The following is a 71223-nucleotide window of genomic DNA, read 5'->3' as shown; positions in this document are numbered from 1 at the left end:
TGTGCAGTTGCCTCTCATACACCCACAACTGGGGACCTGGTGTGCAACCTAGTCATATTCCCTGACTGGGAATCAGACCAGTGACACTTGGTTCGCAGGCCAACGCTCAATCCACGGAGCCACAGCAGCCAGGGCTTGAATTAGAGAATTAAAAAAAAAGATTTCTAAAGGGATCTTTTGGAACAAGCTAAGTCTCCCATCCCACTCTGCACACTCTAGAGAAAAGGAAGAGTGGCACACCTCACTCTGCCTTGAGTGATAAAAGAGAAACCTCAAGGATTCTACTCAGGCAATATATGACCCTGAAGTCTGGAGAGAGAGAGGAACAACAGACTGGTTCCATACTTATGCCTGGGAATCTAAATAGAAAGATAAAAGTTACCTTGCTGTTCTTTTTTTTATTATTATTATTTTTCTATTACAGTTTTCCTATTTTTCCCCCATTGCTCTCCCCTGTCCTGCCCATGCACACCATCTCCCACAGTCAATCCTCACTCTGTTGTCCATGTCCATGGGTCATTCATACTAGTTCCCGGACCAGACCATTCCCCTTCTTGCTATCCTTATAGCAGGATTGAATAGGGAACTTGTTGCTATTTTGGGTAGGGCATTAGTTGCAGTGGAGGAAGGCTGACCATTTTCTGGATGGGTTACATGCTAAAAAGAGATAGTATGATATTGTCTTATGGCCTGTCATGAAGAATGTATTTTTCTACAAGGGGGATCTGGGTTGCAGATAAAGTCATAAGCAACCATATAGAGAATGGTTTTTTTTTTTTTTTAAGTTTACATCAAGTGAAAATGAAATAAAAGATGGGGAGTGTTAGGTCTAGTGAGAGTGAGAGGAGAAATGACAGGAGAACAGGCCATGAGTCTAAAAGATTTATTTGGCCAGCTGCACAATCGGGCTGAGACAAGGAAGGCAGGAAGACAGGAAGGCAGGAAGGTGTCAGCAACGATCAAAGAAAGGCAGGGATTTTTAAAGGGATAAGGCAGAAGGGAATTGAAGGGACTCTCTATTGATGGCTTTGGGAGACTTAGCCCTCTGAACGGAGAGGCTCACTAAAACAGAAAAGTTACTGAGTTCTTGCCAGTAGGCTACAATATCTTTGAAGGACACAGGCCTTCACTGGTGTCAGCAGTTACTGCAGGGGCAGCACATTTATTGGGGGTTAGGCAGTCCCTGACACCAGCAGTTACCGTGGGGGCTTTGCTAAAACCAGACCTGGATTCCCAGAACTCAGGCCTTATGCCTAAGAGGGAGAAAGGGGAGAAGTTTCTTCAAATGATCAGTGAAAGAACTCAGCTCTAAACATTTAACATACCCAGTAAATACCATAGCAGATAACTGAAGCACTGATGAGTTATGAAGCTTCCACTTCTTCTCTCTCCTCCCTGCAGAAGTCAGAAACCGTGGTTAGCAAGTGAGGGATGGGAGAAAGGGAAAGGCTATATTCTGGACACAGGAATATAACCTCACTTATAACTTGAGGCTGGGTATTCTAATTACTTATCAGAGGATGTTTTATTTCCTGAATGTGACCAGAAGTCTCAGAAAACTGAGTTTTCAAACAGGGGTACAGAAATAATTAGTCCTAGTCAATATATTTAAAGGCAAAAGAAAAGTAAAAATAGTTATTTTCTGATTATATCTTATTTGTGGGCTTGATCAAAATATTACATAACTCTGGGATCTCTCAGAAGCTGATGAGCCTTTCTCGTTGTAGTGCCTGTCCATTCATTACCAGATGGTGTCCTTGCATTGGGTATCGAAATGGTCTTGCAAATTGCTGAATTGTTCGTCAGCTAAAAGAACACATGCTTTATTCGCATAAGTCATTAGGAACCTCAAGAGACCAAAACCTTCCTGATACATTTCAGACTCAAAGTTAGCATCATTCCTCTCTCCAGGGACTTTGAGTAATATATAAAAGCAGCAGACATGAATTCACTTTAAGGGATAGAGAGAAAGATGTGCTATTCTGTGGTATCTCTCATCTGACTTTTCTGGTGAGTTCTGAAATTCTAAAGAGGTATGCTAGATGATTCTCCTGAAGCCTGCTTCAAGAAAAGGTTGAATTGGGACAGAGGTAGGGTGAGGGAGAGACTTGGATGGAGTTTATCTGATAGCAACATCCTAGAGTGATCCGAGCAGCTGGAAAGGTCTCTTGACTTGGGGTTGTTGTTCGGAACTGCCACTAAATAATTTTTGTAACTATTCATCTGGCCAGCTAACTTTCTAGAATCAATTCCTTGGGATCAACGTTTGTGTGACTTATTAACATTGTTGCAAGGTCAGGAGGAAAGCAGGACTCAGAGCATGAGAAAGGTTCAGAAATCCAGGAGCAAACTGATCACAAACTAGCCCATGACTCAAACCAACAGCTGAGCCAGGACACAATGTCCAACTTCTCTTGTCTTACACATTCTGAGATAAAATATGTAAAAGTCCCCCAGCAGATTTGAAGAGTGAGAGAAATCAGCTAGCCATAAACTTGAGATGAACCATAAACACCTAAGCCTTTCGTTTACTATGCATGATGTAGATTAAAACCTAGGTCTTTAAAGGAGCCTCTCTATATGTCTACCTTATTTTGCCTTTTTTTCCCCCCAACATTCTTAACAAATCTTCTTGGGCATTCTTTGATTGACCAAAAATTAAAAAGTAAACTCAAACAACATCAGAGCCACAAAGGATCTTACAATATGTCCTTTAAAGATGATAAAGAAGAGTCCACTGAAAGAAGAATCATTTTTCTCAAGTTCATACAGCCAGGGCATGTCAGAGCCAGGGTTAAATCCCAGGTGCCCTGACCCTCAGCCCAGAGCCTGTTTCCCTAAACCACCCTGGCCCCTATATGACTTCAGTTAAAAAAAAAAAAAAAAAAAAAAAAAAAAGATTGTGGAATCCAAAATATATATATTCAGCATTGGAGACAATTACTTTTGCATCATTTTCTTCACATAAACTTGACTTTAGCATTCCCTTTGTTCAAAGGCACCTGAGATATTCCCGTTCAGAAATGTGTAACTATATTTTCCTTTTGGGCTTCTCCAACATTTTAAAGATGCCTCAAAGATCTCAGTAATATATTAGAGAGTCTTAAAAAATTTTTAATGGAGATTTTATCACCTACTTGGATGTACAATGAGGCAAGCTCACCTCGCCGGGCTTCAGTGTCCACATCTGTGAAAGATTAAATAAGTGACAGGCTGCAAAATTCCTTGCAGCGTATCTAGAAGTATCATGTGCTCAATAAGCTTAGTTTTTTCCTCACTGTATTTTTTTCCTTCATATGCATCCAGACAACCCAGAAGGTCAGTGCCACTGGGTATCACAAAGAATGTGAACCTGGGACTGTTTGGGTAGACTTTTTGCCATAAATACTAAAACTTGGGTTTTTATACCCAGAATGGCTCTGGCACTGGCCTTCACAGGTTCCTGCTTCTGTTGAAGACTATTTTATTCTCCCTTCCCCATTTCCTTTACATTAGCTCAGTTCTCTTCTGTTTTCTCTGATCACCTCTATGAGGGTCTGTATGAAAGTGGGAATTGTAGTCAGCTTGGAAAGACAAGAAACAAATGAGGTCAGTCAGTCCTGGATCCTAAGGAATCACAATTCCGGACAGGAAACAGGCATGCACAGACTGAGCTCCAGGAGCAGAAGAGATGTAATCAATCACACAGAGAAGTGGCCATTGACTCCGTGGGAACCACAGAAAGATCTGAGTTCCATACTGCCACAGAAAATCCAGGAAGGTGTCCTGGGTTGGTAATGCTACATCACATAGCATTTCTGTGGCTCCCAGTACCCCCTTCTTCTCCATTTCCATCAAGAAGAATCTGAATCTGATTGTGCTATGGCCTTGCTTTGTTAGAGGTTGTAGAGGAAAGAGAAGGAGGAGATAGTAGCATATGTGTGTGTGTGTATATATATATATATATATATATATATATATATATATATATATATATATTTCTGGAATTCCTCTTCCAAAAGAGGGTACCTTATTCGCCTGCTGTCTGCTAACCGAAAAGCATTCTAGCCTCTATCTTTATTCATTACAAGAAAATGAGCAGAAAAAAGGTTTCAAAACATTAGAATGATAGAAGAGCAAACTAATCACTCTCACAGAGAAATGGTTGTGAGTTAGCATCTAGGAATTGAGTATGTAATAAGTATAAGAAAAACTGAGTAAATGCAATACATGATGGGGAAAACAGTGCCTAACAGTGGGGGAGTTAATAACAGTGGGAAAGTAGAAATCTACAAATATACAGGTGGAAGTGCTGTGGAAGTATATAAACCTATGCATAACCTGAATGTTATGCATATATAAATGCTACATACATGTCAATGTGGACTGAGCACAATAGGGCATGTGCATGTTCAAGAATATACAAGTCAAGAGATAGTATGTGGATATATTTGTATAAGTAAGATGGTGAGAGATACAGAGCTGTGAGTGTTTCATAAGAATATAAATGGGATCTAGCATAAGGCCGGTGTGGAGGGCTATGAATGTGTCTATGTAAATAATGGACATTTTGAGGGTACATATGACTGGGAAGTCTATATTTGGAACAATGCCCTCCCACAGGCTGCATGTTAGTGTACCTATGGAATATTAAGTGAAGAATTCACAAGTTTCTGACAGGCATGAACAGCTTTGTGCCATTGCAGAAACATATGGTTGCTTTATTGCTTTTTTTGCAGCAACTCTGACAACGAAAAGCTAAGGTCCAGAGGCAGTCATCTCCTCCACATCCTGCTGTCCCAACCTCTCCCTGACAAACACTCATAACTCAGACTGCCTCTGGGGAATGTCTCACTAACCAGTGAGAGATCTAAATTAAACAACATTTTCAAAATTATATTTAAATAAGTACTTCCAAGAAGTATTGGTAATACAAGTTCCTGGTGTCCTTTTATAGTAACTCTGAATTGTAGCTGATACATTTCCATTCAATTATGCTTCTAAAACACATTAAAATTGTGAAAAATATAGCTTATATATTTTCCTTATAGCTAATTGATGTTTTTGAAGTATTTGTCAATGTCTTTCTTCTTCCATTAAACAGAGGGAAATAGTAGCCCAGCCTGTGTGGCCAGATGATCATAAAATACAAAGAAAGAATGTTTGCCTGCATTTTTTCAAAAGCAGTGATTTCAGGAATGCAGCCATTTCCAATTGTTTAGATATAATCTTCTGTGCCTCTCACTCCTTGGTTTCTTCTCCTCCAGTAAGCGCAACTCTAAGAAATCTCCAGACCAGAAGGTCTCACCCTGAAAACTGTCCTGGCTTCCTCCTGCCATGGGATTGTTCAATGTCACTCATCCTGCTTCCTTCCTCTTGACTGGTATCCCTGGTCTGGTGAGCTCTCACTCCTGGCTAGCAGGACCCCTCTGTGTGATGTATGCTGTGGCCCTCGGGGGCAACACAGTGATCCTACAAGCTGTGCGAATGGAGCCTAGCCTGCACAAGCCCATGTACTACCTCCTATCCTTGCTGTCTTTCAGTGATATGGCCATGTCCCTAGCCACACTGCCTACTGTGCTCAGAACCTTCTGCCTCAATGCCCGCAGCATTGCTTTTGATGCCTGCCTAATCCAGATGTTTCTCATTCATTCCTTCTCCATGATGGAGTCAGGTATTCTCCTGGCCATGAGCTTTGACCGCTATATCGCCATTTGCAATCCTTTGCATTATGCCACTGTGCTCACCGAAGAAGTCATTGTTGGAATGGGTTTAGCTGTGACTGCTCGGAGCTTCATTACCCTCTTCCCTCTTCCCTTCCTTATTATGAGGCTGCCTATATGCAGGTCCAATGTCCTTTCTCACTCCTACTGCCTGCATCCAGACATGATGAAGCTGGCCTGTGCTGATATCACTATCAATAGCATCTATGGACTCTTTGTTCTTGTATCCACCTTTGGCATGGATCTGTTTTTTATCTTTCTTTCCTATGTGCTCATTCTGCGCTCTGTCATGGCCATTGCTTCCCATGAAGAACGCCTCAGAGCTCTCAATACGTGTGTATCACATATCCTGGCTGTACTTGCATTTTATGTGCCAATGATTGGTGTCTCCATAGTGCACCGCTTTGGGAAGCATGCCCCACACTACATACATGTCCTCATGTCCAATGTCTACCTTTTTGTACCTCCTGTGCTCAACCCTCTCATTTATAGTGCCAAGACAAGGGAGATCCGCCGAGCCATTGTCCGCATGTTCCGCCATATCAAAATGTGACCTTCACATTTAGCTTTAAAATCTGATGTTTATTGTAGCCATAGGCTACATCCATGGGTATCATCATGATCATTGTCGTCATCATGAAGAATAAGATAGGTATGTGTACAGGAGAAAACAGAGTGATAAAACTTATAACACAAAACAAATAGTAGTACCTTCAGCAAACATCAATGGCATTATTAAAAAGGTAAATATTAGAGGTTATTGAGTGATTAGACAAAGCTTTACAGAGAAAAGCTAATCCAAGCTAGGAATCACTTTCTACAATACAATAATATTACTAATGTATATAACTAATACATTAAGTCTTTAAATGCCAGGTTCTATTGTGTTCTAAATTATTTATGTGCATTAATTCACTTATTCTTCATAACAATCCTATGAGGTACGGATAATTAAGTAAATTATTCAGGGTAACAAAGATAGTATGTCATTTAGATGAGATTCAGCACTAGTCTGGCTCCATAATTTGTACCTGCCTCTCTGTCAAATGGCATCACTATTAACATCCTTGCTTTCGCTACCACTTTCACTCCTTAAAATTCATGAGCTGTTTTAACTTCACAGTGAGAAATTGGATGCACTGTCAGAACTTGCCATGAGATATATGAACAAATATGACCCAGGAAATAGAGTTGACATCTATGAAAAAAACTCGAGTTCTCTCTGTTTCCTTTATCTGCCCACCACTTAATCCTCCTCCAAGAAAAGTAATGCTCAATAGCTGAACCGTAAAATTTTTTGACATTGTACTAAGCACATGACCTCTTTCTTTTCCCTTTTTGGGATTTTAATCTGCTTCCACACAACATGATAAGAGACATTAGAAATGATGTCCTTCAAAAAGGCCTAGGATAGGCAAAGTAGAGCATTAATGATTTGGACATTAGAAAATAATTCTTTCAGACATTCTTTTAGATTTGCATACTCTTTCCTTGATATCAGAGAAGTAGAATTTAATAAGAACTCTCTTGGTCCAATTTTAGTGGTCTCAGACTAAATTCGGACTTACTTCTAGACTAAAGTAAAGGAGATGCCCTACAGAGTCTAGACTAACTCACCAATGAAAATGCACCAGAGACCCCATACCAACAGAACATACAGTTATATAAAGTTTTTACATCTGTACAATGCTCTACTGAGAAAATATCAAGGAGAAGTGCCAGGTGCCAGAGGGAGGAAACTATTTCTGAATGGAGATAATGTAAATATTTGGACCCAGTGTTTCCAAAAGCACATTCATAAGTTCAATATGAGAGTCACAATATATGTGTCATTGTCCATTAAATAATCATTTGGAGGGCATGATTGAGCAATATATCTCAGTATAATTTTATATGAAAAATAATTGTGGTATTAGAGATCTAAAGTCAGAATATATCTTAGTCCATTTAAATAATAACTTTTCTAATTCAGGTAAGAAACTTGCAACATCAAATAATAATAATGATAATAATAATAATTTATAATGCCTTGAGAGTTTAGTTTTAAATGAATATATAGATGCCAAGGCAAGGCTTGGGAAAGCTGTTATATGAAAGTGAAAGAAACACTTACTGATTCCCACCCCCAGGACAGAGGGGAAGACATCCTTTTGGCCACAGGCCTAACTTTGAAATCCAATGATATAACAAGAGAAAAGACAATGGGCAGGGGAATATGAGCCTCCTAAAAGATCCTTTGGCTAGTCTCTACTTTATTTTCTTTCTCTTTGCTCCATTATAGTTAGAAATGCTGCTTGTTTACAAAGGATAAAGGAAAAGCATTTTTAGGTTTTGTCTCTTCTTATGAGACAGGTGCTGTAAGAAAAATTTAGGGTCACTGCTGCAATTTACATTTTAAGAAGGCTTCACATGGTCATGTTTTGGGTCTTAAGTAGAAATTCTCTATTAACTCTTTTTATTTAACAGGATTTTCTTTGAATTCTATATTTCTTTTCCTTTTTGATGGTAAAATACTTAGACTTTGGCCTAGTAAAAAGGAGAAAAAATATTTTTTTATATTTCTCTTATTTTTAGCCCCTTAAGTCTACCTCTAACCTAAGAAAATGACATACTGAACAAGGTCAAGCTAAGCAAATGAGGGGACTATTTTGAAGTCTATGGGGAAATTTTTCTGAATAAAAAAGGTCATTATTTTGTCTTGTATTGTCATGGGAGCCTAACTCATGCTCTGGGCCCAGGCTGGGTGTGTCGATGGAGAAAGAGAGAGAGAAAAGAATCTGAGAGATCAAGAATCTATCTTACCATAACTCCTGTTCTATAGTTAACACTCATAGAAAACAATGTGATAAAAAATTGAAAAAAAACACAAATCTATATTATCTGGACTGGTAAGAAATTAATTTCTGTGTAAGCCCAGAAAGTGGGAAAACCTTCAGAAATAAGAGCATGGTAGAAGAGGGAAACAAACCAGCCCCTGGACATGGCAGACCATCTGTCTTATTGTCTGAGTACCACAGAAAGGTCCAGCCTTACCTCAAGAAGCCATCTCCAGACCTGCTCAGCTCTGCTGGGATAAAACTGCTATGCCACTACAGTTACAGTTCAGTTGGACAAGAAGTGCACTTCCCCCAGAAACTGTTTTTAAAAGAGTAAATAGGAGCAAGGTACAGAGAGCCAATCTTCTGAGTTAAGGTTATCGTAGATTTGTCAAACTAGGGGTAGGTGGATGTGGTTTGTGTTCATATATATAAATTGTTTTTTCTTTTTCTTTTCTTCTATTATCCATGGAAAACTTATTTATCAAATACATAAAATAAATACAGGAGATAAATTATTTTTCAAGCAATTATTTTATTAGTTTGTTTTTTACATGTGTAACTCAGGAGTCAGCTAATACCACTGAAAAACATTTCATATTTCACTGAAATTTGTATAAACCTCTAATATTCTTCAAACAAAAAATGTAATCCCCTGCCAAAACTTTCTGTAAATTTCTACTCATGTTTTACTTACCTAAAGCACTTGTGTGTGACAGGCTTTATTAAAAGTTTAGATGACAAAGAGGTCTCAACTATTAGAAATGCAAAATGAAGAAGGAGTTATTGGGCAATCTTGATCTTATATTGTTTACTGCCAGTCATGTTTGCTCAGAAAATTTCTCCCCCAACTTTTTCAGCCTTCATTCCTCCTACCAGAGATATGTACTGTAGTTACTTTCGTTTACTCAACTCTAAATCTAAAAAACGTGTGCGAATTTGGGGGGTGGAAATGATATAATTCTACTGGAAAACAATTTTTCTTACAAGCTTTTGTTATTGTGTTTGCTTATATGAAACATAACAGTTTACTTATTTATTTATTCAACAATATTTATTGAAACCTAAAATGAGGCCGACACAGTATTAGGTCTGAGAGCTCAGTGATTATGGAATTTAGTCACTGGGTTTTGTGAGAGAAACCTACCTGAAAAGAGATGGAAGCGGTATGTCAACGTCTCCTGAGATGTGTTTAATAAATACAAATTTCTTTTCAGTATCCCCTGCAAAGCTACACCGTGTTTTGAGTGGGTGCACTGTGGTGGAGCATGTGGAGGAGTGTTACTGGTGGGAATGTAGTCATCGCACCCATGCGCACTGTGTAAAGCCTATGTATTTAAGGCAAACAACCCATATTGCTGGGCTGGGGGAAATAAGCTTCCTGCATGGTAATCTACATTGTTAAATATAAGACAGACTTTAAACAACCATGGATCAGAATCAACTTTAATTATTAGTCTCAACAGTGACAGAGTCAAATTCTTCAGTAAATATTGGACAGTTTAGAACTGAAAGAGAGCTAAGTGGCATTTTCTATATTTGACATGATATAATGAAAACAAAAGCTTAACACAAAAAAATCTGTCAGTAAACAATTTAATAAATGAATATTTGACTAAGTGTTGAAGAGGCAAGTAAAATAAATTTGAAATCCAAACAGAAATTCCTGCTAAACCAATTTAAAACCTTATGTAACAGTGTTAGGGACACTAGATTTAGAATATTTCCCATGTCAGTTACTCAGCTTAGATATGGAGATTGGTGGTTTCATTCAACAGAAAATATCATTCAACATTTAGAATCCAAATATCTATAAGAACATTTTTACAAATAAATAGAAAAAATAGTTTAGGATTATTGTGGGGGGGCTTATAAGATATAACTGAGGTATAAATTGGACAATTGGGCACTATTTTAAAACCAATCCTTTTTTATATTCAGTGTAATTTCTCAAAGAACCCCCTGTGCCTTCAATTCATACAGAAATATTATAAACAGGTTTATAATTTATCATTAATTTAGATGTCAGTACTCTACTCGAATACTGTTTGACTAGTCTGAACAAATATAGTTTATCTCAGAAAGAAAAAAACCCTTTTTCCAAGTCAGTTACTTAGGGAATATTTATTAGGCAGCAATAAAACATACATATATATAATGGGTTATTTTTCATAATAAGAAAATAAGAGCTTTCAATTTTTTGTCTCTTGAACATGCTTCTCTATAATGTATATTTAATATAAACAGGTTATATATACTGTGTATATGGGCATACATGCATGTGCACCCCAGTAGTCCTTATCCAACTACCAACTGGAGGGTGAGTCCTTCTGCAACACTAAAAATATTGCTATCACAGTTTTGTGCAGTGATTCCTTATTTATTCAGAGCTAAGCTCAGCACACTTGTATTCAACTGATGAGACACACAGGGAAACTTCTCCCAATGTCACGCGACTTTTGTTATCAGGAATCAGGCTCAGTCCATCTCCACATCCCCAGCATTCAGCACAGAGCTAGATGCGTATTAGTCATCTCATGTGTTTGTAAGTGCACTGATAAGGGATCACTGCACACAATGCTGATAGAAGTACGCTCAGTGTCACAGTGGTACTCACTCTTCCTGTCCTCATGTCTTATTCTGTGATGTTTCAATTCCGTAATTGAGATCAAAAGAAGTATTTCTAAAAAAGAAAAAAAACCTAAAAATGTAGAAGTCTGCCATGTGGTTTCTAATACTCAGGCATAGATACTGAAGCACAAAGATTTAAAAAAGTTTGTTTTTTTTTAAGAAAGATTCCCATTTTGAGTATGACTCTAAGGGCTATGGGTCTTTGATTTATTTTTCCTTTTATGTCTGCTCATAACTGCTTACAAAGTTAGTTTGTATCCAATTTTCAATACCATATAATAAGGAAGGATGGTTTTCCATGGTGACTGGGAAAAGGATTCTCTGGACTAGGAGGGGATGGCAAGTAGCTTTTCCAGGTTCATGGCTTTAGGGCTCCCCCTGTTGTTGTGCAAATATTCAAAGTAACCCCTTTTTGAGGTCAATTTCTGTGTCTCAGAGCTGTCCGTTTCTAGGTGTTTGGTTCCCTCCTTCTGTTGAAGCTCTAGAGCTCTGCATGCCTTTCTCCCAAGCAATACAAGCAACTTAAGACGTTTCTGTGGCTACTGCAGCATTTTCTTGCATCTGCTTCCCTTACAGCCTTTCCGCCTGTCAGTAGAACCTTCCTTTTCTCTTACTCCAGTGATCTTTATGTTTCATGTGGTTTCCTTCAGGTTGAAGTTATAGTCTTTCATGGAAGTTTCTGTGTTGAAAATTTCTGAGAATCTTGGGTACTTAGGACCAGAGTTATTTTGCTTGATTTGCTCAAGTGCAAGAGGACATAAAACTGGTCACATTGTTTCCAGTTTCACCAGTCAATCTCAAAGCCACCTGCACACATTTTTGTTTAGGGTATAGTCCTCTCCTGTTGGTAGCGATTGTTATGAGTTGTTGTTGTTGTTCTCGTTTAAATTTTTTGGAGAAATAAGTTTTGTTATTACCTTCACTACACTGCTTCCCACCATATAATTTCTAATCTTGGCTACACCTACCTTGTTCTAGAATACTTGAGGTTTCCCTGTTATCTGATATTGTTGAAGATGTTTCCTCTAGGATTCTATTCTGTTTTGGGTGAGGGGAGGATTGTTTAATTTGGCACTTAGCAGGTGTGTAAAGGAGATTCGTATCTATATTTCTGCTATGTTTAGGGCATCATCATGTTACTTAGTCCCTATAGTTTTATTTTTTAAAAGTTATTTTATGATCTTATGAGAAAAAAGCATTGGAAGAAATGTTTGTTTTAAAAAGTGATAACTTTCGCCCCAGTGTCTGCCTTCCTCAATCAACCAATAAAGTTGAATTACACCATGGTGAATGTCCCCACACCCTGTGCTTACCTCTGCCAAGTATCTGCAAGCCTGCATGTTCTGTGCTGTGTGTGCTTTGTGTGAACTTGCAGAAGATTCCTCTTTCTTCCAGGCTATTACTCTCTGAGGATTATGCTTTCTGAATTTTCTGATACCCTTCACCCACCTGTCCTCTGCTCTAGCATATGCTGAAAACTCTGGGCTTGGGTGCTCACTACAGGCCATGTAAGTCCATAGTTTAGCAAATAATGGGTCAACTTCTCAATGCCTCTAGAGCAGGCATGCATCACCGTCAATGACTAGTATCTATTAGTCTTCCATGTAAAGTCTCTGTAGCTCCCTAGAAGAAAGTTAATCCTCTCCCTAGCCATGCTTGAGGATGGCAATATGTGATTTTTTCACAAAACTTTTCTCCTGATTTTAAATTTATAAATTTCAGGTGTTATATGGTTTATAATTCATAGTCAATAAAGCAAGCATATATGTTTCTTTTTATAGGAGTCAAGAATGCTCTTTCTTATTTCAAAGTGCAAAGTTAGTCACAGCTATTGTATATCTTTAATTTTTAAAATTTAAGGATACTCAAAAAGTATTGAGTATCTTTAAAAAGTATTGGGGTGATACTTATGATCTCAAGTAGTATAATACCTAACCATACTACAGTTGATATGTATGCAATAGTTTTTGAAATTTATTTGAAAGCACAGATGTCACTAGTATATTGGGACTAATAAAAGGGTCTAATTAAAGACCCACTTCCTTCTAGGTCTAAGAAAAGTTATTTTTGGCAACCTGTGACACATTTAATTACAATGTAAGACAGCCTTATATTCTGAGTTAGGGGTCATAGCCAGACTATACCATACAACTGATGGCAGGTACCAAATTGTAAGTCCATGTATGGAAGGAGATTTAAATCCTGCAAAAGACTAAGCTAGTACACACAAAAGTCAGCAAGAGCAAAAAACTCACAAGGCACTTGGCTTTCCATAAGATTTCGCCCTGGTCACAGCTTAGATCCCAATAACATCTTGCGTAGCCTTTTACGAATCTCCTTAGTCTTAATAGAATAAATAATTGGGTTGAGCATTGGAGGCACAAAGAGATAAACCAAGGACGTGAACTTGTGCACATACTCAGGGGAATGTTTTCCAAATCGATGAACCATGGACACACTAACCATAGGCATGTAAAAGATGAGCACAGCACAAATGTGTGACACACACGTGTTGAGGGTCTTAAGCCTTTCTTCCTGGGAGGCAATGGCCAACACAGAGCGCAGTATGAGAACATAAGAGACAAGGATGAGCACTGAATCTACACCAAAGGCAGAGATGACAATAAATAAGCCATACATGCTGTTGATGGTGGTATCTCCACAAGGCAAGCGGATGAGGTCTGGGTGCAAGCAGTAGGAATGAGTCAGAACATTGGTCTTACAAAAGGGCAGCCTCTTCAGGAGGATTGGCAGTGGGAACACCATGAAGAAGCTGCGAATGATGATGGATATGCCCATGTGAGCCACGTGAATATCAGTGAGCACAGTAGAATAACGCAAGGGGTTACAGATGGCCACATAGCGGTCAAAACTCATAGCCAGCAGGATCCCAGACTCTGTCCAGGAGAAAAAGTGGATGAAAAACATCTGGGTCAGGCAGGCACCAAAGGCAATCTCCGGAGTACGAAAGCACAAGGCAGCCAGTACAGAGGGCAACGTAGAAAAGGACACACCCAGGTCATTGACAGACAACAGAGACAGGAAGTAGTACATTGGGTGATGCAAACTCTGCTCCTCCTTTATGATGAAGACAATTAGAATGTTGCCCAGAATGGAGATAGCATAAAGCAGCAAAAGGAGAGCAGTTAACCAGTGCTCCAGATGCTCCAACTCTGGGAAGGCTGTTAGTGTGAAGCTGGTAGTTCTTGAGATGTTAGTCCCAAAACTTTTCATGAGGGTCCCTGATTAGCTTTTAAGGAAATACAACCAGAGTGAAGTGAGGTCAGACAGTGGATAATATAAAGACAATGAATGGTCATTGTCCTCAAGATAGAAGGGACAATGACATTTATATTTGATATCAAATATAATGGAAGGATACAGAAGGAGCAGGTCAGGGGTCATTGGCTTTATCTCAGGCCTTCTTCAGTCTGACTATATCTACAAATGGGGCATGGGCTCCAACTCCTTCTACACAAAAATCTTCTGACTCTGTTTCTTTGGATATCATCTCCTATTCTTTCTGTCTCAGCCTTTTTTTTTATAGAAAGATTCAAACATTTCTCCAATGGTGGAAAATGATTTCACCCTTTTCTCTAGTAAATGTTACCCACCACCGTCTTCGAGAAGTGAGATACACTATGTCCTCCATGAAGTCCTCCCTTAATTCTCTCCACTTACTAATGCATTCCCCATTGTACAAGTGATGACTTTTTTGGTCTATATTCTGAGCTGTGTCCTTTTTCTTGCCTGCACTCAAGCATCACTCCAGTTCCTCATCTTCTCTTTGTTGCTTGAGTGCCTCACTTATTCGCCAAGGGTCCAGAATCTCATGCTTCCTCATTATTGATTGCTCCTTGTTTTTTCTATCTGGAATGTTCACATGAATTTTTTCTGTTCAGATTAAAGAATCTCAAACTGTGCTGCATGTTGGAATCACTTGAGGAACTTTAAAACTTTTTGGTTTTGCTTAGGCCTTGCTCATATCAGTTAAGTCAGAAGCTCTAGCAGTGGAACTTAAGAATTAGTATTTTTTTAAACTTCCCAAGTGATTCCACTAGGCAGGCAAGTTTGAAAATTAGAGGTTTGGATCATTTTAATGAGCTTCATATTGTCCTACTTCACAACAACTTCTTTCAGGATTTACTATCATAGGAAACAAAGAACAACAAAAATGCTTTGTTGCTCTTGCATATTTTTCTAGTAATCACTCATTTCTCTGCCCTCTTTATAACTAATATTTTCAAAATTACTTTCCATGTATAATGTCCTTCTAATCTCTCTTCTGTGTGGCAATGAGCTCAAATGTATGCCTCTATCTCAGACTTCTCTTCTAGCTCTAAACTCAAGTATTCAATGACCTATCAATTGAAATAGCTCATTAGCATCTCAAACATAACTAATATGCAGTTGAACTTTTCAGTAATCACTATATTTGATCTTCCCCGATTTGTATCAATTCATAAAAATGTATCACCATCTATTCACCAGGACTGAAAAACCTAGTAGGCATCTCTCTCATGCCCATCCCAGGTCTAATTAATCTATTACCTTACCACCTTTCCAAAATATGCTTAACACTGACTGTCTTCTCTACATCACTTCTGACTGTAATTTATCCCTCGGCATCTTTAACCAGGATTTCTGCAAGACCTTCCTTGCTGATTGACCAGCTTAGTGTCATGCTCTTCTTTAATCCATTCTCCACAAAAAGGCCAAATTGTTTGTTTATAATATAAGTAAAATAATGTTGCACTCCTACTAAATGTCTTTCAATGGCTTCCCTTCCCTTTTGAAATAAAATTTAAATAGAATTCAAGCATCCTTACTATGGCATACAGCAGCATTAGCACTACCTAGGAACTTATCTTCCAATTATTCTAATCATTCATTACATCTCTGCTCATGATTGTATGTCCCTGTTGTATATCCTCATACACATTTTTTAATAACTTTTATCACACTTTAGAATTACAATGAACTGTTATATTTGTTTGGTTATTTGATTAGTATCTTTCTCCCTCAATAAATTGTAAGTTCCCATAATTACTTGTTTTTCTTCTCATTCTATGCTCAATGCTTAGCCAGGTCACTGGACATAGAAGCCTGGATTAGGACTCAGGGATTACCAGTTCTACTTAATATTGATTATATAATAAACTATCTTAGAAAGAAGGTATTGCAAGCTTCTTCAAATATTTGTTCCCTACTCACTTCAAGATTTTGGAGCTATGAATGAGATTTCTACATGCCTCTGTAAGAGAAGAGCTGAAGTCCCAACCTACCTCCCCAGCAGCTCCAGTGGATGGGAGGAGAGAGGTAGGTGAAGTGTCTACAAGGGAAGAAACACTGAGAATTCTGCACACTGCACACTCTGCACACAACTTCCCCACCAGCCTCCACCCTTTTCAGGCCCTGAGCTGTAAAACTGCCTATAAAGAGTCCCCTGGGCCCAGTACATCCCACAGCACAGAGGTGGCTGGGCAGCAGGGAATGCAAAATATTTGGGGCAGATGTCTCCTCTGTAACCTGACATTTCTTTGAAACTGTGATATTTCAAAGAAATTAAGACTTAGAACTGGTTGTTCTTTATTTTTCAGAAGAGGATCTGATGCCAAGGGAAAAAATCTATTCGGTAAGTGATAAACAGAGCTGGCTTGAATCCCAGACCTTCTGACTCTCACAGCAAGTTTGAAAGAAAGGCAGCTGTCATATCACAACTCTTCCAATTCACTTCCCAATTTACAACAATATTTTTAAGTACAATTACATCATATTATTTCCATTACCAGTAAAGTCCAAACCTTTGTATAGGCCTGTGCTATGACACTGCCTTCCTTACAAACTTAATCTTGAGCCAGTTTCTCTTTGTTGTTTCTATTGCAACCATAGTTATCTTTCAGGTCCTTGACTATGCAAAGCTTACTCCTTCCTCATGGCCTTCACAAATGCTGCTTCCCATGTCTTGGAAGCATTTCCTCATTCAACTTTCCTTCTTCTTGCTAGCTTCTTATCTATCAGCTCTTAGCTTAAACTGGAAGATTTAAGCTAAATGGAAGAGACCCTTAATGTCTTAGCCTAATAAATTTTTATATAACATTTTTCATTGGTCTTTTCTAGATCCTTGCAGAGTTGTGATTATGTGATTTAATGTAAACAATAAGTTAGTTATTCCATGCCTCCTTCCTACATTAATATGTAAATTCCATGAGAGGTAAGTCTATGTCTTTCTTATTCTTTAATATACTCAAATTACTCAGCATGTGTGTAGCAAATAGTAAGCATGCAACTAATACTTGTGTCCTGATTTACACCATCTGCATAATAGCATCAGCCTTCTTTCCATAAATGTCTTCAAAATGGGTTACCACGCTATTTGAATCACTTGTTAATGAACATATGACATGAACACACTTCTTCACGCTATGTTTTGTTTTGTTTTCTGTTTGTTTGTTTATTTTTGTCAATGAACCTAGATATCTATCAGCCCCACAGTACAGAATAACACACAGATGTTTAATTTTAAAAAATGTTTTTTACATATTTTTGCCCAACCTAAATTTAAAACATCTTTTCATTTCTAAATATAATCATTATAAAATATCTGATTCACTTTTCTACCTTAATCAATCCAAGCCCATGTGCACTAGAGAAATCTTTGACCTTACAGGCCGTGTCAGAGGCCCCTTCTCTGGGCTACCACAGATAGTAATCATGGCATCTTCTCTGACATCGGAACTATTTCTACATATGTGTACTTATTGAACATCTTGCGTGCTGCTTTGCTCCACTAATTTATTTAAAATATATGAGCTTCCTTTGTGACCTGGCATCTTGCATTCCTCCAGCCCAAACTAAGACCATCGTTGTTAAATACGTTTACATGCTAAAAGGCAATAAGAGAAAGGAGCAAGAACGGCAAAGGTTTTCCGAGTCGTGTCGCCAACTCAATGTCACACCAGTCTTGGACTAGGGAAATAGGCTGCCTGGGTTCAGCTCCTGCGCCTTTACTTACTATCTGTGTGCTTCAGTGTCTTTACCTGTAAATCAAAAATAATAATTTTGCCTACATCAGAGCCTGCTGATAAGAGCTCATGATTTTTTAATAATAAAATAAACTTTGAACTTTGACTAGCACTTACTAAGCCACCAAGGAATGTTATCATTAGTATTACTTTGCAGCAGGTAAAATGAACGTCAGGTATTTTAAGTGGCTAATCTAATTAGCTCAGTTGAACTAAGAGATCAATGAGACTAGTCCTGATATCAGGCCTGCCACAGACTACTAATAAAATTTCTGTCAATGCTGCCCTGGCTGCTGTGGCTCAGTGGATTGAGCATCGGTCTGGGAGCCAAGTGTTGCTGGTTCGATTCCCTGTCAGGGCACATGACTAGGTTGCACATCAGGTCCCCAGTTAGGAGTGCTAGTGAGAGGCAACCACACACTGATTAAAAAAAAGAAAAAATTCTGTCAATGCTTCTAAATACTTTTATATGCAAATGTATAAATATTTAACAATAATATTGTCCACCTGCTAGAACTATTATCTGAAAAATATTTTATTTGAAACACTACTTTATAGTGATTTATACATTCTTTTAAGCTATATACTATACTAGAAATCTGTTGTGGTAGACATATCTTCTATTTTTAATTAGTATAACTTTTAAAATTTTTATTTTATGTTTTAACATTTGGGAGATCAATTCTATTCCTGTCCAATTTCTTAACTTTTTAGAACATTTGAAGGACAGTAAACTCAATTGTGTGATAATGTTAAATTACATTAAAATTATGTTGTTGTTTTTCAAAAAATATTCAGAATTAAGTAAACTGAATTTGGAAAAAGTGACACCTTTAATATTTGTTTAATCTTCCACCAAGTCACATGATTTGAGTCTATTTGTTCAAGTTTATTTCTAACCTATCAATAATAAAGTTTTTTTCCATAAAATTTCTTATTAAAATATTTCTGAGATGAATTAATTTTTAAGTTTGATAACTGAAATATTTAGTAATTAAAATACTTGCTATGTTTTTTAAATCACTAGTTTTATGATATTTGGAAAGTTTTTTCAAATTTTGGTAATCTTTTATTTTTTAAAAGCCTTGGTGCTTTCTTGATTCATAAATTACATCACTTGCAAATGATAATATTATGGTTGTATTCATTTATTTATCCAATTTTGAAATTTACTAAATAGTACAATGTTAAGCTCTAAGGATAATTTGAGTACTTCTTATATGACAAGCAATGTACCAACTATTTTACATACATAATCTCTAAACTATAAAAATACAACAATCTGGTTATTTTTGTAGCAATTTTACAAGTGAGTAAATTGAGGCTCAGAAGGATTGGGGTTTTTTCAACGTCTTTATTGACCTTAAATGAAGTTCACATTCTTTCTAATTTTAACAAATAATTCATTCTTTCAAGAAGCTTATGATTCAAATAGGCAGCTACATACAGAGGACAGAATTATTTCTAGGTGCCGTGGTATAATTCTACATGAATACATTAGAAGTTTATAAAAATAACAAAACATTTGTTTTACCAGGTAGATGGAGGGCAGGTAGTAAAACAGTGCTGGAAATGTGGAGCCAGTATTTGGCTCATGGTATTTGTCTAATAAATTTTTTTGATGAATAATTAGAATGACATATAATTTCCAAGCATATAAAAATGGACAAGGTGTTCCAAGTAAAGGCTATCAAAACAAAAATACAGAGGCATAAAGCAACTTATTGGTTTAGCAACAACTCATAGTTCCATGTACCTGGAGCAAAGTTTTATTTATGAGGTGTGGGGGGTATGGTTAGCAGTAGTAAGACATAAGAAATGAATACAATAGTGATATTACTAAGGTACATGTTAAGGGATTTGGACTTTATCCTTAAGCAATAGGAGCCATTTAAGGCTATGAATGTTTTATAATCAGATTCTTTAGGGAGATTTTTCTGGCTACAGCTTGGAAAAGTGAGAGAAGAGTGGTGAACAGTGAGATCAGTTTGGAGATAATGCCAGTGTGAAGTGAGGGGTAATAATGAAGGCCCCAAATAAGCTAACAACAGCGGTGAAGTAGAGGCAAAAATCGGGTGAGCCAAAGTCTAATTAGAATTTTCAGGGCTTAGTATCCAATTACAGATAAAGGGATAAGGTTAAATACTTCATTTCTCTCTCCAGGTTTGTTAAATTACTAAAAATTCCCCTAAAAAATTAGGAAATAGCAATGTACAAAAATGGCAAAATTGTTTTCCCTTTATTTTAAGCAGAAAGTATATAATTTAATACAGTAAGAAAATATACAGATAAGTTTTCTTCATTTTTATAGAGGATGGATTTTTTTGTTTCTTTAGATACATTTTCTGAAATCAACTTTTCTTTTTTTTCATTATTTCACTCATGAACATGATGAATTATATCAAGGGATTTTTGTAAAATGTGCCTCTTTTTAAATTCAAAGATATGTATCAATTATTCTTTGTTTATTTTGCTTAATTGTATTCATAACTTCTAGAGCTTACACATGTTTTTATTCTGTGTTTAATCTATAGAAATTTTGCTGATACAAATTTTTTCTGTATCTCTTATCAGGTATATTTAAACTTTTACATAGCTTTCCAATTCTATTTATGATAAAAAGAATTACCTATTTCTAAAATTGGGGGAGAAGTAAGGAAAAAGATCTTATACTATAATATTTTTTATATACTGGGAGTATATTCGCTAACTTTCAATTACTTTCTCAATCACCAGTTAACTTATTTATTTACATTTTATATTTATTTCCAAAATACCAATTTACTCAAGCTTCACTTACTTATAGAATGTTCTATAATTTCAATCAAGATGGCAGCATAGGTAAACTATAGAGCAACCATCACTCAGAACCATAGGAAATTGAGTTGAATCGACAACTATGAAATTAAAGAATCCACACCCATCCAGATGGATAGAAAGGGCAGAGACGGACACAGAACAGGTTTGTCCCACACCCATGTGTGGTGGATAAAAATTCCAGAGAGATATCTCAGGAAAGAGGAATACCAGCCCTGCACCAGGGTCCAAGCCTGGGGTTCCAGTGCCAGGAAGATAAGTCTCTATAACTTCTGGCTGCAAAAACCAGAAGAGATTGAGTTGGTGGAAGAAACTGTTGGAGTTCCAACAAGTTCCTCTTAATCCATACACGAACTTACTAAGACTCACGCCCTCTGAGCTCCAGAACCAAAGTAGCAGTTTGAAAGGTACCAGTGGTATAAAGGGAGAAACTGAAGTGTCTGGTATCAAGGCTCAGCTGGGGGATAGCTTTCTTCCAGACAGAAATGTGGGCAGAGGCCATTGTTCCCTTTCTGAACCCTTGCCCCACAGAACCACAGAGCCGGCAAGTGTGTGCCATACAGAGACTCCATCGACCTGGCTAACACTGTTTACCATGCCCTGGAGATTCCCTGAGACTACATCCCACCTATCTTATGGGCCCATCCAAGCTGTTAACAGTCACTTTTCCATGTAAAGGGCTGGTCTAAGCTCATGTATCACAACTTCCTAAATCCCCTCAAACAAGCAACAGCCAGCTTCAGTGAACCCCCAGCTCTCATAACTGTTGCTCCATGACCCCCAGGACTGGTACTAACAGCAGCCATCTTAGATTCACAACTTGGTTATGCCTGGGAACCTCCAAGCCCAGCACAAGTAGTAACCATCTCAGATGGCTTTATAGCTCATACAAGGTGGTCCCAGGAAGAATACAGTTGGGAGTTGACTTTGTCCTGCACTATCCAGGAAATCCCAGAGCCTGAAAACTCAGTGGACAGCTACAGACATTTGAGCACCACCACCCTGCCCCTGCATAGCTGATCCTTCATGGAGGAAAGAGGTTGCGGTCAATGGTCACAGCCAGTCTTTGCTGCTGACTGGCCTGCATACTCCCTCCCATTGACCTGCCAACAACAATCAAGGCTCACCTACAAGAAAAGGGTGTACCCAGCCCACACAAAGACTACACCAGAGTACCCAACTTGGGTGACAGGGAAGTCTGTGCCACAGGACCCTATTGGACACCAACTATATTAGCCATGCTACCAAGACAGAGAGTCATAGTAGCTCTGCCTAATGCATAGAAACAAACAGAGGGAGACTGCCAAAATGAGGAGATAAAGAAATATGGCCTAAATTAAAGAACAGATCAAGACTCTAAAAAGAGCTAAATATAATGGCGGTAAGCAATCTATCAGATGCAGAGTTCAAAACACTGTCTATGAGGATGCTTAAGGAATTTAATGAGTACCTCAACAACATAAAAAAGATCCAGTCAGAAATGAAGGATACACTAAATGAAATAAAGAACAAGTTACAGATAAATAGAGTAGAGAGGATGAAGCCATGAATCAAATCAATGATTTGGAACTTAAGCAAGCAAAAAAAAACCTATCATAAAGAAGAAGAAAAAAGATTCCAAAAAAATGAAGACAGTATAAGCAGCCTCTGGGACAATTTCAAGAGGTCAAACATTTGCATCATAGGGGTGCCAGAATGAGAAGAGAAAGAACAAGAAATTGAAAACCTATTTGAAAAAATAATAAAAGAAAACTTCCCTTATTTGGTGAAGGAAATAGACATGCAATTCCAAGAAGCACAGAGTCCCAAACAAGTTGAATGCAAAAAGTCCCACTCCATAATGCATCATAATTAAAATGCCAAAGGTTAAAGATAAAGAGAGAATCTTAAAAGCAGCAAGAGAAAAGCAGTTATTTACCTACAGGGGAATTTCCATAAGAATGTCAGTTGATTTCTCAAAAGAAACTTTACAGGCTAAAAGGTATTTACAAGAATTATTCAGTCATGAAAAACATAAACCTACAGCCAAGATTGCTCTACCCAATACAGCTAATCATCTAGTTCGAAGGGCAAATAAAAAGCTTTCCAGACAGGAAAAAGCTACAAGAGTTCATCATCACCAAACCATTACTATATGAAATGTTAAAGGGCTTGTTGAAGAAAAAGAAGATCAAAACTATGAACAATAAAATGGCTATAAATACATATCTATCAACAATTGAACCTAAAAAACAAAACTAAGCAAATAAGAGCAGAAACAGAATTATGGATATGGAGAACATTTTGATGGTTACCAGATGGGTAAGTGATGTGGGGGAATGGGTAAAGAGGTGAGGGGATTAAGAAGTACAAATAGGTAGTTAAAGAATAGCCATGGGGATGTAAAGTACAGTATAGGAAATGGAATAGCCAAAGAACTTATAGGCATGATCCATGGACATGAATAAAGGTGTGGGGATTGCCTGAGGGAGTAGGGGGTGCTTGGTGAAGGTGGGGCAAAGGGAAAAAAATTGAGACACTGTAAAGCATAATAAATAAAATAAAAAATTTTAAAAGATTTCATCTTATAGAATGTTCTGTCACTTTAAAAGTAAACTTAATCTAGAGTTATATATGATCATTGAGTTTTATTGTCCACTTAATTTGATTTTCCACAGATTGGTCTATTCTGTTAGCTTGTTAAAGAATTAGTTATTGGATTGCTTTTACTCTTTCCCATTCATATTCATTCACTTCTTTTAACTATTTACAATTACTTTACACAGTATTGTATTTTTATAATGTTTCATAAAGTTAATTTCTTAACTTTCATTCTTTTGTTTTTCAAAAAAAATCACTCAAATTTACCAAATGTTATTAATACTGAAAGTTATACTGTTTAATACAATTTATATGCAATTACATTTATCTCATCCTAAAAGCTGGGTGGACAGTGTGTGTTACTAAAATAAATATTGGCATACATAGCTAGAGCTACAGTAGCATAGGTGTATTATTTTAACCAATATTCTTTCAACATTATTGTGATACAAACACTTAACATGAGAGTTACCTTCTTAACAAAATTTTAAGTGCACAATACTTTATCACTCAGGTACAATGTTCCACAGAAGATTTCTACAGCTTATCCACCTTAACTGAATCTTTATGCCCACTGGTTGGTAACTCCTCATTTCCCCCTTCCCCAGACACTGATAACCATCATTTCACTCTTTAATTTTATTAATTTGACTTTTTTTTTCTAGCTTCTCATAATTTGTCTAGTTCACAATATTTGTCTTTCTGTGACTGGATTATTTCACTCAGCATGATATCCTCAAGGTCATCCATGTTATTGCATATTGCAGAATTTTCTTTTAAAGACTAGACTAGTTAGTATTCCATTGTATGTATATACCACATTTTATTTATCTGTTTATTGGCTGGTAAACATTTAGGTTTTTCCACATTTTGAATTTTGTGACTAGTGCTATATTAAATATGGAAGTACTGAAAGTTCTTTGAGATCCTATTTCATTTATTTTGGCTAGATACCCAAAAGTGAGATTGATGCATCATATGATTATGACACCAAAAGCAGTCAACAAAAACAAAATTAAACCAGTGAGACTATATCAAACTAAAAGGCTTATGAACAACAAAGAAAACAATCAATATAGAATAAAGGCAACCTATGAAATGGAAGAAAATATTTGCAAACCTTATACCTGATAAGCGTTTAATATGAAAAATATATAAGAAACTTTTTATAATTCGAAAGCACAAGAACAAATAACTTGATTTTAAAACGAGTTAAGGATTTTAATAGCCATTTTCCAAAGAAGACACACAAATGACAAACAGGTACATGAAAAATATTCAATGTCTCAAGAAAATGCATATCAAAACCTCAAAAAAATCAGTCCACATTGGTCAAGATGATGATTTATCAAGAAAACAAAAGGCAACAAGTGTTGGCAGGGATGTGGAGGGATCTGGGCCCTACATTCAGTTGGTGGGAATGTAGAATAGCGCATCTGCCAAATACTAGGGAAAAGAATCCTTCACCCATTGTAGCACTACTTCCATAGTAATAAGTCGTTTTCTTTGTGATGATTCACTTTAAACAATGATGATAAAAACACATCATGAAAGGTTTGGGGACTGACTCTGAGGATGTACATTTTTGAATTAAAAAGGAGAAAAATTAAGCAAATGCTTTTTTGCTAAATTATGACCCGGTTTGCCTTGCCAAAACATGTTGACTGGAATGTTAACTAGTGCCAGGATATCATTAAACATCAGATGGCAGAAATCTTAATAGTACGTTAGTGCTCAAAAGAGAATTTAAAAAGTCTTGACAAAATGGGTCTGGAAAACTGAAATTTGTTGAGTAACAGTAAATATTCTCTGAGTCTTGTTCTTTGACCACAATTCCTGCTTAAAACTTGGTTCCCTGTAGTATTTTGAAAAGCCTTGATCGAATCTCTTTCGTTTTGATTGAGTAGATAACAGGGTTGAGCATTGGAGGAACAAAGAGATAAATGAGGGACATGAGTGTGTGCACATACTGTGGAGCATGTCTCCCATAACGAGCTGCCATGGACACACCAACCATGGGCACATAGAAGACGAGCACAGCACACATGTGTGACACACATGTGTTGAGTGACTTTAACCGTTCCTCCCAAGAGGCAATGGCAAGTACAGAGCGTAGTATGAGAATATAAGAGAGGAGAATGAGTGCAGAGTCCAAACCAAAGGTAGAGATGACAATGAATAGGCCAAAAATATTATTGATGGTGATGTCGCCACAGGGCAGGCGGATCAGATCTGGATGCAGGCAATATGCATGGGAGAGTACATTGTCCTTGCAGAAAGGCAACCTCTTCAGGAGGAAAGGCAATGGGAAAACCATGCAGAAACTGCGAATAACAACAGATATGCCCATGCGTGCCACACGGGCATCAGTGAGCACTGTGGCATAGCGCAATGGATTACAGATGGCCACATAGCGGTCAAAGCTCATAACCAGCAGAATCCCAGATTCTGTGAAGGAGAAGAGGTGTATAAAGAACATTTGTGCCATGCAAGAATCAAAGCTGATCTTCCTTAAGTGAAAGCAAAACGTGGCCAGCACTGTTGGCAACGTGGAAAAAGACACACCCAAGTCATTAACTGACAGCAGGGAGAGGAAGTAGTACATAGGCTGATGCAAGCTCTGCTTCTCCTTGATAATAAAAAGGATAAGGGCATTTCCCACAATGGAGATAATGTAGAGAGTACCAAGGAGCAGAAACATCCAGTGTTGGGAGGTCTCCAGCCCTGGGAGACCTGTCAGGGTGAAAGGAGGCAACTCTGAAACGTTGTTGGGGTTGCCTCTCATGCTGGAACAATTTTTTAAATTCTCTGACTGCTATTCTGTAAAGAAGATGAACATAGAGTTTTATCAATGCTCTAGAACTAATATTTTAATATTTTCATATACTACCCAGCCCTTCCCTTTATGGCATTAGTCCATTTTGTTCACCAAATCACTCATTCGTTTCTCATTGTCACCAGCATTTCTGAAATTGTCTGAGTTTTCTCAGTTTTTCTAGCTGGCTAAAGAGATTATATTGCCTTTCTTTACACTTGTCCCTGTTGCCACTTGGCTTTTTCTCACACTTAAAGCTATGAAGTCTTTATCAATCTAGAGGCATCACTTGGGTCAAGATCTATGGCAAAACCATTCTGCCTCTTCCTGGGTATTCCACTTATTCACTGAATCATAAAATTTTCCTCTTTCCATTCTCTTATGTTACTGACCTTATTAGGACTCCCCAGCTTTTCTATTCGTTTGTAGCCTCTCAGTTCTTCCAAACATTTGTCCAGACAGAAGATGAATGGAGAGAAAGCTATCCATACATAGAGATAACCTTACAGACATTTATCAAATGCATTTGGCTTCCATATTTCCACTCATCATTTTATTATCCTGTTTATCTTACAGCATTACTTTTCTCCCTGAATAACTTAATTTGTTGAAAATCTTTTAAAATAATTTATTTTAGAACTGAATAATCATTTAATATGTAACAAAGTATTTATAATTAATGACTAATTAATAAGTATTTAAATTCATTTTCTTATAGCATGGAATTACTTCTCATCTGTGTTCTTCATCTCTTTAAATAATAGCATCATTGTGTTGAAGATCACCAACTCTTTCCTTTATGTTCTACATTAAACCCAGTAACAACTGATAAAAATACTGGCTCTGTAAGCATTTTTCTTCATTTGCTTTGACCTGCACCTCATAACTCAGATCCAAGAAATTACATTATTGTACTATAATAACAGCCGCATAATAAATCTCGTGCATCTCTCTATTTCATTTTCTATTCTGGAGTAGAACTAATATCTTTGAAGACAAATTTTAAAATGGCATCATTCTGATTAGGAATCTTGCATATTCCCTCATTGCCAAGGGATCAAATCCAAACTCACTAGCCTAGAATTGAAGGCCCTCTCTGGGCAGCACTAAATCAATATTTCTGGCCTGATGTCTCAAAAATTTCTTCCTTGTACTGCAGGATACCCAGATAAGTCTATTTGCTATTATCCAACTATGAACCACAGTTCCTCAATTCACAGAAGTTTCCCAGAATGTGCATACCCATTCACACCATCCTCCAGGCCCAGGATCAATGATGCTCTCCTTGGTGAATGCTTGATTTGTCATTGCCAGCAGAGGTAAATTCTCACCCATCATTCTCACAACTACAGGTTTGCATCCCCTTCTGTACCTGTTTCTCTCCTTGCCCTGCATTATAGCTGTGGGAGTCCTATATTTTCTACTCACTCACAGGGTGCAAGAAGTCAACCCTGACTCTTCTTTTTGTTTCATTCCCAGCCATGCTTAGTGCAGGGTCTTGAACAGGAAATATACTAAGTCACAGATCCCTTCTGGGTTTTGACTGTATATGTTGTGAATTGGAGATGCTAAGAAACTAAGCTATAGAGATTGTATAGCTCCAAAGGTAGACAGCTGTGAAAACTCTTACATACAAAGACTGCACTCTGAGTTCTAAAGCCTGTCCTACATTTGCCTTTGCTCCTTCATCTTTGCTCCTTCTCTGTCCTTTCTTCTCAGGGTGCAATTTTTGTTGTTGTTGTTGTTTATTTTATATTCTTAAGACCTCTTTGCTTTTCCTACCTAAAAACACTTCCTAAAATTTTTTGTTTGCCTCTGTGTGCAATATGCAGACACCCTCTAATTTGGAGTGTTTAAGCACTAAGTAAGGTCCTGCTGCCATGTGACTTCCAAAGCATCCAGTGTCTGTTTATATTCCCCTTCATACCAGATTATTCTGAGAAAAGTGTGGGAGTGCTTATTCACACCAAGGCATCTATATCCAAAGGGTAACCTAATATGGTGTCTCTGCTGGAGAAATAAGCAGAAAGCATGGCAGAATTTCAGCAAATGAGCAACAGATAGAAAATATAGAACTGGGAAGTGATAAAAGTTAAAGAAAGTATGCAGAAAAAAAAAACCTGACAGATTAGGGGCAGCACTTTCTCCTTCATATTGTCATGTTCTAACAGTCAGGATTTTTAAACTACAAGCAGACTGCCTTAGACCTGAGCCTAAAGTGTCTGACACCTTAATTTACCTACTTGCAACAGCTCCATGCATCGAAGGTTCAGAGAAAGAGAGAACAATAGTGGAGGTCCTGCATGCCCTGCCCACAGTCACAGATTACCTCTGCCAACTGCCTGGCCTGAGCAATATAAAGCTGTCTCCAGGAAATCCCTTGAGTTTATAACAGCTCAGGAGCTCATAGCAGATCAGGAGCTCATGGACTACTGGGGATATGGAGTATTCACAGTGCTCTACACCTCTCTAAGCTAGCATTTCATTGTTTGCATGCAGGAGTAGAAAAGATCAGAACTGGTCCTCCAAGAATATTCTATGTAGTCCCTCATTTTAGATAACAGATCATTAAAGCCTAGAAAGAAAAAGAGGCATCTCAAATTTATATAGCTTGTCAATGCCAGAATATTTTAAACCTAGGTTTCCTAACTTAGCTTATGACTTTAAAAATTTTTTTTACTATACAATTATAATCGATATCCACAAGAATCCTATGAAGAGCACTTACACCATATATAAATTAATTTCATCTGGAGTTATTAGAACATGTGAAATTCCCATCTGGATCGTCCATGAAATCGACCCCAAGCACAGTAAGAAGCACTAGGACACTGTGGCTGACCACACACACAGTATAATTACCACTCAGTTATAGAAAATATTTGCCCTGCTTAAGAAGGTGTTGTGAGCACCGCGGTATGCTGCCTTCTTTACAAATGTTTATTGAACACCTATTTGGGAGGCAACATCAGTAATAAGGATTAGCTGGTAAAGTTTTGAGCCATATGGACCTAAGCTTGAGTCTAGAATATTCCATTTGCCTTGAGAAAGTTTCTAACTCGTGCACAGTTTCATTGCTTCACTTGCAAGATAAGTCATAATCACTCTTACATCCTAGAATGATTGGGATGATTAAACAACCTCTGGCATGCAAAGCATTTCATCTATTGGCTGCTATATAGCACATAATAGGTGGTAAAAATTGTGTTTCAATATCAAACATTGGGTCCTGAAAGTAAAATAATTGGGAATGAATATTGACCTAAGTGTACAACAAAATAAGAATAAATTCTTGAATAGTTTTAACTCACTTCTCGGAAAACACTAACAGATATAGCTGAAAGGAACAGTGATTAGTAACAGGAGACACCTATTTGAACCAGATAAGGAAGAATAATAAAAGAAGTTAGGTTTAGAAAGAACTTCACATACCTAATACTTGTCTGAGACTAACCCAGCTGAAGATGCAGTAGGATTCAGTGCATTACCTAATACACTCCTAGAGCTTCTCACAATCACACTCGCTGTCATGGGAAAGGCAGGAAATCACTCAAGCCTTGATCAATACACACAGATTTATCTGAATTTTATCTCTATTGTTTCTTTGTCGTAAGTTGACCTCTTTAAGCTTTTCCTTATGAAAAAAAAAAAAAAAAAAAAAAGCTCATTTCACTTATTACAAGGTCACAATCCCCACCCGAAAGATCCATGATGTAAGGTATATGTTAACAAAATGACTATAAATCAAGCCTTTCACTCAACATTAGATACAATTTTAATCATGAGAATGAATGTGTAGATGAATAAGTTTAACAATTAATATTCTCGTTCAGGAGACTCCTAGGGAAACACAGTGGCTCCATGTATGTATGCATTTCCCTAAATGCTTTTTAATTTCCTTGGTAACTTCTCCCTGAAGCCTCATTCTCTTGCTTCCTTCTGCATCAGTTGCTTCCCAGCTCTTCACACAGCTGGCATCAAGAATTTGTTCTATTGCTTTCTGGGTTGGTACCCTGTTTCCTAAATCATGTATTTTTTCCTTTTTTTTTTCTTTCCTATCTTCCATGTTTGTTTGCTGAGGGCCTTTCTTTTTCATACTTTATTTTAGGAAGATATTTTTTATTAATTGGATACCATGTTTTTTTTTATTTAAATGCAAGACTTTTTTCTCCTTTTCCAAAGGTTTGTAGAGAAACTTCCTTGTGCCATACACTTTGCTAAGCACCCTGAAGGATTGATATCAATTCCCCAATGTGTGCTTTAGAAGGATGGTGGGAGGTTAGTTTCCCCACACTCCTGGACACTAGCTGGGTGTCCTAAAATTCAAATAAATTCTGACACTACCTATCCAGAGATAGCATTAGATCTCACAGGTTAATGGCTCAGTCCTCCAAGACTGCTCCCCTCTAATCAGTGGAGGGGCTATCATAAGCCATAATACCCCCCAGTCAAATCCCGTTGGGATTTAGCTCCTCACAGTGGGATCCTAGTGGATGCTTCTTCCTATCTATTCCCATGAGTGATTGAGACCTATTTGAAGGTCAAGGCAATACTTCCTCTCCTCTCCTTCCACCTGAGCAAAGCCTACCTTCCTCTATACTATTTTTTCTGGCTCCTGAGGATGGGTAGCCCTGGCTGGTTTGGCTCAGTGGATTGAGCGTCGGCCTGCGAGCTAAGTGTCGCTGGTTCGATCTTCCAGTCAGGGCACATCAGAGAAGGAAAACTCTGACTCCAAAAAACCTCCGCTGCCTTGCGGCATACCTCTTCAGGGGAAAGGCTAAGGGAGTAAACCCCGACAGAAAATCCGGAGCCGGAGTCCCTAAGGCGGTTTGACGTTGTAGTCAACACCGGCAACTCCTGCGGCGCACCTGAAGCCAAGCTGTATTGACTCCGTCTTTCCCTTGGACCCTTCAGCTGCGAAGAGAGGGGGGGTCTGCTGCATGGGCAACAGCAGACCCTCCATATCACCCCGCCCAGGCTCTGTAGCTTCAGCTTCACTGGAGAGGACACTCCAGTGTCATCGTAAGATGTCGATTCAACACGGGAGGAGACAGATACCGTGTCACTCCCGAGTCGGACTGCACAGCCATTCTCGGCGGTGCAGATAGACTCTTAAGAAGCTACACCATCGTCTCTTGAGACGGACGGCTGCCGACGACGATGAGGATGGGTCCTAAGAAACCTCTGGCAGGTAAGGGATGTGAGTGCCAAGGATTCCAGTGCTAATAAATGGTAAACCAGGAATATAATTCATTCTTCTTGACCTTTATGTTCAAGGTTTCTTTTCCCCACTGCAGGGGCTGCTTCTTAGGGGACTTTCAGAAGCCTAAATGTGAGGTTGGCTAGAGTTGAAGGTGATAGAAATATAATTATCAATAGCACTCAGTGTTCACAATGTTCCCTCAACTTCATTAAAATCTTGTGGGCATTGTCTCTCAATTTATTTTACAGATGAGAAAAATAAGTGCTCAGAAGGTCAAATTAGTTTCAAAGTTATAATGCCACTGAGTGGCAGAGCTGTATTCAAATGTAGACCATTCATTTATTCACTTAACTTTTCCAGAAGAACTAATAATTTTTATCCAACAAAGACCCTGGAGCATGCCTCATCTATCTGTTAATCATGACCATTCCTATCTTTTCCTTCTGCTTATCCTTTCTTTCTTATGTGATTGTCTCTCTGTCTTTACCTCTCCTTTTGCAACCTCTATCAGAAAAGAAGGAGAAGAAGGAGAAGAAGAGAAGGAGAAGAAAAGAAGGAGAGGAGGAGAAAAAACTAACATCAGTCTCTCTTATCTTTGTGACTGGAAACTTACAACTTTCTCCTAAGGCCACCACCTAAGATCTGGGAGACAAACCTGATCCTCTCCTCTGTCCCCTAGTCAGACCCAGGGCTTGCATCAGCTTCATTTATAGTGTCACAGACTTTAATTTTCAATCATTACATAATTCTATTATTTTTTAAATTTTTGCTATTAATATGTAACTCACATACCATAAAATTCAATTAAGTGTAAAACTCAATGGTTTTTAGTATATTTATAAATTGTGTAGCCATCATCAATATCTAATTTTAGAACATTTTCATCACTCTAAAAAAAAAGCTCTATAGAATACAATTAAAAAACTTAGGTGGCGGTTTTATTTTTAAACATTAGTATTTGCAATAGATTAAATATTATATCCTCTTCCACTATTTAGATAGTAAATGCCAATTTTAATGTATTTTAATTTATTTCTTGAAGTGAGAGAGAGAGCCAGAGACATCAATTTGTTGTTCCACTTATTTATGCATCCATCAGTTGATTTTTGTGTGTGCCTTGACCACCAGGGATCAAACTCACAGCCTTGGTGTGTAGAGGGGATGCTCTAACCAGCTGAGCTACCCAGCCAGGGCTAAATGACAATTTTTAAATGTCAGTGTTTTTGAGGGACCATATGTTATTTCAAAATTATTTTACAAAGTACACAGGCAAAAATTTTTAAGACCATGGGTTTGAATTAATATGAGAGAAGATAGATACAGTGGTTCCCTTTATCTGTGTTTTCGGTTCCTGTGGTTTCAGTTACCTCTGGTCAACTGCAGTCTGAAATTGTTAAATGGAAAATTTCAAAATAAACAACTTATAAGTTTAAGTTGCATACCATTCTGACAAAATATTGCACCATTCCACAGGGGGCCTGAATTATCCCTTTGTTCAGCATATACACACTGTATACACTACCTGCTCATTGGTCACTCAGAGCCACCTCACTTATCAGGTTAACTGCTGCGCTATCACAGTGCTTGTGTTCAGGTAACCCTTATTTTACTTCACAATGGCTCCAAAGCTCAGGAGTAGCTTAAGCTTTATTACAGGCATTATGTATAGGGGAAAATATAGTATAGTGTTTGGTACTATCCATGGTTTCAGGCATCAACGGGGTTCTTGGAACATATCCCCTAAAAATAAAGGAGAGAACTACTGTATGTACAAGGGAAAAGAGTATAGTACTTTGAAGGCTTTGATGGAAGAATCCTTGGTTCAAAGGCTTGATGTATGGCTAATGTCAAATACAAAGGTGTTTGCCAGAGGACTGATGTTATTCACTCCCAGGGCTAGCTTTGTGGGCATGAGACCTGGGCAGTAGCATAAGGCCTATACTCAGAAGTGTCCTGTGTTTCCTTCATTGTTCTACTTCCATGCTCTTGGAATTCTTAATAATTAATTGTGACTTTACATTCTGTGAAATGAATTCTAATTGGACGATGGAGCATAAAAATGTCCACTGCCATTTCTTCCCACCCTCTTTGCATGTAATATTAGTAATGTCCCATGAACACAGAATACCATGAACCCATGATGTATAAAAATTCAGTGAGATGCATAGCATTAAGGAGGAAAGAGGGAGAAAGGGTAAGAGAAGAGCAGGGAAGAGAAACAAAAATTACTAGATTTTATTTCCACTTTCAAAAGAACTTATGCACCCCTATGTTCATAGCAGCCCTGTTTACAATAGCTAAGTGCTGGAAACAGCCTAAGTGCCCACCTGTAGATGAGTGGATCAAAAAACCGTGGTACATTTACACAATGGAATACTATGTAGCAGAAAGAAAGAAGGAACTCCTGCCATTTGCAACAACATGGATGGAACTAGAGAGAATTATGCTTAGTGAAATAAGCCAGGCAAAGAAAGAAAAATACCATATGATATCACCTAATACAGGAAACTAAAGAACAACACAAACAAACGAACTAAATAGGACAAAGAGCAGAATAGCAGTCAATAGGGGGGAGGAGGGAGGGAGAGAAGGGGGATAAGTAAGGGAAGGGTTTAGTCAAAGAACATGTATGGATGACTCATGGACATGGACAATGGGGAGGGATATGATTGTGGGAGAAGGGATGGGCTGGGTGGGGGAGAGAAATGGGGGAAAAAATGGGACAACTGTAATTGAAAAACCAAAAAATAAAATAAAAAATTAATAAACAAATAATTTTTTAAAAAGAAAAAGAAAATTCTCTAGGGAAAGCTTCTTTTCCTCATTTCTTTCTCCCCTTTTCACCCCTTCCTTATTCTCTCCTTACAAATGAGCACCATGGCTCAAATCCCCAGAGCAAGCACCCTGGGTTTTCCCACCTGACTGTCACAAAGAGTCAATAAATAACCTCACTTACTAAGCCCCTTGACCAGATGAGGCTGGAACCTAGGGCTAAACTGAAGACACCCACTGGGCTCACAAAACTGAGGACAGATTACATATTTCAACCCACACCCCATTTCAATCCACACATATCAACACTCAGACACCATTATCTTTCAAATCACACTTATACAACCTGCACAAAAACACGGTTTTCACATCCCTAAACAAGCCATTGCATTCAGATATATAGCACCTGTACAAGCTCCTACTTCATCATATACCTTCCCAAATAGCCTCACACTCACATATGACATGGGCCACAGGGCTCTAGCCTCAGCATGCTCAACTTGTAAGCACACATCACTCACTTGAAAGCAGATTCCTCAAAAATCTTTGTTGAAAGAAAGAACTCAGAGTTCATTTACTGAAGTCTAAGTCTCTGAGGGAGAGCTGAGAAACTTAACCATCAGAGTGACCCAGAGACACTGCTGAGTGAGACAGATTTGGGAGGATGCCATATTCCACCCAGAGTGAAGCTTCAGCTCGGTCTTCTCCCCATTAATTTTCCTGGAAAGCAAACTAGTTGTGCCTAATCTTTCTGGTTCTCACATTCACAGATGTTCACAGAGTAGCAGTCTCCTTATAATAACCATTTGAAATCTTCTGTTGAAGGTAAGAATGGCTAGAGAAAAATGAAAAGAGCAGATGTTAGAGACTCCAACCCTTTTTTCTCCACCACCCAAGCTTCTTTCTTTTAGTGGCTGGGGCCATTAGTGAAAGTCTCTGAACAAATCAGAGGGGCTCCCCACTTTTATCTGACCCTTTGGAATCCAGATGAGTAATGTGATTGCAGCATTTGCTACTGATATTAGAGTGCCTTTGCTTTAAAAAGATAGGAATTAAATGTTGGCCATATAAATGGATAGTAGGTGAAACAGAAACACCAAATGTTAAATCAGGAGACCTGAGACCTAATTTTAGTTCTGACAGTAACAGGCTTTGTGACCTGGATTGTATCAGTTCACTTCTCTGGACAACGACTTCATCTTGACAAGACAGAGGTGAGTATGATTATTATATTCTGTGTTACTCCCATATGCAGTTATGAGATAAAAATGGGGAGGACATTGTTGTTGGTGTTCACACTTTTTAATTCCATATACCTCACTGTTTCTTAACCACAAAAACTGTGTGAGATAAATAAGCCAGGTGTTGTCATTCTCAATTTAGAAAGGAGAAAACTGAGTCTCAAAAAAGGTCATGAGACTTAACAATGCTAAATAATGAATGGTATACAAGCAAGACTAGAATTCCAGAATTATTGTTTTTCTTTTTCTGTTTCTTTTGCAATTACAGTTTAGATTCAATATTCTATATTAATTTCAGATGTACAGCATAGTGGTTAGACAATCATGAATTTTACAGAGTGGTCTTCCTGATATTTCTAGTACTCTCCTGGCCCCATGCATAGTTATTATGATATTACTGACTATATTCCCCATACTGTAATTTACATCTCTGTGACTATTGTAATTACCAATTTGTTTCTTTTTATAAATTGAGACTTCCTAGAAAAGGGAAAGAATTTCCCTAGGTTGAATAATACTCCTATGATAGAATCAGGACTAAAATTCAGGATTCCAGGCATCCTACAAAGGATTCTTTCAGATATATAACATTACTGGGGGTGGGGATGTACATAATACTAGCTCTCTACAGCAAAATATCATTCACTCTTTCAGGATGTCTATTGTTCGTGAACTCTAGGACACTCCACTCCCTCAATCTGCCTCCATTATCAATTGACATTGTGATCAGGCCATTAATCCATCCATTTTACTCTTGGGCATACAGTACATTGAACTGGTTTTACCGTAGTTAGCAGTGCTGTTTTTCCAGCTAGCATGTCTGTCTTTCTTTCAGGGTTCCCTCCTGTATGCTCAAAACACTGTAGTTATTTAATCATGAAGCATTTGAGTGTATTCAGGTTGTCTAAGCACTTCAGGTGAGATATAAAAATGGGGCATTTGATGTTTATCTGGACAGATATGTTACACACACAGATTAAGTCAGTGAAACATTATGACATTAAGGCAAGATGTCAACAATATGCTACTAAGAGTTATCAGAATGAGTCCTTTAGTGAATACTGACCAAAATTTCTAGGTACAGGTATAGCCATGTTGTGTGGGTGTTGCAACTGTATAAAGACATGGTTCCCAGCTCAATAGACTTTTTCAAAGTAATAGATGAATAAAAAATATAGATGACTAAGGACTAGATTAGAGAGGGAAGGTTTCTGGAAGGCAGAGACACTGCCTAAAAAATTTTAAACTAGAGAGGTTAACAAAAAAAGAAAAGAAAAAAACTCTTTGGGCAAATAAAATAGCATAAACTCAAAAAACAGAGGCAAGAAATTTTTCTAGATGTATGTGGACAAAAGGAAGTGAGTCATGTGCAGGATGTGGTGGGAGATAAGTCTGGAAGAATTACACAGAAAAAATCTTGAAATTCTTAGCTTGGTACTTAGAACATAGAACATGGCAGATGACAAAAATGTTTTATATGTAACAGTATTTTTTGAGATTCTGGAACATTTTAATAACAAATATTTTTCTCAGTCCAAAATAGGTTATTAACAGAAAAGCTCATCATTTTATGTGAATGAATCAAATACCTAATGTTACAGGACAGCTCTACTAGTACCTCTCGGGTAGTCTTTTATTTGCCAGGCAGAATGTCAACTTCCAACATTAGCGATGACAGTCTCCCAGCCACTCTCTTCTTGACGGGGATCCCTGGGCTGGAGTGGGCCCACATCTGGATTGCCATCCCCTTTTGTGCCATGTATTTGGTAGCACTGGCTGGGAATGCTGCCCTCATCTTGGTCATTGCCATAGACAACGTACTTCATGCACCCATGTACCTTTTCCTTTGCCTTCTCTCGCTCTCTGACCTGGCTCTCAGCTCCACCACTGTGCCCAAGATGTTGGCCATTTTGTGGCTCCAGGCTGGTGAGATTTCCTTTGGTGGCTGCCTGGCCCAGATGTTTTTTGTCCATTCTATCTATGCTTTGGAGTCCTCAATCCTTCTTGCCATGGCCTTTGATCGCTATGTGGCTATCTGCAACCCACTGAGATACACAGTCATCCTCAACCATACAGTCATAGGCAAAATTGGCCTTATTGGGATATTCCGTAGTGTGGCCATTGTCTCCCCCTTCATCTTTTTACTGAGGCGACTGCCCTACTGTCAGCACCATGTCATGGCACACACATACTGTGAGCACATGGGCATTGCTCGACTGGCCTGTGCCAACATCACTGTCAATATCGTTTATGGGCTGACTGTGGCCCTGCTGGCCATGGGCCTGGATTCTATTCTCATTACTATCTCCTATGGTTTTATCCTTCGTGCTGTCTTTCGTCTTCCCTCCCGCGATGCCCAGCACAAGGCTCTGAGTACCTGTGGCTCCCACCTTGGGGTCATCCTGGTCTTCTACATTCCTGCTTTTTTCTCATTCCTAACCCACCGTTTTGGCCAACACAAAGTACCCAAGCATGTGCACATCTTTCTGGCTAATCTCTATGTGCTGGTGCCTCCTGTGCTCAACCCAGTCATCTATGGAGCTCGGACCAAGGAGATTCGGAGTCGACTTCTAAGATTACTTCACTTGAAGATTTCAACATGAATTCTGAGTAGAGGTTGGAAATGAGAAGAAAAAATTAGATGCACTTACATGGATGGAGACCTATGATATGAGGGGAATGTGTTTACATGGGAGAAAACTCCAGAAAGAAATAAAAAACCAAATAAATTGGAGATATCAATGATCACATTGAAATACCTTTGGGGTGGGGGGCTTCTTAAGCAACTCTGAATAGTCAAAAAGGTGATAATATTTTTAACTTTGTCTCAGAAGTATCTACGATTTATTAAAGAGTAGGTCAGTTGCTGTTGTGAAAAAATTTTGGATTTCATGGTGGGGATATTCTAGTGTGAGTTCAAGTAGAAAAAAAAGAACATTTGAAGTAAATTGCATCTGAGTTGCAATACTCTGAGTGATTAAGCACTCAAGAGCTAAAGTCAAAGAATTAGATTTGAATCTGGTTTCCTGACTTCTGAATTTTGTGACCTTGAGCATCTTGTTAAATCTTTTTATGCCTCAGTTTGACAAACTGTTTAGTGGAGGATAATGACAATATCTAAATCTTAATGTTGTAGTGAGGAATAAATAAACTAGTGGATATAAAAACTTAAGATGATACCTAACATGTAACATGCTCAATAAAATAAGATGAGAAAATTGTATAACATCTTTAAATATTATTAACCAAGTTAAAATTTATTTAGGACTGTTTTATATTATATCACTTCACAGGGTTGTTGTGATAACTATATAACAACTCAGAAATATTTAGACAAGGCTAATAATGTGATAATGCTCTTTAAAACTACATTTACTCCACCTCTCTGGTCTTCCATTTTGAGATCCCTTTCTTCTTAGCCATAAAGGCTAAGGATTTCTTAAGGATTCAGGGGAGATGCCTCAGAATCCAAGTGCCTTTTAAAAATTTATTTATTACCTTAATAACCTCAGTTCTAAAATACACAAGTAAGTCCACAGATACTCCTCCCAGTGGCTCAAAAATTTGGTTGTTATTATCTGCATTTTAAATTAAGAGCCTGTGATTCAGAGAGGCTAATAGTCCTAGAGTTATGCATCTGTATGGACAATGTCTCATATACTACCCAGTGCTTTATATGGAAAGAAATGTAATGTGTGGATCCAGATACACTTGAGCTAAAATCTTGTCTTCCTTATCTACTAACAGCTGCATAAACTAGGACATACCACTTAATAAGCCCCAACCTTAGTACTTGACATAAATCAATCACTCCATAAAAATTTGTAGTAGTTGATAGTATTTGGTTAAAAAAAATCTTTAAATGCATAAAAGTATGCTATGTTTTTATTATATTTGTGTGACCTAAAATAATCTATCTTGTTTATCTATTTTTCTTGATTAATTCATTAGCATTTTTAAACTTCATCAAAGTAAGCATCTTTTTATTTATTTATTGTTTTTCTATTACAGTTGTCCCACTTTTTCCCCCACTGCTCCCCCCACCCCATTCTGCCCAACCCCTTCTCCCACAGTCAATCCCCATCCTGTTGTCCATGTCCATGGGTCATTTATACTAGTTCCTTGACTAGACCCTTCCCCTACTTACCCCCATCTCTCTCTTCCCCCTCCTCCCTGGACATTGTTAGTCTGCTCCTTGTTTACATGCCTCTGGTTCAATTTTGCTCATTTGTTTTTGTTGTTCATTAGTTTCTTGTAAAAGTAGGCTTCTTATCTGTTTCTTACATAATGCTAATATTCTCTCAATAAATAATATGTAAAATATTACAGACCATATTGGTACATATCCTATTTTTTGTTGTATTAATGAACAATGTCTTCATTGTGTTATTGTGATGAATAATGGCAATATATGTGAAACATAGTGTCTGGGACATGGTGGACGTTCAAACAATTAGATTTTTTTTACTTTATATTACATTGGGCCGATCAGATGAAGGCACATCTACATGGATCAGTATAGAGAGAAGAGTTCTTTACTCTAGATTGCATTTGGTGAGACAAAAAGAGAAATGTCAGTTCTGGTGATAGAAAAGTCCATATCTAGCTGCAAAAGCAAGTTCACCCTCAGGGGACTGTCATGGGCCAGGACCATTCATGTCTGTGGCCTCAGAGAAGCTCGGAGGAGAAAGCAAAGGGATAGAGCAAGAACTGGAAGAGAAGGAGGGCCAGGACAACTGTGCAGAAATAGCCAACAGAGAGCATTGCTGGAACAGCTCAAGAAAGCTGGGTAAGATTAGATTCCTAGGGGCCTCCAAAGCCAGACCAAGATCCGAAGAAATGTGCAGCCCTTACAAGTTTTATGAATTTATTGAAGCAGTGATGAATCAATATCAATCAGTTTTTAACAGCTTTATTGAGGTAAAATTGATATACACTGTACATGTACAATACATACGAGATGTGTTTGGACACATGCATACTCCTGTGATGCTGTCCCCACAGTCAAGGTATTAAACTATCCAACACCTCTGAAAGTTTCTCTGCGTCTGTGTGTCTGTGTTAAGAATCTTCATTTTTAACTCAAGGGTGAAGTAAAGTGAGGCTAATGGTTAATAGGAGAAAGCAATGTTTTCCCACGTGACACTTTCCAGATCACAACCCAGTGTTCAGTATCATCCATTCTTAAGAACACACATAAAGGGAATCTGACTTTTGAGGATAGACAGAAGTCACCAATTATCAGGAATGCGCAAATTTTTCAGGCCCAGCTAGACCTAAGCAACCTTTCTGCTAGAGCACTTTGCAAGTCATACACTTTCATAGGAATCAGTGCAATTACCAAACTAAGGAGAATTTAGAATAAGCCTAACCATGGAATCCTACTATGTTAGATATTCTTGTTTCTCGTAGCCCTGAGTCTAGGTCTTTCCATTTGTGCTGAGGGAGATGCTTTGAACTAAATTTTGAGTGGTTCAGCTCTGATGAGGTCCTGAGCAGCCACCTTTCTGAGTTCTCCCCAGTATCATAGCTCATCCCCAGGACTGGAATCCACCCCACCACTTTCAAGTCAGTCTGTATGTCTCTCTTACAAAACACACACACAAACACACACACACACTCATTCACCTTCTTGTAATGTACTAAGATTAAAAAAGAAAAACCCTTTTCTCTGAGCCCTGAGGAAACTGTCCCTACTACCTCCTTCTGCCTCCTGCTTAACTGCTACATTATTTTATTTTGATTTTATTTGTGGTTATTATAAGTAGGCATAGGCAATTTCTTCACTGTGATTTGGATTATTATCTGAGTTTTTCCTTTCTAAATGTGGGAAACCTACGTTGTCCCTTCCTCTGTTCCATGGCCACACAGGCCACACTTTCTGCTCACTGACTTCATGAGAACAAATTGATCCTGGCTCGGGGGCAGTGTAAAGCCAAAAGGACAAACTCTGGAATCAAAGAGTGTGGGTTTACTTATCTCTGCCGATCACCAGCTGTGTGGCCTTCAGAGAATTACAAACCAAATAAGGCACATGCTCCATCTGCCATGAGCCACTTCACTGATAAAGCAGAGCTGTACAGAAAATAATGGGTGGATTGGAAAAGTATTGATGACTCTCTAAGACATTGGACTACAGAATTTAAAGTAGGAATGGGAGTCAGGAAAAGATGCTGAGCTATATTTGGACATGTTGAGCCAGAGGTTCCTCTGGGACACCCAAAGGGAAGGCTAGTAAGCTGTGGAAAGTATGAATAAATTCAGCTTTGGCTATCACATTATTAGAAATATGAACAATAACCAAAGAAATGACCAAATTCTTTGAAGAATCAATAAAAGAATTGGTGTAACATACTCCCAGGAAGCGCCACTCTATAAGATAATTGATAAAAAATAAATCAATTTAATGAAGCAGCTTGAAGAATGAAAGGTTAGTATATGAAATTCCATAGAAAAATTTGGGAAGATCAGGAATGAGAAACAGTTTTGAGAAAGTCTCTGCTCCATACTGGGGATAAGTCAGAGACTGTGGAGGGTGGCAAAACATGATCCCTGGAAGGGCAGACACTTTCAAGAAATTCATATATAAAAGGAGAGATAAAGTTCAGTAACCAATAAGGCAGCAGGGTCAAGCATTTTTCAACGTAAAAGGAGAAAGTCCACATAGGAGGGGAAGAGGGAGCTTCTGAAGTAGTGTGGGTGGATCTCATAAGAGCAGGATCCTGGCCCGGGAAGAAAATATCAAAGAGCTGAGGGAGAAGTTAAACATTTTTTTCCTGCAATACCAAGAGACTGGACCTGAAGATGAAGAAAAATGGTCAAAGAGTGGGTGACTTCCAGAGGCCATAAAGCAAGCCATGGCTTTCTAGGGGAGCAAATGCCAGGATGTGCTCAGAGTCACTCAAGTAAGATTAGAGGTGGCTCATGGCAATGATGGTACAGTTGGTGAGGAACTGAGTTGCCAACTGAGCAGGAGGAAAAATTACTGAAACAACCACGATTTCTCCACTTCATGTTTGAATTTATAAAATACTCTGAGATTATGGGTATGAGAAAGAAAAGCGCAAACTCAAGACCATTTAACATGATCATGTTCTCCCCCAAACATTCTTTGTCCACTTACCCCAAATAGACATCACATATGATATGTAAGCAATCTTTTTAATGTAGAACAGGGTTGGGCAGTGAGGGAGGGGCTGTTCCAGTATGCACATGATCTGAAGAGGAGGAATTCCCAAAATAAACTACTTCTCCTCCCTTCCTCTTTCCCTTTCTTTTCCTCTCTCTCCATGAGGTGGTGCATTGTGGCCATCAGCTGGGGGGACCTAGGCCTCTGGTTCTCCCAGCAGCTTCTCAATGGCAGCATTTACATCTCCATTTGTGGTCATCAGGGCCTGCAGGTTAGCATCATGATTAGCAAAGGCCATGGCTTTCAGATGCTCCAGTTCTTGCTGGTACCTGCTTTCGCTGAGAAGGGATGAGGACTGGGTAGACTGAGAGCAGGCATTGGCCAGTGCATGGAGAAGCTGAAGAACGGCCATGGCAGGTTGCACAGGCTCTGTTCTGTGACCCAGTCCTGCACTTCGAGTTTCAGGGGCTCCTGTAGCCCCATGTGGTTTACCTGGGCCCCATAAGAATGGTCCAAGACCAGGTACCTCCCTGGATAGTATCTGCAGACCCTTTTCTATCTGTATTAATGCCTGCAGAGCTTGTGGGTTGGTGAGGATGGGAAGTAGTGGTATATGATGTTGCAGGGGGCTGCCAGTGGCCAGCTGGTGTAGCAGAGCTGGATTTTGTTGAAGGACATGCAAGGCTCTATGCAAAGCAGAGGGTGAAGGTCTCAGCTGACTGGTTAGAGCGGCTTTCTCTATGGGCTGCTGGCTATACTGGGAGGAAAGATCTTGGCCTGAGTCTGGCATACTAGTCCTGCACCCTGAATTGGCTTCGTTTGAGGCCTTGCCCCTGGCCTGGGCAGCTACTGCTGTACTGACCTCCAGTGCCAATGGTCTGGCGGGGGCAGAGGCAGTGGGGGTGGCAGCGGTCGTGTCAGTACTGCTGTGAGCATTGGCCTCCCCTCTGCAAAGCTCTGAACCTAGGCTGTGGCCTCTGGAAGCAACCAGTGGGGCCAGAGTGAAGAGCATGAGTTGTTGGATATCAGGACAAACCAGGTGCATCGCATTATCACCACCTGACACTGCCTTCAAGGCCTCTAGCCCTTGCTTGTCTACCTGCAGGACCTCCCGTTGCTGAGTTGGCTTCTGCAAGGTTTCCAGAGTCTTAAGAGCTGGCTCAGGTTTCTGTACTGGCTTTGAGGATTCAGGAACATGGCTAGCATTGACTGGTTTCTCACTTGCTAGGCCTTGAACCAGAGGGTCTTCCAAGAACTGCAGCACAGGCTCAGGCGCAGCCATCAGGAGTTGAGCCAGCTGGCCAAAGAAGTCAGCCAGATCAGGTGAGCTCCTGGCTAGCCAGCCCAGCCTGGCTACCATCCCAGCACTGTGTGAGGTGGAAGCTTCAGAACGATGGGTGCAGTGGCCTATAGGATCTGGCAGAGGTCCAGGACTGGACAGATGAGTTTTCACCACCAAGTGGACCGTAGTTCCATCAAGGATGCCACGCTGGCTCAGAATGTCTTGGTCCCGCAGGATCTTTCCAGTGAAGATGAGCACCAGTCGGTCAGTGTCACAGTGAAGGCGCTTGGCGATCTGTTTCTTAAAGTGGTGGACACTACTATTTTCTGCCAGCATAAATTCCTGGCAGTTGTATTGGCTCTTAACAGACACTCTGATGACATGTGATGGCTCTCCACCAGACACCAGGCAGCTGTCCCCTGCTTCTTCCCTAGCCCGTGCCATGTTTTCTCAAGAGCAGGTGCAGGGCCACCGGAAGACCTATAGAAACCTAGATGTAACACTGAGCACACCTGGGGGCAGGGGCTGGTGGGTGTCCAGTGATGTCCTCTCACCCACGTCCTAAAGACACCACCTCCCAGTTTATTTCTGCAGCCACCTACCTCCCATAGGCACGGCAGTTACTCTACTCCAGGGCCAGCCTTAGGGCATATGATGTCAGGGATGAGGTCACAGTTGAGAACTGAATGGGGGAAGGGCAGAGGCCTCTGCCATCTGCCTTAGGTTGGCTCTATTTATGATTTGAGTTAAATAATAATAGAAAAAAATTAATGTTTTTTTAACATGTTTTGCATCAGTCCATGTTACTGCTGAAAACTATACCAAATGAGTTCGATCAGTGAATAAAGCTGAGTTGAAAAGGCAACTACAGAACCAGTATACAAAGTACTGATTCCAGTCACCCACCTTTCACTAAATTACTGTGTACTGACCATGATCCAGTAAAGACCACAGGTTCCCATTTCTATATGAACAGAATGAGGAAATATATAATGAATCCACCCAGCTTCACTTTGGGTCTTGCAGGCTGCTTGCGTCTGAGAACCACAAGGCTAAGTAGCCCATCTACCTGGTTCTAAGAAAGACAGCACTACATCGTGTCGCCCAAGAGCCTGTAAACAAAGTTGCTCCCAAAGAGATAAACTGTGAATTCGATTCTCACAGGATCAGAGCTGAACAAGAGAAATTGTGAGACAGTAACAGTTTGACTTTAGGACTTAACAATGAGGTTTAAGGTATATTTGAGAAAGGGATTTGTCACTTGGGAGGGAACATATTTTGGCTGTAAAAACAGAAAACAGAAACTCTCAGGAACTGTTTTGACAATTCCAGGCCAGTGGGGCCCTAGAGTAAAGCCTCTAATCCCTGCAGCAATTATATATTTTTTTACTGTTAAAATGAATGCATCAGGCTCTTTTAGGTTTTTGCCATTACAAAATTGAGTCACAGCTGCCATCCCAGAGGAATTACCTGGTACACCTTACTCCTCAAACCTTTGAAATGTTTGAACTAGGCACAATAACCTTTGGACTAAGCCAAAAAACAGCATATTCCAAACAACTGTGCAAAGCTAAAAGGAAAGCAGAAACCCTGAAGATAGTACTGAAAATGGAAGGCATTCTTTGAAATTAGCACCACAGGCTATAATTAAGGAATAACTTAGCTTAGTTGCACCTATAGAAATTCCTTCCTTGACTTACTAACACCAATAGAATTTTTTTCCTTCTACTTATGTAATTATTCCCCTTCCTTCACCTCCTCATGGGAACACTATTTGGGTTTCTGCCTGAATTAGTGCTTCCCAAAATTGCAATTATTTTTTATCTCAAATAAACCCTTTTTGTTTATCGCTTTGGCTTTTTATTTTTAAGTTATTTTTATTCATAAATTTGGAGCAAGCAGATATTAGAACCCTATGCTGTCATGATCAGTAAAATAATATATAACTGAATGAACTCTTGGTTCTTTCTTTACAAACCTGTTTCTCCAATATTCTTCTGTATCTCAGCTAAGTTCACAGCCAAGACAGCTAATGTCAGAACAGAATCTCAGATTTGCCTTTCCCTTCAATCTCCTTCCCTCTTCTAATATTATCATTCAACCAGTTGTTCAAGCCCCAAACCCAAAAATTGTCCTTGATTCCTTTCTTTACACATCCAATTTATCAGCAAGCATTGTGAGCTTTTTCTCCAAAATATATCTTGAATCTGATCACCTCAATACTTTCAATACTGCAGTAGCCTGCTAGGTGGTGCCCCTGCTTCCTTTCTTGGCCCTTTAGAGTCACTACTTCTCACAGTTTTGTGCTGGTCTCAGCCTATCAATAACGGATATTGTGGTTGGACTGGCCCTGTGGTTCTTATTATGATTGCAAGATGCCCTCAGCAATAGCCATCGGGAAATTTTTAAAAAGAAAGACTTATAAGTTCTAGAAATTACATGGCACAAGGCACATTTGGGACCACATAACAAGGGTTAGGGTGAGAGTGGGGAGAGAGAGAGAAAGAAGAGAGTACAGACCCTGGGTTCTGCTTTTATCGGGGTCAAGGGTTGGGGAGCCTACTGTTTTGTGGGTTTACTCTTTATTGGTGGATTTAAAACACAGGAGCAGGAATTTAAACCACAGCAAGAGAGAGAAAAAAGAAAATATCAGAGGAAAGGGGGGCACCCTGCCTCTTTATCTAGGTCTGTGGCTGGCAATGTGTTTTTTGGAGATAGCAATCTTTCAAGTGGATGCTCTTTGAAGTGGATGTCTGAGAAATCAAAGCTTAAGTCAGGCACTTGCATTATAAATAAAGAAAAAGTACTGTCAGGGCTTAACACTACAAGTAGTGAAGATGATCGTTGAAAAATTAGCTCAATTAACCACACCTCTGCACCCCAAACCATCAAAAATTTTCATTAAATTTAATTAAATCTAAATGTCTTACCAAGACTAAAATGCCCTAATAAATTGGCCCATGCCAGCCTCTCGAACCCCATCTCCTGAGTATCTGCTTCAGTCATAGAGTGCTTGTGTCCCCAGGACACACCAAGCTTGTGCCTGTTTTTTAATTGATACCTCTTTTACCTGGGAATTCTTGCTCTTAACCTACTTTCACTTGGATAAATCTCTTTATTCATCACATCTCTGCTTAAATGATGTTCTTTTTGATTACCACCCAAAAAGAGTTCACCTATGGATCTGTGTCCTTACCCTCCTTACTTTCTTCTTAGCCTCTTTCTTTGTTTGAAATTATATTGATTGTTTGGTGCCTGTTGTCTCTCTTCTGGCTCTGGGAAGACAGGGCTTTGTGTCTGGAACACCTCCCTTCTACAGCACCTAGCAAAGGACCTGGCGTTAGAGAGAGTGTTCCATTAATATTAGCTGAATAAATAAATAAATCCTCAATTCTCCTCTTCTTAAATTTGCACATCCAAACATCAGAAAATATTATAAATTCTATGCCCAAAATATACTTTCAATTACTCACTTCTTGCTACACACCCTTGTGGAAAACCCCAGTCTAAGGGCAACCCCATCTCTGGCTAGAATGACATCAGAGGTCTTCCAACAGGACTTGGCTTCCACCCTTGCCTACAGCTCATTCATGCTCCATATAAATTGTGAATGAAATCCACACTTCTTACAAGGGCAACAAAGCCCTGTGCAGTCTTGCACTCATCTGACTTCCCCGCCTCAGCTTGGCACACTCTCCCTCTCATCCTCTGCACTTTGTATATTGAGGGCAAGCAGAGTTTTTCACCCCAAAATATGATATTGAGTATACTGATTATTTTAAGCAGGTTAATTTTAAGAAACAAAAGACTCAGAAAGAACCTGTAGTTGCCTAAAGGATTTCAAATAGAAAAACCTGTTGAAAGAAAGGAAGCTATCACCTTCACATAACATGAACTATGTGGGGCAGACAGAAAGGAATAGCAGAAAGTTGGTTGGACTCCTTCTGCCTCCCAATGTTTGGGTGGCTGAGCAAGATTTTGTTGACCATGTTTGCTCTTTCTCATCTACCTATGAGTTACCTACTTTCCCTTTGAAATTCCACACTCCTGCCTCCTTCTCCTTAGTTCAGAATGGTATATAAGCCTCAACTGCCCAAGGTGTCCTCAGGCCCCATATTCTTAGGAAAACCTCATAGGGATAATAGTATGACCAGAACTCTGACCCTGTTTCTATTCTCCATGTGGTGTAGGGTCCTTCCAAAGCCCAAGATATTTGACTTGGTGCACTGCTGATAGTGTGAGAAATGGAACTGGGATTTCACGTGGCACGTGTCTGGAAACCTGACATTTTAGTAACATCAGTCCACAGGGATCTTTCCCAAACCCCAACAGTCCTTATTTCCCCAAGCACAATGCCCAGTCGTGACAGCCTCTACTTGATTCATATCTACCTAGTCTCCTTGACCACTTTCTCATTATGTCACTCATTTCCTCACTCCTCATACAACGTTGACTCAGTCAATCCTTTACTAAATGCTTTCCATGCACCAGGCCCTATGTTAGCTGCTAATGGAGAACCGTGATGGTGCCTGCCCCAGGAACCTCCTTCTTCTCAAGAGGATATAGCCAGAAACAAGTCCATTAAACAAAGACTCTTCTCCTTACCCAGGACTTTTAGACACAGACTCCCTGCTGCTGTCTGCGCAGTAAACTGGCTTTCCTTCATATGGGCCCTCGTGTTTCCCTTCCCCGTATACGAAACAGATGAAAGCAGCAACATTCTTTTCCCATTTTGTTTTGTTTTGTTTTCTCCTATACCTACCTGGTCTTCCCAAGATGAAAATTAGAGATTGTATACGAACATCTTCCCCAGACACAGCCCCAGAGCACTTGCCTGTTAGTTTCAGGAAACAGAAAGGCAAGACTTTTATCTTTGTTTTCCCTAACAGCATCCTAAAGTACAATTCCTTTGATCTGAACAAGAACTCCCCCACTGATATGTGGACTGAAGTGGGGGGTAAGGGGGGGTTTTGAAACCTGGTGCTCCATCTGGAGATTGAACCCTAAAACAGTAGATGAAAGTTGTCCAAGAGCTCTCTTTATCTCAGGTAGTTAAAATATAAAGATAACCGAGGTCCCGGGCTATAAAGGGTTCCGGAGAGCGTGTGGGATGAGTGGGTCCCTGGGCCAGGCGGTGGCGGCTCAGCAGAACAGCTGGACACGACAGTGAAGGACAGGTGGTGGTCTTCCTCAAGGGCACGCCGGTGTAGCCCCAGGGCGGCTTCAGCAACAGGGTGGTGCAGACCTGCGGCTACACGGAGTCCGGGACTATGCGGCCTACAACGTGCTGGACGACCCCCAGCTCCGGTAAGGCATTAAAGACCATTCCAACTGGCCCACCATCCCGCAGGTGTACCTCAACGGTGAGTTTGTGGGGGGCTGCGACATTCTCCTGCAGGTGCTCCAGAACAAGAACCTGGTGGAATAACTAAGAAAAGCAGGGGACCCGCTCCGCCCTTTTGGATGAAACAAAAGACCAGGACTCAAAGTGAGGACAGCGGGTCCTCCCTGCGCAGAGGCCGTGCCTAGGAGACGGAGCCGCGGGGGTCCCTCACTCACTGCTGTGGAGAAGCCTTACCGAGTCTGTTTTCCCTGCTCACACAGCTGCATGCACGGATTCCTCCAGTTTGTAAGCAGTAAGGTGATTTTAGTGTGTCTGGTGTTTGGGCAAAGAAGATTCTGTCATGATTTAATAATAACGACTGCACTGTAATAATTCAAGGTTGTGTTATCATATTGCTATAAAACAGAATTTGTTCTCAAAGAGTCATTTGTTCTTTGCCCAATTCAGGAGTAAAACTAGGAATTTTTACATCATGATTTTTATTCACGAGTTCTCTGCCAATGTGCCAGTCCCCAAAGATAATATTTGCCCCCTAATTTTTTGTAACTTGTTCTGTTAAGAAAAGAAAGCGAACATAACTGAAGTGTCGTTTTTAAAAATAAACTGCCAGGGATACAGAAAAAAATATATATATAAAGATAGTTTTGTCCGAGTACCCTGGGTTCCAGGAAGTGGGTCTGTTTCTCCCAGCCCGTGAAAGGACCTCCAGCACTAGTCTCTGACAATTAAACACACACCACGGCCACTTGTACCATAGCGGTGTCCTCTACCAAAGACACTTTTCTTTCCTTGATAGGAGTACAGCATACTTAAAAAAAAAAAAAAGTTTATTATCCCCTTTTATGGTAAAACTCTTAACAGACTGTGCTGTGTGTATGCTTTATACACGTGGACATAAGTTGTGCCTATGTGAAGGTGTATTTACCTATGGATATGCACGGCATGTTTGATGCTTTTCTCTGTAGTGTGCTTCCCAGTGTGAGCCAATAGATACATTACATGTATGGGGACTGGAAGACATGGTTCACTCACTTGGTTTGTGAATTGTAAAACATTCGCCCTAGAAGTACGCAGGCAAGAGGAAGCATTCCTGAGTGCAAAGTAAAATTTTGAGAGCACTTCCAATGTGTGGCACAAGCCCCACTTCAGTGCCTTCCTATGTAATGGCTCTTCTGCTGGAAAACTCTTCCCGTCCCTCTCAAATCTTTACCTACTTCATTCTTACTTTGCAGACAGTAGCTTAAAGTGCATACTCAAAGCAGTCTTCCTTGTCTCCCCAGACTAGATCAACCTGTTATGCTATTTCACACTCCCCTTCTTTTTCCTCATAGCCTTTTTTTATAGTTTTTAATTACAAATAAGCACTCTTCAGATACAATAAGAACAGTTCCTGTTACCATATGATGAACTCAGGAGAGCAGGATCACATTCCTTTAATGCATAGTGAATTCCTAATAGGAAATGCTGAGCCCAGGGTAGACACTCAATTTCAGAGCCAAGAGTTGCAAGAAATATAGAGGATACACAGTCTGTGTCAATGATAGCAACTCTCTGAATCTGGTTGCTAGAGACAGTAACTTTGTAAACCTGGTTAGATGAGAAAATCTCAGAATCCTACTCTATCTCTATCCACTCAGAGATCAACATCAAATCCAGAAAAAGAGAGCCACCTGTGGGAATCTCCAGGGCCAATACAAATAAGAAACTGCCCACTTTCACTCTGCAGTCAGGCTGGTGGTAGAAGCACCAAAGAATGGACTACATAGTGGCAGCTCCTAAAGGACACAGAATCTGGGGAACCTCTGAAAGGACACCAAGAAAGCTGCCTCAGCTTCCTCTGTGCTGGTCTCCATGCCTCTGGATCTTCTATCTTCAAACCTTCCAGTTTTCCCTCAAGCCTTCCCATCAATGCAAATATAGCTCTTATCACACCACCTCTTCTCCCATGCATTCCCCTTCTCTCAGAGCCCACAAAGAATCAGACTCAGGCAGAGGTTGGCACTGGAGATGAGATGTAATTTCATGTCAAGACAAGCATATGCGGAGCTCAGACTAGGGCCCCACGATGGCACAGTGGCAAGAGTGCCTGGGTCACTCACAGCATCCCTGCCCTGTTTCTGGCCCTCATTCTTTCTCACTGACTCTGGAATGACATTGTCTCTGCCTAAAGGGCATCATAGTAAATTTGGTTCATAATGCAGCTGCATCTAAGAATAGGGGAGCTGGGTAGTGGGATATGGGAGAAAGGGCACAGAGGGAAAGATGCAGCCTGAACGACACGGGCTCCTATGACTGCCTCAGCTTCTCTACTGCAGCATCCACATCACCCCCTGTGGCAATGAGGGCCTGGAGGTTGGCTTCGGGATTCAGAAAGCCCATGGCTTGCAGTTGTTCTAGTTGCACGTGGAAGTGATTCTCAGGCTGCAGCTGCTGGGAATTGGCACTACTTAGAGCTTGCAGTGTCTGGAGGAAGGGAGCATATTGGAGGCCTGGCTCCACAGAGCCCTGTGCTCGGGGAACCTCAGGAGCTGGGGTTGCAGGGCGAGCCTCAGACCTAAGGGTGCCCTCTCTAGGCTCTGCACGTCCTGCCATATTTTCCAGTCCTGCTAGGCAAGGCATGAACCAGAGTAGGAGGTAAGGTGCTTCAGTTGCCAGGGCCTGCAGACCCTGCTCAATCTGCAGCAGGGCATGCATAGCACGAGGTTTTGCCATGGCTGCCTGAAGGTGCAATAGAAGGGGCAGCTGCCGACACATCTCATCCGGCAACTGTGGAGCCTGATTCATGTGGGCTGGCCACAGAGATCTAGGTGGTGGCAGCCAGGCATGCTCAGGGGTTCCAGGGGTAGCCGCCATAGGGGAAAGTGGTGAAGGAACAAACGGGGCCCTGATGGCAGCACCTCCTAGCCCCGAGATAAGATCAGGCATGCTGGTGCTGTGACCAGTGGAGCCACTCCCTGTATGATCTTGGCTTCCATTTTGTCTAGGACTACTCTCTCTGGTGTATCTCAGGAACGCTGGGTGAAAGGATTTGCCTTTAATTGCTACTGACTCCTTGGGGAGTGGCTGGCCTGACTCAAGTTTTTGGGGTGAAGGTGTAGTTGGGGGAACTTTGTTTCCTGGTGGTGGTGCTTCTTGGCTTGGGCTGCGGGTGGAGGCAGTCACTGATAGGTAGGCTCCCAGGGACTGGGTGGTCTCATGTAATTGCTGGAGATAGTCATAGAGCGCTATACTACCCAGAATGTTGGGAACCCTGTTTCTAATTTCAGATATGTCCTGGTTCCCAGGCCACCTATCTCGCCTGCCATCTGAGCCAACACATGTGGAAACCCAGGGGTTGGGAAGAGGGTCACAGTTCTCCATCCTTGAAGGTTGACTGCTATTAGTGGTAGCATTAGAAGTAGTGGTAGCAGCAAAGGGATTGCCACCAAACTGCTCCTGTACCACATTAAGCATTGGGTCCATAATATCTGTGTACATGGTCCGTAGGACATTGTAGCCACCAGGGATGCTTTCCAGGTTACTGAGTGCCCGGTCCTGGGTACGCATCATTTCTTGCATCATTGCAGGTTTGCGTAGAAACTCCAGTGTCTGCCGCATGATTTCGGGGTTGTTGAGAATATGCCCAATTTCGGGGTTGTGCTGGATCAGCTGCTGCATATGGGGGTTGTCAAGAATCAGCTGGTGCACCAGGCTTGTATTGGACAGCAGACCTTGGACGAAAGTCTCATCAATGATCTGAGCCACAAACTCAGGCATAGATACATGCTGCCACATCAGTGAACTTGGCTGGTCAGGGAAACTACTGGAAGTCAGGCCCAGTCCACTGAGGCCTGTGAGGATACCTAAGCTGAAGGTGGATGACTCACCTGCTGGGTAAATGGAGCTTGGCTGAGGGAGTGCTCCAGGGGCTAGAGTAGGGACTGAAGCAGCTGGGGACTCAGTACCCATGGTACAGCGCTGCATCCTGATGACCAGGTGGACAGTGAGTCCATCTCGCACTCCACACTGTGCCAGTGAGTCAGAGTCCTTGAGGATTTTGCCAGCGAAGATTAGGACCAGCTGATGAGGGTGAGCCTTAAAGCGCTGAGATATCTCTTTCTTCAGCTGCTGGATGGTGCAAGTGTCTGTAACTGAGAAATCCTCCTTGTCTTTGGGCGTCTTCACTGTCACCTTGATGAAGTGGGGATCTTGGACTGGTGCTTGGTTGCCCTGTGGCAGGGCCTCTCCACTTTTGGCCATGGTGGGCAGGCAGTAGGAGGCCCAAGTCTGTGGGGACACAGCTGGAGAATGGGAACAGGAGACCAAGATCAACTTTTCGGGTAATGGTGAAAGTAAGAAAGGTGAGCAGAAAGAGGGCCTGGGATCTCAAGGTGGGGAAACGGAGGATTGCCATAGAAGGGGCAATGGTCTATGGAATAGGTTGCTTTGAGATAGTTATGGGTTTGACAGGTGTTGGGGTCATGGAAGGAAAACCTGAGGCCCTGGAAAAGAGGTCTACAGTTGATGAGTAAAGGGGTAATGGAAGGAAGAATGACCCAGTTTGGGAGATACATACCAATTAGCTGTGACCCCGTCCTTTCTCTTATACAGGGCTCCAAAACACCCTCATCTTGCTGAACAGCCACCCCTGAAGCACTCTGGGCTGAAACGCACTCTGTCAGGCCACCTCTGTGACCTCAGCACTGACATCAAAGCCTCATACAATAGATTCTTGAGATTTTTCCAAGGTACTCTGGGTCCCTGGGAGCTCCATCTGTCGCAACTTTTAACTTTTCTACCTTATCTCAATTGCCTTTCTCACAGTGAAGGGCCTTGGCTGACCTTTCTTCTGAGTCCAAGAGTCCTGCTTCCACAAGCCCTGGTATGTGGTATGTGGAGATTCACTTAGATTAAAGAAGTAAGAAAGACTCCTTAATCTTTTGTGCCCCCATTAAGACACAAATTCAAGTACTTCCCAGTCAACCCTCTTCTTCCTGGCATCTTATGTTCCTTTCTTTTCTCTGATTAACATTAGCCAGTAATTCTTTATATATTTTCAAACTGTTGACTTTCTGTTGGGCAAAAGCTAGATTATGAGAGAGGAGTAGGGTGTGACAAAACTTTTTAACTTAAAAAATATATATTACTTCCCTGGCCAGTGTGGCTTAGTTGATTGGTCATTGTCCCACAAACCAAAAGCTCACCAGTTCAATACCCTGTCAGGGCACATGCCTGGGTTGCACATTCAGTCCCTGGTTGGGACAAGTACCAAAGGCAACTGATCAATGTTTTTCTCTCACATGATGTGTCTTTCCCTCTCTTTCTCCCTCCCTTTCCCTCTCTCTAAATAAAAATAAATTATTATTATTATTTAGAGAACTCAAAGAATGGATTGGCCATTTAATGACATTAGAATAAAAGAGGGAATATGGTTGTTATACTAAAAATTAAGAGGTCAAATGTACTTATATCTGAGATGTTTATTTTATATCCAGATGGAAATGAAAAAGGTAATTCAATATCATGAGTCTAGATAGAGTTCATCCACATGGACAAAGTATTCAGAATCATGAGTCTAGTGAATATAGGAAAAGAGTAGAAGTAAAAATACTGAGTTATAGGGCCATACAATATTTAGAAGTCTGGATGATTAGATGAGTTCAGCAAAGAATATTTAGAAGAAATAAAACATTAAGTCAAAAAAGCAAAGAGAAGGAGAGAAGATGAAGAGTTTCAAAAAGGAGAAAGTAACCAAATGTGTCAAGTGTTGCTGGTAGGTCAGTAGGATGAGAAAGAGAACTGACACTGGATTTAACAAGAGAGAATTAGGACCATGATGAAACAAGTTTTTGAAAAGTGGTAGGCGCAAAAAACCTGATGGAATGAACTTCAAAGCAAATGGATTTGAAAAATAGTGGATCCAATAAAGGTATTGTTAATGAGAAGACAAGGATGGTGGCTGTATGGGAATGTGATGATAAAGGCTTTTTTGTTTTTGTTTTTTCTTAAGGTGAGAATATTACATCACAGTTTTATTCTGATGGGAACAATCCAATGGGGAAAAAAATGATGTAAGAGAAAGAGAAAACAATGTCAAGAGTAAATTTTTGTGGATAACTTAGTGGACAGATTGATATAGGAGCATGGACAAATTATTCAATACATCAGGTTGGAGGGCAGAGTGTACGAGTACAGATGCAAGTTAGCTGGTCGATTTAGTAATGGACACAGGTTAAGTCACTTGGATCACTTTTGTGTTCTTATTGAAATATGCAAAACATCAGCTGTAATTTAGAATAGAAATGGGGATTGTGAAGGCTTGAGAAGAGCAGAAAAGATATAAAATGATCATCTCAAAAAATAAGATAGTGAAATGACTCAGGCATTGGATCTCCAAGTGTGGGTCTCCAGACCACCAGCATCAGCATCGCCTGGACTCCACTATACACCTGCTGAATTAGAACCTCCTGGAATAGAGCTCAGAAACTCATGTTTTGATACACTCTTCAGGTTATTTTAATGCAGCTTCTTTTGAGAAATATTAAAATAGGAAAGTAGGAGGATCACTAATAGATCAATTACAGTTTTTGGTAATAAATTTAAATGAGATTAGTCAGCACAGGTATCTGCTTTTTTTCTGCCTGCAGGGAGATTAGCATAGTTGGATAGAGCATGAAGAGTTTGTTAAGTGAGTGCAATATAATCAATATGATTATATTGATAGATATGGAGTAGTGTTGAAACTAGAGAACTGTGGTCAAAAAGCAAATGAAGGTGCAAGGAGGACACCAACCCCCCTCCTAAATCCACAAGGAATGAAACAAGCAGCCAGTACAGCTGGAGAAGCAGTGTCCTGAGTGGAAAGCCAGAATTCAGTTACAAAAAAAAAAATAAAATGTGAGGAAACATTTGGAAAGTTGTAGGTATAAGGGTTTTTGCTGTTGCTAAATTATGAGTTCTAAATGGTAAGGTGGAAAGATTTGGAGAATTGATGAGTGGAATATTGAGTCATATGAGATGCTCAAGCATATTGGAATAAGAATTAGAAAGGTGACCTGGAGAGCTGTGGATTTTTATGTAAACTGAGGCAACTAAAGTATAAGGCTTAATTGGATTAATTGAAATGTCTTATTGGGGAGGTATAGCATCAATTTTAGCTGTAATTCCTTTCTTGAGACATATCTTTTTGGTAGGTTGCAGTGGTGAAATGGAAGTCTTTGGCAGTAGGTTTGTTAGACACATTTGGAGCTTTGTGGACCTGACCTTCACTCTTGCTGATGAAGATGTCAAGGCTGGAGAACTGGTGGTCTCCAGGAGCACAGACATCTCTGTGGATCCCCTTTGCAGTCCAGAATCAGAATACTTCTCACCACCTCCACTGCTCCCATCCCAGTCACAGACATTACCATCTTCTACTTCCTATATCACAAAAACATCTACTAGTTTTACTGCTTCCAACTTTTCCTTTACCCAAGTCTATTCCCCGCTTAATAGCCAGGCTGATAAAATAAGTCACTTTATTCCTTTGCTCAAAATCTAGCAGTGAATTTCATAGTAAAATACAAATTCCTCATGAGACCTACAAATCTCTTCATGATTTCTCTGATCTCTTTTTATCCCCATTTTCTTGTTCACTCCAGCTACATCATCTCCTTGTTATTCTTCAAACAAATAAGACTCCTACCTGATGGCTTCTACTTTTATTATGCAACCTTCTCTGCCTGGACCATCCTTCTCCCAAGAAATTGCATGTTTAAGTCTCAATTTCCTTCTGATTTCTGCTCCACTGTCACCTTTTTAGAGAGGCCTGTCCTGATTACTCCCTATTTAGAACAGCTTAATCTGCTTCATTTTTCTTCACAGTACATATCACCACCCAACATGTCTACAAGTTGAATACTGTATCCCCACAAAAGAACGTAAACTCCATAACTAATGAATCTTTGTTTTCTCACTGCTATTTCTTCAATGCCTAAAATAATAGTTAACTTATTAAGTTATGGCAAAAGCATATTAAATTATTTAAGAATTGAGTGGTTGAACTACAGTTCTTTCCACACCAATTGGCTGAGATACTCTTGGTGAGAAAGAAAAACAAGGTGATGGGACCTTAGCTAACCATAAAAAATGCAAGCTGCAAACATTAGATATGCAGAAGAATTATATTGTTGAAAAATGTTATGCCCCACAGAGACCTGGGTTTTTTGTTGATGGAATGTGAGTAGGGGTGGCAGCAATTGTCTCTGTCTGTGATAGAGACTAGGAACAGTCCAACAAAGCCATTGAAAAAATGGCAATTATTAAGAGACTCCTAGGAGAATGAATACTCTTTAAGACCTGGCTAAAATATGGACTTTTCCATGCTGACCCACCGGGCCTTTCTTTTTCCACTTTCAAACCTGAATAATTTGGATTTGAGAAATCAAGTCTTTATGACTAAATATCTGATTCTATCTGTAGTATTTTTCCCTTTTGTATGTCTTGCCTTCCTTACATGTGGGTCTGTTATGTGTCTCTAGGCAGTGTGTATCTGTGTAAGCACATGACTGTGCATACCTATGTGTTGAGTTAGTGCCTATATATGTGAATCTTTAGCTAAGTGAACCTGTGCATATGTTCACATCTATTTCAGGCTACATATGCACGTTCTTGGGTGTGTAATCACAGTATGATACCTATGTGTGTGGTTCTATGTGTGCAACTATGATTCTCTATATTAATATAGACATGTGGTGTGTGTGTGTGTATGTTCATGTATGTAGGTAGGTGACACTGGGATATTGCACTCACATACCTCTCCTTTTTTTTGTTAAAGAAACATAGACAAACCTCAGATGGGGGTGAATGAGTGTAGCCATTTTATTGACAGATCCTCCAGTAAAGGCCAATGGTCAATTATTTGGTAGAGAAAATGTTGGCTGTTTTCTCCTACTCCAGGACTTTTCCAGCTGGCAAATGAAGCGATCAAATGGGTCAGCAGGAAAGTAACAAAGAAAGAGTTAGATATGGTGGTTAGGATCTCTGGGATCTCTTCAGCTTGCAAATAGCAGCACTGGCATCCGCCTCAGTGGCAATGAGGGCCTGCAGATTGGCGTGGTCATTCTTAAATCCCATGGCCTGAAGAGATTCCATTTGCTTGCTGAAATGAATCTCAGGGGCTTTCAGAAGGTGGGAAGGATCCTCAGTTTTGGAGTGTAGCCTCTGCAGGACTGCTCCAGATTTATGGCAGCACTCGGGCCCTTCAGGCTCAGCCATATTTGGCACATCCCAGGCCGTGGGCACTGTGTCAGGGTAGCTGCAGCTGGTGTCAGGAAGATAGCCCAAGCCCCAGAAGTAAGGTGCAACCCCGGGAAGAAGAACAGGAGCCTCAGTGGCCAGCAGCTGTAGACAATGCTCAATCTGTAATATTGCTTGAGATGCCTTAGGGTTGGCTAGGGCTATAAGAAAGTCAGAAAGCTGCATCTGCTGCAGGAAGGTGAGAAGCTGCTGCCTCCACTGCTCATTCATCTGGGACATATTCATAAGCAACATCATCTGGACTGCCAGGTAGGAGTTGTTCAAAAGCAATTGCATCATGCTTCCTGTGATCTGGGAGGAACTGGTCTGCTCTTCCGACAGTTGCAGATCATCCTCAAACCTCTGGTCAGAGCTGTCTAGAGAGATGGTGGCATCTTTGTCTTCTGCCTGGGGTTGCTGTGTGAGCTCTCTGCTAGGTACAGCTGGTACCCTAGCTGGTTGTTGAATGTCACAGGTATTATTCTGACCCTTGGTGGAATTAGTAGCAGCATTTGCCCTAGAAGTATAGTTCACCTTGTTGGGGGTAGCATTGGCTGAGGTGATTGAAGATAAGCCGCAAGAACTAGTATAGATGATTTGGTTTACAGGGAGCTGTGGGAACTGGTCCAGCCTTTTCTGGGATGATGGTGGAGATGGGGGTGAGGAGTGGACTTGTTCTTGCACTTGTCCTTCCAGGAGAGCTGTGAAAGGGCTGCCCCAAAAGGGGTCTTGTAATCTGTTGGGTATTTGATCTTTGGAATCAGCATAGCTCTGACCCAAAGCATTGTCCCCACCTGGGATTGTCTCTAGACCCAATTGTGATGGTGGGTTCAGTGGGTGCTCAAGATTCTGTGCAGGTTGCTGGATCTGCATGATCTCTTGAATCAAGGCAAGATTCCTGGCCAACTCCAGTGTCTGCCATAGAATCTCAGAATTGTCAAGGATGTGTGAGACTTCTGGATTCTGCTGCATCAATTGTTGCATTTCTGGATGTTCTGATATGAACTGTCTCATGAAGTCAGTGGTGGACAGAAGTGACTGGGTGCTCGAATTCTCCAGCATCTGTGTTATGTTCTCAGGACCACCCACTTCCAGGTCCTGGGGAAGACCCTGGGGTGCATCAGGTTCCACAAAGAGGGCTGATTCCACTGCAGTGTGATTCATACCAGCATGCTGATATACCCCACTGCTGTTTCCTTTGGTGTTTCTGTCCTGGTGGCAGGGCTCATTGGTCCACAGGTTCTGGGAAGAATGGGCCAGGGATCTGGAGCCCTGTTTAGACTTGATGACCAAGTAGATGGTGTGGCCATTCAGGATGCCCCTCTGGCTCAGTGTGTCATGGTCTTTGAGAAGGCAGCCCATGAAGACCAGCACTAGTTGGTCCATTTGGCATTTAAAGTGAACCAAAAGCTTCTCCTTGAACTGCCTCACAGAGGTGTCATCAGCTATCATAAAATCTTCCTGCTTGTCTGGTGTCTTTACTGTCACTCGAATGATACTTGAAGAGATGTTCTTGTTGACAGGCCAACCTGAAAGACGCCCAGTCTGGGCCATCCTGAATGTTCAAGAAATGACATGCAGCATAGACCTTAGAGGGAAGGCAGATGGGGAACAAGTGGAAGCAGTGGCAGATGGAGTGAGGGGAGACCACTAACCTCTGTTGCAGGTATTGTATTCTCAGGCCACAGGCTTGTTGCCCCAAAAGGGATGAGTGACCGTGCTCGGGCCAGATATTTTGCAGTGTTCTATTTCCACTCCAGTTCTCTAGATGTGACCCAGCTGAAGTCTGTCCTGGCTACTGATTCATACTTGGTGCAAGGTGGGCTAAGTAGAGATGACTCCTCACAGGGCTGCCCCTCCCCCTGCCCCACCCACCAGGAACATAACCTCTTCAGAAAAGATATTGTGATGTTAACTCTGGCCTCACAGTCTCTGCCAGGGCTAACTGGAAAAGAGGACATAGTGAGTCCAGGTCTATGTAATGAAATAAAATAAGACAATTATCCAGAATATTGGACACAAAGTTCTCGGGATGGAACTCTTAAAAATAAATAAAAGACCACATTGGTTATGTGGAATATGTGGTGCTAGGTATGAGTTCCTTGTAGGAACATTAGGTTTGTAGTAAGAAAAACTGGGTCTACTGGAGCCATAGATAAAACTACACACCTGTGGATAAGAATGGACTATCTCTGATAGGAAGAAGCTTATAGCTTTTGTTAGCAATCTGGAAAGAGTTGGAGCTGAGAAAGGAAAATGGAGCAAGAACAAAGTTCTTAAGTGAAAGAGGATTTCAGGTTTTTCTCTGCATCTAAATTTGGGGATTCTAGACTTAACTGAGAGTGTTCCCAGGGATTGGTGGGGTGGGACAGGTTCAAGTTTCTTTATCCTAGAAGCAGGATCAAGGCTAGCCAGGGAGGCTCCCTCTAGGGGTCTTCTGAACAAAAGATTAATGAGCTGTTCCTTGCAAAGTATTTTTAATTCACTGATCATTTGGTCTTTTCTACATGTTATTATAGCATAATTTTTAGAATGATTTCTTTCAACAGTCTAGTCTGGTCTTAAATGCCTACGTTTGTGTTGAAGCATTAAGGGGGGGAAATGTCTGTAAACCAAAAGGTGAGAGTGAAGGTGGTTAACAGTGAAATTCCTAAAAAGACAGATTTAGGCAACTAAAAAGCCAGGTTCTCACTTCCATGCAAATTTGGAGGATGGTGATTGATTTTTATTTGAGTAGCAGATGATTTTCTGTTAGTGGATAGGTTAAAATGTATTTTTATGTCTATGCTGATGTTTCAGTGTGAATGGAAATACTGTATGTGTAAGAATGAGAATGAATATGTCTGATTGGATATATATTTGTGAATGAATATGTGTGAGAGTATAAGCCTGATGCAGTGTGTGTGAAATATTCTGGTATCTGTGTGACTGTAAAGACTTCAGGGTCTGCAACCTTGAACATTCCATTGACCCGTCTAGAGGGTAGCTGTACCATAAAGATAGGTGTCAAGCGGAGAGTCCAGGACCATATGTTCTCAGTGTGTTGAAGATGAGCAAAGAAGCTACACATTGTTGTCCCGGAGGCTTCCTGCTCTCACACTAAAGGATTCTTTATTGAGAATGCCTGGACCTCCACCCCAATCCATGTCAGACCTGCCTCATGCTCAGCCATCAGTAGCTCACTTCTTAGAGCAGAACTCAAACCTAATCCCCTCTCTCAATTGCACTTAAAAGTGGGATTTATCCAAGACAGTGAGACATTGATTTTTCACACCAAGAAAGACACTGCCCTCTTTTTCCCTAGGTACCCCACAGGTGGCTGGGGATAAGAAAGGAACTTGCACATCTCATTCTAATGACCAACACCCCTGGATCTGCTGCACTAGAACCAGAGGTTCTCGACCTAGGATGATTCTAAACCTAGCTAACAAAGTCCTACAATTATAGGAGGTAGATCCACAATTTTCAAAATACAGAATATGAGATTTTTTTAAAGTCCAGTTCCTATAATTCTAAGATTTTGGTAAAAAGAGGGTAATGTTTCCCAGCCCATATTTTGTTTCCCAATCAAAACTCAATCAAATCCACCTAGACCATTATTAAAGAGAACTTTAATATGCTGACTGAGGTATTAAGTATAAAGAACTAACTAGATGTAATCAATGCCACCAATCATTAAGGCTAATGGCTATTTTGGGGAGTGGTCCATCTGGAGGGTGAAGACGAAGACATACTTCTACGAATCCTCTTCCCATTGGGTCTCAGGGCCTGGGGGGCTATTTGGGTTTGACAACATTGAGTGGAGCCTTAGCCCCAGAAGATCTTTTGGCTGGTGGCTTTGGTAGCTTGCTCTTCAGTGTCTGGAAGATGAGGTCATAAGTAACCAGGTAACCATCGTTGTAGACATACAGCTTGTGATCTGAGGGGCTATAGTTGATGCTCTGCAGTGTTTCCAGCATCTTATCCAGCAGGATGCTGAGATGGCCCTCCTGCCCAGTGGTGGTATCAAAAGCATAGAAGATCTCCTCTTGGCGGGTGCTCAGAGAGCGTAAGGCATAGAGCACCCCACAGGCCACGAAGGCCCCTGACAGAGCTGGCTTGTACTGGCTGGTGCGCCAGGTTTCCTCCACTTCTAGGGTATTGGGATTGAGACGACTCACAACCAGGTTGCCCTTGCTCTCCTCTGTAGCATAGAGCACCCATAGTCCCTTCTCATCACCAGCAAAATCTAAGTCCTTCCAGGGCACACCAGCATAGGAGAAGCGGTTGTTGTAGGTGGCACCTGGCAACGGGCGCCGCAGGACCAGGTTGTTGGAAGAAAGGTCCACCTTGGCTATTTCATCTGTGCCATAGTAGTTAAAGTACATGAAGTTCTTATACACAGTATTGCCACTGCCATCACCATAGCCCATCTTCCACTGCTCATAGTTCTTCAGCAGTACCAGGTCGTCATAGGACTTGTGCAGTCGGTAGTAGTCAAAATACCTAGGCCAAGCCCCACACCAGAATCAGCAGGTGACAGCAAGAAACAAGGTAACAAAGTGTTATTAAAAAATGAGCACCCAATGTTCGCATTAACAGTGGGGGCTTTGGAACCAAACAGAATTCACTTTTAATCTTTCTTTTTTTACTTACAATATACTATGACAGAATAAATAATTGTAAAAGAAACAGTAAGAGTAATAATAATAACATCATCAGCAATAATACCTAATAGGCACTGTGCAGTCATTATCTCATTTAATTTTAATAAAATAACTTGGATAGGTTTTATCCCCACTGACTAGGAGATGGGATCTCATAAAGGTTAAATAATTGGCTCTAGGTTAATCAGTTCACAAGTTAAATTGGTAAAAAAAAAAAAAAAAAAAAAAAAAAATTACCTCCCGGTCATGACTAAGATAATGCAAACAAAATAATTACTAGAGCATTCATTTCAAAGAAAGTAATGAACAAGTAGTAGCTATTATTTTTTCTTCTTTATGGATAATCTTTGCTTAGATTTCACTGTCTTCCACATACCATTGAGGCACAGGTGCCCTGTAGTAGGACAGAGCTCTGAAACTGGATTCAGAAAGTCACTTTGAAAAGTCCCTTAAATTATTCCTGACTTGTAAGTATTGCCATCTCTTAATATTGAGAAGTAAATCCTGTCTTACCCACAGAGATTCCGAGAGAATTTTAAAAGAAAAAGCATATAAATGTGTTTTGTATGCTACAAAATATCTATAAAAATTGGGGACCATTATTATCAGCAGAAAGTTCATCTTTCTGAGATAAGCTTCAACTGGGGTTCTTCAATGACTATTTCAACCCACATTCATCCCTCTCTCCTATGATCTTCTACTCAGCTGAGTCTATATCACCCTCTGTATATAATGACTTCAAACACCTGGTCTGTGAATTGCATTTGCCTTCCTATAGCCATACTGCTAGTTTATTGAAGGGCTCATTCATTACTTATTGATTCATTTGCCATTCTTAAACAAATTTTTTTGCACCTACTATATTGTTTACATTTTTCTATGTAATCTCATGTAATATTCTCATTTTACAGCTGGCTAAGAATGGGTCTGAGGTGTTAATTCACAAGGTCACTTAGCTTAAGTGGCAGATTGAGGATCAAACTCAGATCTGTTTGACTTCAAGTCTCAAATATGGTCAAGTTTATCCTCTGAAATTTTTCTGAGCAGAAGTTAGGATTCTGAGGCCCGGGTATAGAAGAGTTTGTCCTGGATATAAGATTAGGCTAGGAATATAACCAGCTCTGGATTATGGTGGGATTACAAGTTGCAGACAGTGAATTTGTGAAGGAAGCTAAGGGCAGTGTGGAACATCATTAATCCACGAGAGGAGCATTAGGAGGTAACATGTCAGGCCTAGACTAAGTTTGCCCAGGGACACACCTGAAATAGAGAGAAAAGGCTGGGATGGGGCCACAAAGAAACCTGTTATGGTAGGTTAGGGAACATTTGGATGAACCTGGCTGCAGAAGAGAAATCATTCTGGACTCACCTGCCATCCATACGCAGAGGGGCCACCCAGTAGAGGGAAGAGGATGAGTTGGTTGCTGAGTCTCGGCCCCAGGCTCCTGCCTTATAAGAAAAGCCTCTCCAATTGAGCTGCACCACAAGGGGTTTGCTGACTTTCTGGAGGCCTCCATGGGCACAAGAGCCTAGAGAAGAGACCAGGCAAGGTTTGAGCTCAGTGCGAAGCACATAACCCACAGAGAGCAAAGTATAAAAGTATAATAGCCATGGGTGCACTTGAGCATTTGTCCATGCACCTGAGTACATATGCAACTGTATGTATAAGCATGTGTGATTGTGCATGAACAGAGACTGTGTGTATCTCTGATTATGAGTATATTTACTTGTCTATGCATGTGGGTATGCCCATGTGTGAGAGCATACCTTAGTGATATATCAAACAAGGAAATAAAAGGTTTACTCTACATCAAAATACTTACTGCCCACCCCTCAGTACACCATAGCCAACCCTACAAACCCAACGCTGTCCTTGGGAAGATAAGGCCTTGGAATGTCTGGCCAGAGGCCTCACCTGGGGGCAAGAATGGGCTGGAGTTTCTGGAGGCCTCTTCTTGCTCCTTCTCCCTCTCACACTCGCCTAGCCGGCTCTCAAGGACATCCACCTCCTGGCGGAGCGCGCGGAAGCTGCGCTCATCAGAGTCAGCCAGAAGCTTGAGTGTGAGACTAGCATTGGTCACCTATGGAAATAAGATGCCATGAATGTGAGCGCAGAAGCTGCTCTGGTAAGAGCCAGAAGCTTGAGTATGAGGCTGGTATTAGCCACTTATGGAAATAGGATGCCAGGAATGTGAGTCACCTGAACTCAGGCTCCCACATGTCTCAGCTAAGGGTCTTTTTCCCCAGAAAGAAGTGATTTTGGAAGTTGTCAAATTTGCAATTAGATAAGACAGGGGGCTAAAAAGGAGAGAGAAATTCTTAAATCCATCCACATACCTGGCTCTGGAGTTGGTAGAGGAGGTCTCCTGCTGCACTAACCCTTCCCTTAGCCTTAAGCTGGGCTGCCAGCTCCTGTGCTCCCTCCAGCTCCAGGCGCAGCAGGTTGAAGGCTGGGGACTCATAGGAGGCAGCAAGGGTAGTAGGATTCCTGAACTTCAGAACGCCGTTCATTTCCGCGACCCGGTTATCCTGGTCTTCAATGGCACGTGCATACTCACTGACCTGGGCATGGAAGGAGGGACAGCCAGTTCCTCTAAAGCTCAACAGCTATGGTTCTTCCCCTCTGTTTCCATCCTCCCTACTAGTGCCGCACATGTCTGTCTCCTTATTTGCTTCCATTAAAAGCCCTTGAGGTGAGAATAAACATTATCCTTATTTCACAGCTGAGAATACTAGCGTCCTTTTCACTGCAGGAAAAATTAGTCTTTCCTCTGAACCACCCAGATTCTCTCTTTCTTTTTAGGGCCACACACTCTCAGGAGTGGTTTAGTGAGGGAATCTCATCTGGTCCCATCTCATCAACCTTTGCCAGGAGCTCCACTAGTGACGATTACAAAAAGCAACTAACTGCCCACGTTGCACTGCTGATGCAACATTTCTGTTTACCCATCCTTACTTACAGCACCAATTCCGAGCTCAGCTGCCTGGCCAACATGTCTCTCCACTGATTGCCCCTAATTTAACTCTTCCACTCACTCTCCTGCCTCCCATGCACTGGTCAACTCACTTCCAAGCCTTTTCTTGTTCTCTACCCTTTTCCCAGCACCCAGTGAACCCATACTCACTAATTCACCCATTAATGTAGGAAATACCCATTCTATAAACCTCCCTGTTACTACCCCTGGGGATCCCCAAAGCAGTGCCTAGTTTCCCCTTCATACTAAGGATTCACCTCAAGGATTAGAGCTGTGCTTCCCTCAGTTCCTTCTTTACCACCAGAGGTACTTCTGTCCTAGCCCCAGCCCCAGCCCCAGTCCCAGCCCCAGCCCCAGCCCCAGTCCCAGCCCCAGCCCCAGCCCCATCCCCAGTCCCAGCCCCAGCCCCAGCCCCAGTCCCAGCCCCAGCCCCAGCCCCAGTCCCAGTCCCAGCCCCAGCCCCAGCCCCAGTCCCAGCCCCAGCCCCAGCCCCAGTCCCAGCCCCAGCCCCAGCCCCAGTCCCAGCCCCAGCCCCAGCCCCAGTCCCAGCCCCAGCCCCAGTCCCAGTCCCAGCCCCAGCCCCAGCCCCAGTCCCAGTCCCAGCCCCAGCCCCAGCCCCAGTCCCAGTCCCAGCCCCAGCCACAGCCCCAGCCACAGTCCCAGCCCCTGTCCCAGCCCCTGTCCCAGCCCCTGTCCCAGCTTTAGCCCCAACCCCAGCACTCACCCTGGACAGCTCCTGTTCATACTTGCCCATAAGCTCCTGGGCTGTACTCAGTAGCTGTTCCAGATGCTTCAAGGGGATGAGGTTGCTGGGCAGGTAAACCACACAATTGCATATGCCATTCTTATCGACAGAGCCTGGCACATGTCTTACCAGCTGCAAAGTTACAGGCACATTAAGCATTTTTGGCAACATGAGGAAAAAAAGAGGCTGACCCTGCTCTCTCTGCACAGGAGGCTGTTTTTGACTGGGCATTCTTTTGCCATGAGTTTTAGTGACCCTTTCTTTGACTCCTCAGAACTGAAGCCATAGTCTCCTTCTAGGTCCTATTCTTAGGGCCACCTTCATCTTACTTCATATACTGACTGGATCTGCCCATAACTGGAAGCAGACTTTTCCTGGATGCTCTGTGATACAGAGAAAAGCTCCTCTAAAGAGACTTGTTAGGAGACCAGTGTAGGGGATGCAGTTCCCCCCAGCATAGAGATTTAGTAGATCCCCACAACTTTACTTTGTCTTGAAGACCACAAGTATGGAGAGTTCCAAATTATCAATGAAAGAAAATTAGTATTAACAGCAGCATCAGATACCAGAGTCTGGTCTGGTGTTCAGCATTCACAAGAACATGACAAGGTAGGAGTTATAATCCACATTTTATAATTAAAAAACCAGAGGTTCTGAAAATTTAAAAATAATACTGTAATGAGTCACATGACTTATAAGTGACCAGGCTGCCAGCTGTCTGCAAGTCTCATGTTTGTTCTAAATCCCATGTTTATGCTCCTAAGGGAACTGTAGAGCTCTCAGCTGTGTTAGGGTGGGTGTGCGATGCAGGCCTACGGGGTGAGGGTGGCAGGCACCTGCTTTACCTCAGCTAAATAGAGTGAGGGAGGAAAGTTTCTAGAAATAAATTCTATAATCTTAACTTATAAACCTACTGATTCTAGAGCCAGACTGCCTGAGTTCTACTTCTGGCTCTGCACCATTGGGTGAATTACTTTAATCTCTCTATGTCCAGTGTCCTTTTCTATAAATGAGGACACTCTTGTTTTACTTTAAGAACTACAAATATATGTATAGATTAATTTGCAGAGGCTCTTACTAGCCTATGGTTATTATTAGTTATTACAGACTCTAAGCTATTAAGACCCTTATTAGCCTTTTAGTTATTTTGATTCCCTATGTCCATCTGTCCACTCCCATTTTGAAGCTGCATGAGCCAGTACTGGATTAGAAAAGCCTTCCCAAGTTATTGACTGGACCTGTGGCACTACCTGAGGTTTCTCTACAGAATCTTCAAGAATTAAGATATGTCCCCAGTCCTTCTCTGAATAGGATTACACATAGCTTCTGTGGCCCTAGCAGTTAATCTGGCATTGGCTTCAGCCTGCTCTAACTCCAGCTCAATAGTGTAGCTTTGGGAGGAATGGAGCAGAGGTCACATGCATACAACAGCCCAGGCTGACCTCCCTCAGCTCCTGCATCCTTAACACAAGTAAAGAGTGGCGGACTTCTGCATAAAATGTAGGTTCATGAAGAGCAGGTGAAGAGTGCAGAATTCTTCCCAATCACCTTCATCCTTGTTTTATTCTCTTTACCTTGTGCCCACCTAAGCTCAGGGATCATCAGAGCAAGCAGGGTACTCTGTCCTCCTTCCATCCCTCCCTCTCCACCTTCACTCTCTCCCAAAACTGGGGGTTCTTGAAGGATCCGGGCAGTGAGGGAAGCTAGTACAAAGCACAGAATCATCTCGCTCCCTGCTTGTGATCCCTCCACCATCCACCTGTACCTGAGGCTGTCCTGGGAGCACCAGGGACAGCAGCAGTAGAGCAGTCAGAAGGGCTGGGATGGGTTGCATCTTGCATCAGCTGCAGGATAGACTAAGACCTCTGAGTTGCCCCAGGCTTTTATCTCTGGTGCAAGTGATTAGTCTCACCAGGAGGGGCACAGATTTCGACATCTGAATGAACTGAGAGTGGGAGAGGCTGTGGAGAAGGTATGGGGATAAGAGGTGGGAGAGAAGGGTTGCGACACACTGGTGCTTGCAGATATGGGATGGAAATGAGTTTCTCACTACAAACAGGGTCTTTCTCGTCCATCCCCAAGCTGAGATCTGCCCTCATTCTGCTGGGCCCCCCTGTCCAAACAGATTAAAGCAAACCTGATACAGTCTGTGGAGGCCTTCAGATGGGCCCCTTTCAGGAGGGATTATGGTGTTTCCCTCAGCTTTGAGGGCAGAAATATTCTAGAAGGAAATGCAACCTTACCTGCTTCATCTCAAGGACAGAGCCATTAACTTAACCACATGCCCTTGAATGAGGGCCAAGCTATATATCTAGGGGATTTGCTTCAGTAACACTGTACTGGCCTACTCTGTTATGTGCCCTGCCTCACCCCTAGAAATCTGTCTTCTCCACTATTATAGGCTTTCTAAACATTCCTTTCCCATCCCACTATTCAAATGCAGTCCCCAATTTGAGCCCCTGATATCAACAGCCTCCACTGTCTGTCCTTCAGGAAAGTTCTCTCCCATTATCTTCTAACCAGACACAGGAGCCTATTGAACCTGTAGGCCCCCAAGCTCTCAACTGGACTCCTTACAGAAAAGGAAGAGTTTGTGTTCTGTGTCCCTGGTGCTACTGTGACTCTTGAGTACTTCTCAGGCAGTGGCAAGCTCACACCCACCCAAATGCCAAGGTGGATATCAGATTTTCTGTGGTGCATGGGTCCCTCTCAACCCCCATTTTCCACTGAGGAATTTGATCTTTGTAGCTCCACTGTCTGTATCCTTTATTACTCTCTGACTTCTCACCCCACCTTCAATTTCAGACATGAAGGGCAGTCAGCACATAAAGGCCCTCTGCTTGCTCATCCCTTCCTTTAGGGTCCTTTGCCCAGCACACAATGTCTGGTGGGAAGAGGCATATAAAACCCCAAACTGTCCTTCTAGGTAGGGCAAGTCTCCAAGAGCTTAAGCAGGGGTATGGCTCCAGGGGAACATGGTCTGGGTTCCTCTGGGAAATCATTGATGAGATACCATACCTTATCTTTCTTTACTGATTTTTACCCTCTGACTCCCTGCCCAAGGACAGAGATTCATTCTCCAACTCCACTGGCCTGGTCTAGCTGTAACCAGGGGGTCCAGAGGAGGCACAGGGATCAGGGAGACAACAGGGAGGGATATGATTTTGGGAGAAGGGGCGGGCTGGGTGTGGGGAAGCAATGGGGGAAAAATGGAACAACTGTAATTGAAAAACCAAAAAATAAAATAAAATAAATAATAAATGAGTTGGAAACAAAAGCTGCATCAAATTTGATACTTATCCAGAATCAGTGTCCAGGTGGGTGTTACTAGGACTTACGGATATGGAGGTGAGGGAAGGAAAAGTGGAAGGACAGATAGAGCATGAAACATGAAAACTGATGGCTGAAACTGACAAGTGGTACTAGTGGGAAAAGCAGAAGACTTAGCATCTGAGCTAAGTGAGGAAATAGCCCAAGGTGTCAGCCCCAGTATTTTATATGCCCTGCCTTCCCAGAGCCAACAGGTCTCCCCAGATTTAGTCAGAAACCAGGTCAGTTTCTAGAAATGTGTTCTGTTTTATTCACATTGTGTCATTTCCCCAGCCTCTATTGTCTTCATTCCTTCATCAAACATGAAGTCCCTGCTTAGTGTCACACACTGTGAAAGGGGGCCCTTTTCAGAGTCACTTTCATTAATCTGGTTCTGGTTAAACAAAGTGATAGAGAAAGACAAGATCCTGATCCCCAGGCTACGTCCTGGGCTTCCAGGTCTGTCATGGTCCAGGCCCAACCTCTCCTATGGTTGAGTGATACATCTATGGAGATCAATATAGGGTTAGAAAGAGCAGGAATAGCCCAGGTATGGAAGATCCAGACAGAGAGAAATCAGTTCAATAGGCACTCCGCCCCATGATGGGGTCAGAACTGGTGTATGCATAGCGTCATCTATTGGCAAATGATGGAGATACCTTGGTCAGAGCTCTCCCTAGATGGGTCCTGCAGCACTGCTTGACCATCTGAGGGCACACGATGGAGCAAATAGAGTGCTTATTCATTCCCATAGGAGGTCCTCTCAGGGCCCACATCCCTCACTGCTCCTGCTCAGCAGAGCCAAAGCAAGTGCCTGAGCCTCTGAGCAATCTGCTGGGTCTGCACTCTGTAGACCACAGGATTAAGGGCAGGTGTCACCACCACGTAGATGTTAGCCAGTAGAATGTGGACATGGCTGGGCGCTATGTGGCAACC

The 71223-nt window shown here is 41.0% G+C and overlaps 8 protein-coding genes across 8 annotated transcripts; 2 read left to right on the top strand and 6 right to left on the bottom strand.

Moving 5' to 3' along the window:
• The first annotated feature begins 5316 nt into the window (after positions 1-5316).
• Positions 5317-6255, top strand: LOC150018317 (olfactory receptor 51I2). The gene has a single exon (XM_090267710.1). It carries the CDS (start codon positions 5317-5319, stop codon positions 6253-6255), a length of 939 nt encoding a protein of 312 aa, XP_090123836.1.
• A 7183-nt stretch (positions 6256-13438) lies between these two features.
• On the bottom strand, positions 13439-14383 carry LOC150018316 (olfactory receptor 51I2-like). The gene has a single exon (XM_090267709.1). It carries the CDS (start codon positions 14381-14383, stop codon positions 13439-13441), a length of 945 nt encoding a protein of 314 aa, XP_090123835.1.
• Positions 14384-25411: 11028 nt separating this feature from the next.
• Positions 25412-26356, bottom strand: LOC150018315 (olfactory receptor 51I2-like). Its single transcript, XM_090267708.1, has one exon. It carries the CDS (start codon positions 26354-26356, stop codon positions 25412-25414), a length of 945 nt encoding a protein of 314 aa, XP_090123834.1.
• Positions 26357-37242: 10886 nt separating this feature from the next.
• On the top strand, positions 37243-38205 carry OR52D1 (olfactory receptor family 52 subfamily D member 1). The gene has a single exon (XM_090267707.1). The coding sequence runs from the start codon at positions 37252-37254 to the stop codon at positions 38203-38205; it is 954 nt and encodes a 317-aa protein (XP_090123833.1). The 5' UTR covers positions 37243-37251.
• A 4722-nt stretch (positions 38206-42927) lies between these two features.
• LOC150018313 (ubiquilin-1-like) lies at positions 42928-44457 on the bottom strand. The gene has a single exon (XM_090267706.1). It carries the CDS (start codon positions 44455-44457, stop codon positions 42928-42930), a length of 1530 nt encoding a protein of 509 aa, XP_090123832.1.
• Positions 44458-51486: 7029 nt separating this feature from the next.
• Positions 51487-53596, bottom strand: UBQLN3 (ubiquilin 3). Its single transcript, XM_090267705.1, has one exon. It carries the CDS (start codon positions 53594-53596, stop codon positions 51644-51646), a length of 1953 nt encoding a protein of 650 aa, XP_090123831.1. The 3' UTR covers positions 51487-51643.
• Positions 53597-58348: 4752 nt separating this feature from the next.
• Positions 58349-60196, bottom strand: UBQLNL (ubiquilin like). The gene is given in 1 exon segment (XM_090267289.1): positions 58349-60196. A coding segment is annotated over 1 exon segment (1848 nt).
• Positions 60197-62241: 2045 nt separating this feature from the next.
• Positions 62242-68812, bottom strand: LOC150018310 (olfactomedin-4-like). The gene is made up of 6 exons (XM_090267288.1): positions 68744-68812; positions 66958-67110; positions 65596-65820; positions 65174-65339; positions 64628-64787; positions 62242-63097 (listed from the first exon to the last, which is right to left on the bottom strand). Exons 1-6 carry the CDS (start codon positions 68810-68812, stop codon positions 62389-62391), a joined length of 1482 nt encoding a protein of 493 aa, XP_090123414.1. The 3' UTR covers positions 62242-62388.
• Positions 68813-71223: the final 2411 nt, after the last annotated feature.

This window comes from Furipterus horrens, unplaced genomic scaffold (genome assembly GCF_987537825.1).
Source record: "Furipterus horrens unplaced genomic scaffold, mFurHor1.1.pri manual_scaffold_2, whole genome shotgun sequence".
Taxonomy (NCBI): domain Eukaryota; kingdom Metazoa; phylum Chordata; class Mammalia; order Chiroptera; family Furipteridae; genus Furipterus; species Furipterus horrens.
This window is presented reverse-complemented; position numbering and strand designations above follow the sequence as displayed.

What these genes read in the sequence shown, in the direction of transcription:
- LOC150018317 (XM_090267710.1), top strand. Translation starts at nt 5,317, where the DNA reads ATGGGATTGTTCAATGTCACTCATCCTGCTTCCTTCCTCTTGACTGGT.
- LOC150018316 (XM_090267709.1), bottom strand. Translation starts at nt 14,383, where the DNA reads ATGAAAAGTTTTGGGACTAACATCTCAAGAACTACCAGCTTCACACTA.
- LOC150018315 (XM_090267708.1), bottom strand. Translation starts at nt 26,356, where the DNA reads ATGAGAGGCAACCCCAACAACGTTTCAGAGTTGCCTCCTTTCACCCTG.
- OR52D1 (XM_090267707.1), top strand. Translation starts at nt 37,252, where the DNA reads ATGTCAACTTCCAACATTAGCGATGACAGTCTCCCAGCCACTCTCTTC.
- LOC150018313 (XM_090267706.1), bottom strand. Translation starts at nt 44,457, where the DNA reads ATGGCACGGGCTAGGGAAGAAGCAGGGGACAGCTGCCTGGTGTCTGGT.
- UBQLN3 (XM_090267705.1), bottom strand. Translation starts at nt 53,596, where the DNA reads ATGGCCAAAAGTGGAGAGGCCCTGCCACAGGGCAACCAAGCACCAGTC.
- LOC150018310 (XM_090267288.1), bottom strand. Translation starts at nt 68,812, where the DNA reads ATGCAACCCATCCCAGCCCTTCTGACTGCTCTACTGCTGCTGTCCCTG. An exon ending in TCTACCAACTCCAGAGCCAG is followed by an intron (nt 65,340 to 65,595) that starts GTATGTGGATGG and finishes TTATTTCCATAG; the next exon opens with GTGACCAATGCTAGTCTCAC. An exon ending in CAGCCCATTCTTGCCCCCAG is followed by an intron (nt 64,788 to 65,173) that starts GTGAGGCCTCTG and finishes TCTCTTCTCTAG; the next exon opens with GCTCTTGTGCCCATGGAGGC.